Here is a 70,786-nt window from a genome sequence, read left to right as displayed (position 1 = left end):
AAGAGGCAGAAAGGAATCCCCTTTCTAGTTGCAGGCATGGGAATTCACCCTTATTCTGGTTTGGAGGAATGCTTGTGGGGTCATTCTAACTCTGTAAGTTACTATAATGACCAAAGCATTTTCCAAGCGGTGTCGCACATTTAAAACTTGAATCACTCAAACATCACGCATGTAGTGTTGCGTTTTAAAGAAAATAACCCACATGAAAGACAGAGGAGACAGTTTGAGCAGTCTGTTGTTCAGCCTCTGAAAAGCCAGTTTGTTTATGGCCTCTATAGCAAACTTCATATAAAAGCACGGGATATAAAAACCTTTAAACGGTCATGAAATCAAGCAAACAAGTCAACTTATACACACAATAATTCAAAAGTCAAATTCATTAAAGAAAACTATTTAAAAAATGATAATCAATTTTGTGACAGGGCTTCCATTGATTAGCCAATATAGTTGTAGAGGGTGACCACTGCAGTTAACAAGAGGTTGTGTGCACGTGCCTGTCTACATGTATGTGTGTGTGTGCAGAAGCCATGCGTTACAGACAGGCTCCTATAAAGCGCAGCCTTCGAGAAGAACCCCAAAGTGCCAAACAGCTCAAGAGGAGGAAAAAAAAGCAGCTTTCTCCCAGCAGTAACAGCACGTTAGTGGCGCTTGATTGGCTGGATTAGAGCTGCTGTTCACCGTGATTAGCTGATGAGGGGCCGGGTTAGAGCGCCAGCGAATCAAGCAGTGGGGAGGGGCAGGAAGGGGGAGCAGCCTGACTCACCTCTGCTTTAGCTCCTCCTCCACTGATTTGAGAAGACTCCTGACAGACGGGCGGAAGGGAGGGAGGGTGGGAAAGACAGGAGGATGAAGAAGGGAGAGAAAGACAGGAGGATAGAACAGGGACAGGAGGAAAAGGCAGAAAAAACATTGAGGAAGTTTTGTTTAAAGTTTCTTTGGAAATAACACACAGTGGCATTCCTCTACTGAACACTATAGAAAAGACAGATAAGTGCAAAGTCACGATCTTACAGAATTGGCACATCAGAATACCAAATACCAGCTCCTGGCTCTTCACATTTGAAGGCCATTGCAAAAAAACAAACCAAACATTGTTGGAGGAACCTGAAGTGCTTACCCAAACCATACCATATATTTATCATCAAACTTGAAGACTAGACCATGGAAGCTCCCTGTGTGTGCTGATGTGAATCTAGCATGAAGGCAAGGCGGAGAATTCCTATCCATCCATATTATCCATCAGAGAAGAGACACGACAACGAGGAAGAGCATCAAGTCAGAACACCACAGAGCAGTGGATGGAAGTGAGAGGTAGAGGCAGGAAGACAGGTAGAAAGGAAGGAGAGATTAGAACAGAGCGATGTAGGGAGGAGTTTGGAGATGAAGACTTACTTGTTCCCACCGAGCAGACTGGGAGAGTCATGGCCATACTCCAACTGCAGGTCCTGGTGAAGGACAAATACACAACGTCAGTTAGGTGTTGAACTTAATGAGAATAACTAATGAAAGTAACTTTATTGAACTTTATTGAGTATTGTTCATCGTCTTTCATTGGAATCATATTCTTATGAAATTTTTGTTTTAGGAATGAATAAGGATAAGAAATTAAATCTCACACAATATGAAGTCTGGGAGATATAGATATTTATTTTTCAAACTAGACTTTTGGTCTGATATCATCACTGTGGGGAATGTGATGGAGCCCAGTTGGATTATATAACATGGGAGGTTTCATTTAGAATATAATGACATATTGTTGCGTAAATCAATATGGTGTAAAGCTCCTCCGTGCCACGCAGGCCTGCTTTAAAACCAACATCGTCCTTTTAAATCCTCCAAAAGATTAGATACGGTGCGTACAGAGAGTTCAGCCATCCAACATAAAATGGTCACCTGAGACACAAAATGGAAAACACACAAACCCCAAGACAGGTAGGGGTGGCATGCAGTGAGACAGGTAGGGGTGGTTCAGTCAGCAGGTAGGATGTCATGCAGTGAGACAGGTAGAGGTGGTTCAATGAGCAGGTAGGATGTCATGCAGTGAGACAGGTAGAGGTGGTTCAGTCAGCAGTCAGGATGTCATGCAGTGAGACAGGTAGAGATGGTTCAGTCAGCAGGTAGGCGTATGGTGCAGTGAGACAGGTATGGTAGCATGCAGTGACATCGATAGAGGTGGTTCAGTTAGCAGGTAGGGTGTCATGCAATGAGACAGGTATGGATGTCATGCAGTGAAGACAGGTTGGAGTTGCATGGAGCGAGACAGGGAGGAGTTTCATGCAGTGAGACAGGTAGGAGTTTCATGCAGTGATACAGGTAGGTCCATGGTGTAATATTGTGTTGATCTAATGGGAACATTGTTCCTCAGTTCCATGGTCTTCACAGTGACCCGTTCTGATCTCTCTTCTTTGATGGAGTTTCAACACTTCCTGTCCAACTGTCATGGCCGACAGTGTGCCCTCCGACTGCTCTGATTTGGACTCAAGTGCTGCGTCCGGAATTGCATACTACACACTACATGTTTGTATGGTAGAGTGGAGTAAGACATCGATGGCTTCTCGGACTTTCATGCACAGAATCTTGGTACTTTTCGCATTCTTATTGAGCATACTCTGGTTTCACATACTAAATACTAGCATGACGTTCCGGAGGCAGCAAATGTCTTCCGGATCTACAGCAGAAATTTAAAGGAAAATTCCACTTACGTTACATGCATTTAATAGAAAAGTTTCTTACTGTATCTACTGAATAAAATTACCTTTCAGCAGCTCTCTACACGTAGTGAGTCCAGAGATACAGAATTAAACTACTGAGCACACTCCTGCTCTACCAGACTACATCATCAAGTACAGGGAAATTTACACTATATTGCTATATATCTTTGAATCACTTAAATCGTATAATAAAGGATCAGGTGAGGTTTATCACAGCAAGCTATACAGTTAGTATGAAATCAGACCAAAACGGTAGTTTTTACAAATAAAACTCCTAATATTTTAGACCTTACATTGTACAAAATTGAACCTCATATCTTGTCATCATCATTAACAAAGACAAAAAAAAAGTGTATCATCGTATGATGCGATGCCACTGAAAGATGACAAACAATATGAATTTATCACCAAATATGAAGAAACAGAACAAAGAAACAGTCTTCAGGCTCAGTGGAATGACACCGAAAAAAAGAATAAAGCAGAAAAACAGCTTCACACTGAACAGCCAGATAGAATCACCATGTGATGAAGAGAGAGAGAGACAGAGAGAGAGAGAGAGAGAGAGAGACAGAGAGAGAGAGACAGAGAGACAGAGAGAGAGAGAGAGAGACAGAGAGACAGAGAGAGAGAGAGAGAGAGAGAGACAGAGAGAGAGATAGAGAGACAGAGAGAGAGATAGAGAGAGAGAGAGAGAGAGAGAGACAGAGAGAGAGATAGAGAGAGAGAGAGAGAGAGAGAGACAGAGAGAGAGGTGTGCTAGCGATGAGACAAGACGGCACAGACAGAGACTGACAGAGATAGACAGACGGAGAGAAGGACAGACAGTGAGACGCACAGACAGAGATAGGGACAGACAGATGGACAGGCAGGCAGACGGACAGAAATAGGGACAGACAGAGATAGTGACAGACAGATAGACAGAAATAGGGACAGACATTACTACCAGGTTAGATCTTGCAGTATAGTAGAGCTCCTCAACACAGTCCAGATAGGGTTCTGAGTCACACTGTCAGACAGACAGAACCACCAGTTAATACAGGGACCTGGGGGGGGGGGGGGGGGGGGATGGGGGGATGGGGGGGGCGGGGAGAGGTGGAGAACTGGATGGAGGGACGGCGAGAACAGGGCTGGCTATATCAGAGATGGATTGATAGATACAATGGAACGCAAACGTTTGTCCATTTTAATGTCACAATGAATATGTAAGTGACTTATTTTTTATTTTTCTTTATGGTTTAAAAATAATGGAAAAGGAAAAAGGCCCCGTGCAAAAGTCTGGGAATCTCATCCTCCCTTGCAGAAGTCTTCGAGTTATTCTCCATCCTCCTTGCATGTACGGTATAGAGACTGTCAAGAATTCAAAGTAATCTTTCCTTAGGTTTTAAAGAAAGTTGTCGTTCTTAAACCTGATATGTGGTTTGTTCAACAGGGTTCAGCGGTCAGGTCAGCTTCCGTTCACATAGATATAAGAGACATAAACCTTTGCATTCCACAGGAGATATGGATTCTCCCTGTCAAGACGGAAATAAAGGAGAGTATGACAAGCTGATGACAGGAGTGAGAGGAGGGTGAAAACAAGCAGGAGGAAAGAGAGAGAGACAGATCAATAGAGACAGACAAAACGATAGAGACAAAGAAATGAGCGAGCGACACTAGCTGGTGACAGGAGTGAAGGGAGGATGAGAGGGGGAGAGGGGGAGAGGGGGAGAGAGAGAGAGAGAGAGAGAGAGAGAGCGAGAGAGACGGCCAGACAGACAGACATGCGGCTGTCATGCTTGAACCCTGCATCATATCCATCCCTGTACCCAGCTCTGCAGTGTTTACAACCGGAAACTCAAACATGTTTTAATGCTCATGGATCTGGTTTCAACTCCTACGTGTCAGACTCCTGTGAACATTGTTGGAACATCACCCTGCAGAATCCAGGACAGAAACACGGCAGATACACCAGGGACCTTCTTTTTGGGGTTCGGTGCTTAGCCCAGCAGGGCTCTGAAGTGTTTAGCTTCAGGGCACTTGAGCAGGGACGTGGAGCCCTGGACCTGCAGTCCCACTAGGGATGCAGTCCTAAAACCCTCCTCTACCAGTGCTGGCGGACATGCCTCTGCAGCAGCTGGTTTGATGTGATATTTCTAGTGTTTATCGTCCAGCGTACAATGTACAACATCCTCATGTAGCTGCGCCTACTTCCTGCGGCTCGATGGCGGCATCGTCCACACTTCAGACCTCCACCATGGTCAGTTGCGGTCGTAGCAAAGTACAGTTATCACAATGCATTGTGGGACACAGGGCACTACGCTCATGTCACCCTGGTGCTGTTCACATACTATTTGATGCGAACTACATGTACAGGCGTACCAAAACAGCTTGCCGTACTCAACACTATTCTGTTTCAGATGCAGCGCTCCTCCTTGACCGTATTTCCAGCATAACAACACGTTAGAGCCCCCCCCCCCGGCGACCCTATGAACAGAATAAACTGAGTTGGATGGACAGTGGGCGGTCGTATGAGTACAGCGAGGCCTTGAACTGCTGCAGGCGAGGCCAGCTCACATCTCACCCGTTGGGAAGTTAAATGGCAATTCCACTGCGAAGCTACTCAGTCAAATGTAAAAATGAACTGATGAAGCAATCTGTGCAAAGAAAAAGTGACAGGAAGCACTACAGCAGGCGGGTTAGCTCACATAGCGTACAGCGTATTTGATTTCCCTTGGTAGCATAGTTCTATAGTTCAGGACGAACTACGTGTAGAGAGCTGACAGAGTCTGTTTTAGAAACTTTTCAACAATGGCAGAGAGGCAGCGAGCAAGTTACATTTCTTCATATGCAAGAGTCAGAAGGTGGCGCCAGAACTTCTGTAGATCTAATCCTTCAGCTGTTCTAGTATCTGAGTGGTTGGTTCAACACGATGTACAGACAATGTGATGGAGTGTGTGTTTGTGCAACACACACACACACACACACACACACACACACACACACACACACACACACACACACACACACACACACACTACTCACAGGTTCATGATGGGGTTCAGTCTCCTTCCTCAGGGGGGGGTCAAACTTCACCTGACCAACTGCAAGAAGGGGTGGGCACATCTTCAATGTTAAGTTTTAATTGATTTACAAAACTTTAACCTTTATCATAAATACTCATCAAGCCTTCCACATATATCAGTTCATCCAAGAATTCACATTTTTTTGGTGGGATTATTAAAATCAACAGTACTTGGATTATTTGCAGCAGATTTTCTCAAAATCACCAATTTGCAACATTTTATGGTTTTTTTTTGTCTGTTTTTTTTTTTAAATCAGTAAGATTATGGTAATTGACAAACTCATAAAAGGGAAAAAATATATTTTCTTAAATTATTACAAATGAAGAGTCGTACGTCATCACTTCCTATGAACCATGCGCTCAAAGACACTCTTCTTTTGCTTGTGTTCCAGTAATAATTCCAGGAAATAAACGTCCGTAAACCAGAACTGTAGACAACTGGCTTCTCAGGGCAACACGTTAAAGGTGTGATGATTTGGACATGTAATGCAGAGGAGTTGTGGCAATTTTGCAAAATGGCCAGCTCTCAGAATTTAATTTTGCATCCATTAATAATATGAATCGTGATTTCCTGGAGGGACTGATGGAGATTAGAGTAAAATACAATACTGGAGCATTGTTGGGTTCAAGGTTTTACTTGGACAAAGGGTTTCATGACATGGTGATTTGGAATCAGTGTGATCTGAGATTCCACTCACAGTTGATCTCCGACAGCGTTCGCTCCTCCCTTGTGCTTCTGCTGGTGGAGCGAATACGATGAGGAACGGAGACTGGAGACTGTCACACACACACACAGACACACACACACACACACACACACACACACACACACACACACACACACACACACACACACACACACACACACACACACACACACACACACACACACACACACACACACACACACACACACAATTAATACACAAGTTCTGAGAGAATTGTGTGATTTCAGAAAACGGATTATTTTCCACGGCAAAACAAACAAGCCATCAAGGACTGAGTAAAACTGAAGACTGAAACTTTAAGCATTCTGATACCAAAAAATCTGACATCATGAAACATATGCAAGCACTAGGAGGGACAGACCTTTGGGTTGATATGCAGATGTACACGGAGGAAACACAAATAAAACACTTTCATGTTTGTAAAATAAATTCACTAAAATAATATAAGATTGTTCTAATTAAACCATCCCGATCGGAAGGCTCCTCTTCTCTCCGTGCTGAGAGGCACAGCAAAGGAAAAGCATGCGGGGACGCTCAGCCACCACCGGATTCACAGCTGCATGTGGTCACGTTTGGTTCAGAGATATCAACTTTTAATTCTAACTCGCACAAGTGACTGTGGAATTACTGATCCAGAGTGTCTATGTACTGGATAGTAACGGCAGGAAGTCATTCAGCACCTCAGGAAGATATTAAAATATTATAAATATCAGATAACTTAAGAAATGTTGGTCTCATTAATTATAACACATTAAATAAACAATTAGAATAAGTTGTCAATCTGTTTATTTGATATGTTACATTTTCAAATTCCCAACCCTGACCCCATTTCATAAATGAAGCTCATTTACTCCTCAAATCTCTGCATCTAATAAACAATAAGGAAGTCAAAACTTTTTTTTTTAATTTTCTTTAAAGATTAATGTCTCGCTTTTCCCTCCCTTATCCTTTTGCATTCATCTTATTTTTATTCATTTATTTGATCACTTAATTATTATTTTTACATGAACACAAATGCACGCTGACCATCTTTGAGTCATTTCTGTTGGAATTTGGGACCAAACATTTGTGTCCTGTGACCCGAGCGCTGGCCAACATGCAGTTAATCCCATTCACCTTGAACCGCAACACAACTCCCCTAGTGGTGGTGTAGTGTAACCACAGAGATGCTGGTTAGTGAAGGAGACACACAGCAGATACCTTACGGCGCGCCACAAAACGGGGCGCACGCCGAGCACCGGGGCTTATGGGTAAGAAGTGACCACGATACTTGAACTGAGGAGGGAGGGAGAGGTGGATGAAGCGGGAGACGGAAGATGGAGAACGGGGGGAAGTTGAGAAGTGTGGACGAAAAAAACAAGGAGAAAAGGACGGAAAACAGAAGGAATAAAGAAGTATAAGTTCAGGAAGAGAAGATGGAGGAAGGAGGAAAGCAGCATAAGAGCGCTGAGAGAAGGAGAGAAAGAGAGAAGGAGAGAAGGAAAGAAGGAGAGAAAGAGAAGGAGAGAAAGAGAGAGAGAAGGAGACTGGAGACAGAGGGAGAAAAAGAAATGATAACAGAAACTGGAAAAGGTTTTTCATGACAATATTTCCCAACGTGCCTTGTGGTTCCTTTAGGAGTGCTTACTGCAGTACCCACAGAGGGAAGGGGTGGAGAAGGAGGAAGACAAGGAAGATGGGTAAATTGGAGGAAGGGTAGATTATGGGATGGAAGGATCAATAGATGAAGAAATAAAGAGAGAGGGGGAAACAAAGAGTGAAACTGTCAAACTGGCATACTGCAGCAACGTCAGAGTGAATCTGTTCCGATGGCTGCCATAGTGACACTATCTGCTTGTTGCAGCATCCAGCCGCTGTTCGTCACAACAGTCTGTGAAGCCAGTACAACAGTAAACAGTCGGTAGAGAGTGAGCCTGTACCTCTGGTTCGGGCTCGTCGTCGTCCAGCTCGTGGTAGCTGCTGTGGTCAGGGTTACTCGCTCGGTCCAGAAGGTCGATGGCCAGAGTCCGACTAAGAGGCTGAGACACAAAGGGGTGCTGGGGGAGAGACAGACAGTAGGGCGAGATCAGAGGAGAGACAGACAGGAGGGGGAGAGATCAGAGGAGAGACGGACAGGAGGGGGAGATCAGAGGAGAGACAGACAGGAGGAGGGTGAATCAGAGGAGAGACAGACAGGAGACTTTAAATAACATGTCTGTCAGTTGAACATGAAAGCAGTAGCTGAGTTCTACTTCTTTGATATTAAGCAGCTTCTGTTCAATGACGTGCTGCCATCAGACCACCAATAAATAATCAATGAATCACAATAAACTGTTTTTTACACAAACCTGGAGGAGTTTCTCAGCAGTCGGACGCTTCTTTGGATTCTTGGTCAGAGAGAGTTTGACAAAATGGTGGAAATTATTAGTCCTGAGAGAGAGAGGGGGGGGGGGGGGGCAGAGACATGTTTAAGACACGTTTCATGACGTCAAAATCCTTCTTTTCTCATTTCTACATTTTCAAAATTAAAAAACAAAAAAACATTAATTTAAAAGGGAACCCTGAACATGAAGAAAACACTGAAACAGAGCATGGAGGTGGAAACACTCGTGAATACAACATGAAGTCCCCTTCCTGGTCAGATTGACATCCCGAGAGAGAGACAAGCAGGCAGACAGACAGCTTATGTGAACTCTTACCATTTGACCTTGTCTTTCAACTTGGGAGGCTGGAAGTTGCTCTTCGTCATGAGGAAGAGTGCCCTGTGCGACACCAGGAGGACACAGATCAATACAACTTGAAACACAAGATCACACAAAACGTGCCAGAACACACACACGTGCGCCCCCCCCCCCACCCACCCACACACACACACACACACACACACACACACACACACACACACACACACACACACACACACACACACACACACACACACACACACACACACACACACACACACACACACACACCTCATAGGGTGCAGGTCGAACATGGGTGGCTGCAGCTCTGCCAGCTCGATGGCGGTGATCCCCACGGCCCAGATGTCACACAGCTGGTTGTAGCCGCCCTTCCTCTCCACTGCCGCCACCTCGGGCGCCATCCTGCCACCAAAACACACCGCCGTTAGTGCCATGGAGTTCCAACAATTATAAAAACAAACCAGACAGACAGAGATAACCGGGATGTTGAGGCGATTGTGACGTTGATATTTTGCACCATATTTGATTAATTTCAAAGAAACCAGTGAAGCAAAGTGGAGCCGTATCTGCAGGCACAGTTCAACTTTGGGCTGAACTTCATGTGAGAAACTGTGGCATCCACCAATAGCAAAGCAGCGTCAGCGCTGTTGACCTTTGAACTGGTTTGAGCCTCTCACCAGTAAGGAGTTCCGATGAAGGACTTCCTCTTTGCAAGAGTCGCTGTGATCTGAGCCGACACCCCGAAATCAGCTGGAGAAAGAGAGAGGGGAGGGAGATATTAAAACGTGTTCTTCAATGTTATTAAATCCATAAAGATAGAAATGCCACAAGTACAGTCTCCCCTTCTATTCTATATATGTATGAATATAGGGTGAGCAGCTTCAGATATCTGGGAGTCCACATCACAGAGGACTTAACATGGACTGTTCACACAGACACTCTGGTGAGAAAGGCGAGGCAGCGTCTCTACCACCTCAGGCAGCTGAGGAAATTCCGGGTCTCGGTGAGGATCCTCAAGTCCTTCTACTCTGGAGCAGTGGAGAGCATCCTGACAGGCAACATCACTGCCTGGTTTGGGAACTGTACTGCCCAGGACAGGCGGGCCCTGCAGAGGGTGGTGCGTTCAGCTGAACGTACCACTGGAACTACCCTCCCCCCCTTGCAGGAGTTATACACCAGGAGGTGTAGTAGCAGAGCCCGTAGGATCATGAAGGATCCTCATCACCCCAACAACGGACTGTTTCAGCTGCTGCGGTCAGGCAAGCGCCTCCGCAGTCACGCAGCGAGAACAGAGAGACTGAGACGGAGTTTCTTCCCTCAAGCCATTAGAACTGTCAACGCTGACCTCACCAGGGGTCCTAACTGAGCCATGCACTAGGCTCCACTACCTACTGTACTGTATGTAGCATACTGTACCGCATACTGTATCACTGTTCAGGGTTGTTCGTGATGCCGTATTGCTGCGCCGTACTGTTGTATACTGTGCTGTATTTTCCCAAACACTACCTCACACTATTCACATTCACATGCCACTTTAATTCACATGCCACTTTAAATGCACATATCTGTATATACATAGCCATATTCCTTCTACCTATTCCATTTTATTTCAATTTATTTTTATTGTATTTTATTCTATATATTTTTTATCTTATTCTATAAGTATTCCACTTACTGTATTACGTTTTAGGAGTCAGTTAGTCGGTCTATTAGAAAGGAATTTTCTACTTTTTATTTTATTTTTGTACTTTTTCCTAGGACTTATTGTGTGCTATCACCGGGTGCGTTGCATTACATTTCACCATATATGTATGGAAGTATGTATATGTATGTGACAAATAAAAATCTTGAATCTTGAATCTTGAATATAATACAGACAGTATTATGAGGGCTCCATCCCTGGAGGGGATCCCCTAACGCAATGTTCGGATTTTTAATTTCGGGCTAAACGTGTAGAGAACAGGACGACTGTTAGAGCAACGGACACGGTTGACGTGTCGTTAGGACCGGGACGTCACAGACGTGTCGTGGTTCAAGTTTCATCCAAATCCATCCACACACGGGCCGCAAAATGGTGAAAAAAACGACTCAATTTGACCGAAAGTAGCCGAACGTTTGCGCTTCAATAGAACGAGACGAGTTTTAGAATAAGACCCTTTGTGACATCATCATCCAGTTTGCTATAAATGTGGAAGTTGTGGTTCTAATGTTCATTTGCGTGGTGTGTGCTGGTTGGTGTGGAGTCCATCGCTCTGTCGTGGTAAGAGATTACAAACTAGTCGTGTCTGTGTGTGTTTATGTACTGTCTCACCTGGTAGATGTCTACAGGGCTGTTTGACTCATATTTTATCTCTTTGTTTATCACTTTGCTGGATTTGAGGAAGTGATAAGATACAAAATCGGCGCGCGCGCGCGATGAGTTTCATATTGTTGGAACGATTCGGAAAAGTAGTATCCTGAAAATTGTAAATAATCATGTAAAAACATCAAACGTTTTCTGGTTGTACGGAATAGTAACCCATTCAAAAACTTGGGACACAAAAACATGAATCAACAGAAAGTCGTGACCACGTCTGTGGCTGGTGAAATGGATTCTCTGCTTTTGACCCATCCTGGCCTCCGGGGGCACAGCCAGGAGCAGTGGGCAGCGTACGTAGACGCGCCCGGGGACCAGGTGATAAGTGTCCCTGGTGCATCCCTGGTCAGACAATGATGGGTGCATGTTTTTGAGGGGGGTCCTTACTGATGTGAGGTGGAGGAAACCCCATGTGAGCACGGGGAGAACATGCAAACCACACAGAAAGGCTCCTATTTGGGAGATAACCCACCGGAGCACGGTGCCAACAGCGCCCCAGGTGGGAATCGAACCCAGGACCTTCTTGCTGTGGGGCAGCAGTGCAATGCACTGCGCCACCGTGCCACGCACGGTGAGAGAGAAAGAGAGAGCAGGATAGAGACAGACAGAGCGACAGACAGACAGACAGACAGACAGACAGACAGACAGACAGACAGACAGACAGACAGACAGACAGACAGACAGACAGACAGACAGACAGACAGACAGACAGACTCACCTAGTTTCACGTAGCCGTTGTCTGTCAGCAGAATGTTTGCTCCCTGTTGAGCAATTTCATAAAAATCATTATTAGTATTAATTAGGGTTCAGATATTTTATCCCCGTGACCTGAAGACTCAAAAATGAACAACTTTGTTTTTTTAGATTAATCATCATCAGCAGATTTGGTGTAAAATGTCTCAAAGTGAGGTTGAAATACTAGAGTTTCATAAAAAGTCTGACATACATTACATTTCCATCCAATGATACCCTTTTCCCACAGCACCAAAAATCTGGTAACACCCACAAACATCTGGCATTTGTCATTCGTGGGAAAGGTAACACCCGGGTTTCATACCCGGGACTGACTCTGCAGTAGGTATTTGTAAAGGTATTTATTGGCTCAAATGGGCTGTGATGGAAACATGACACCCGGGTTGACATTTAATTTAATTTTCACCCCTCTACCTGCATATATATACATATATATATACATATATATATATATATATATATATATATATATATATATATATATATATATATATACATATACATATATATATATATATATATATATATATATATATATATGTATATATATGTATGTATATATATGTATGTATATATATATATATATATATATATATATGTATATATATATGTATGTATATATATGTATATATATATGTATATATATATATATATATATATATATGGCCCCCCGACTCGACCCATCGGCCTGAGTCACCGGGAGATGTTTCTCATGTGTTGTTTGTCTTACAGTGAGGGGGGGAGTGGTGCAGGATCCCAGAGCCTGCCGACCGGGTCGCAGAACGGACACTGCGAATTGTAATTTATGTTCACGTTTGGCCAGCGAGCCTTTTTGTTCTTTCGTTTCTAATAAAAACTCGGCCGTGTCGGCACCTCACTGCCAGGAAGTCTCCGTCTCCCTCCCTGAGGGTGTGTGGGCGGAGGGCGGAGCAGTCCACTTACCTTGATGTCTCTGTGCATCTTTCCCTTGTTGTGCAGATAGTAGAGACCCTGTCATGAGAAGCACCGAGAGAGAGATGAATAAACAGTAAAGTGAGAACGTCACACACAGCGTCTACATGAATGAACAACAATTCAAAGAGCAAGAGCTTGTGAAATATTTATATAATGAATGTTAAAGTTTGCACGTTAACGCATGTGGTTAATTACCTGAAGCGTCTCCCGTGACATGTAGGCGATCTGGGATTCTGAGAGAGGACCAGTTACTGGAGGGAGGGAGGGAGGGAGAGGGAGAGGGAGAGGGAGAGAGAGAGAGAGAGAGAGATTACTTACACACAATACAATGTTAAATACAAATATTTAATTTGTCAATAATGGATTTAGAAACTGTAAGTGAAAAATGAGAGACGGAGAGAATGACGTCAAATAATCGGACATGTTCCACTGTGTCCATCAGACTGAAACGAAAAATCAATACAGAATGAGAGGAAGACAAAAAGAAAAGAGGAGCAGAAGGAGAGGACTGGAATGTGAGACAGGAATTTTCAACAGTGAGAGAGAGACTTACTGTGATAAATGTCCTGCAGAGATCCTCCTCCACAGTACTCCATACTGATCCACAGCTTATCTCTCCTGCACACGCACACACACACAAACCTCTTTGTTAGAGCTGATAGATAATCTAATATCATGCTGTATAACCATGAAATTCAGATGATTTCATGGTATTCAGTCCAGTCATTATTATATCTGAAATATCACATAATAATTAAAAAAACTAGAGTTGATCCACCACACTCCATCTGATGAGGCTCAGGCGGTAGAGATGTAAAAAAGTTGTAGAACCGAACCTCAGATAGCTGCCGAAGTACGCTACGATGTTGGAGTGTTTACAGTCTTTCATCATGATGATCTCCTGCTGGACCACGGCAAAGTCCTCACCTGCACGCGCGCACACACACACACACACACACACACACACACACACACACACACACACACACACACACACACACACACACACACACACACACACACACACACACACACACACACACACACACACACACACACACACACACATTAACTTGTGTTCTGTTGTGAGTTAAAATAACTGTAGTTAACAATTACATTTTTATCAATGTTCATTTTAGGGAAAAACACAAAAAGACGCATGAATATTGGAACGTAAACATTTGGGGATACATTAAATATTCTTGCAAAATGTGGGTGATCTAACCTCACGATTTAACAAAATGATCTGCTCAAATAAATGCGACCAGACAATTAGGTAATGATTGTGACGCCTTGTGTGTGGGTGTGTCCCTCAAGCAGGGGATGCAGATTATATGGAAGACAGAGTGTGTCTGTGCACCCGCTGCAGGGAACAGTTGGATGGAAAGAACAAACACAAGAAATGGAGGGAAGAGAAGGGATGCGGGGGGGGGTGCTAGAGATGAGAGACAAGACTGCACAGACAGAATGAAAGAGGAATGGATGAAAAGCAAGAAAGAAGAACAGATTCTGACCGGGTTCCAGTTTGATGACTTTGATAGCAGCCAGTTCTCCTGTGGTGACATTACGAGCCTGGAGGGGGGGGGGGGGAGAGAGAGAGAGAGAGAGAGAGAGAGAGTTATTAAATGACCAATTTCATCTTCTCATTTACTGTTCCTTCTCAGATTCAGATTAGCTCTCATCAGATTTAAATGACCGATCAGGTTGCTCTACGACAGTTCCTCATCCCACCTTCAGCTTTATCCAAATATGTTTCACGGTCATTTTGGTAACTTCTCATCCCCTCCATGAGCTGTGAAAGACAAGCGGCTTCATAACATTTCCACGAACGCATACCACCTGAAATGCTTCCGTTTGGAGGCATCTTCTAAATGATGCAGCTACTACACACAATTACTCAACGGTAATAGCACAGAACTCCCAGAAACTGCCTTTTAAGAAAAAACATGTATTACTAGTTTTCGGTCTGTCACTTTATTTAACTTAGAAGGTGAAGTTGGTGTAATCAATGAAGAACCTCTCCAGGTGTATTTTATGTACTCTGTCTTGGCAGTAAACACAATTTCAGGCCGTGTTCACAAAACACTTCAAAGAACCACGAGGGACTGGCACTGGAACAGAAGAGAACTTTAAATAAATGAGAAAAACAGCCACAAAACAAATGTAAAATGGAATAAGAAGTCACCAATAACAGTAAAAGACATCAGCCTGAAACCAGGATGAAATATCAGAGAATATCTTACACTGAAATATAATAAAACAGGGCAATATGAAAGAAGAGCAACTTGACTTTCTGCTGTTTTCACACTTTGCAGCAGCTTGTTTGGAATCTGGAAGTTGACTGGATAACTCAACTCCTGCTGGCAAAATGTGCCAGGGTGCCCCTGAGCAACTCACTATACTCCTTATGAGCTAATGGCTTTATACAGCGGACTGTGTGTGAGTGGGTGAATGAAAGATTAACTTTCCAGAGTGTCCATAGCAGTTAGAGAATAACCGATAAACATTAACACAATTATCATTACAACATAATCACTTATAAATCATTTATGTTCTATAAATGACATCAATTCTGTGATAAAATGATTAATTATATGTGAATTATGTTGTAATGAGGACGTATGGCAGTGATCAGTGTATCGCAACAGAAAGTAATAATTCTACTTCCTGTTTCCCTGGAGAGCTGCAGCGTGCAGTGGAGGTGGCAGCAGTACCAAAGCTGCTGCCACTGCAGAGAAATAATACATGAAAGGAACATGAATTAAAGATTCCCTTCACAAGGCAAGAGTGAGGGATGAGAGATCTGAGGATGGTTAGATTTGATCCCTGTGATGATTGATTGATTTTGTTTCCTTATGAATTCATGCATCAGGCCAAATCCCTAAAGTTTACACTCCTCTGGCTGACTGGTTCCCAGGATGCTCACCGGACCGGAAGCAACCATTTATTGATTGACCGGGCAGCAGCTTCCAGCTCTGACTGGTTCTTCCAAGCAGATGTTTAACAGTTTGCGATTGACTCCGATTTAGGAGGGTGAATGTGATTAAAAAAATAAAACTTTTTTTTCCAAATTGTTTTACAGATGTGGAATTTTGACAGAGTGATAAGAACATTCGGTCGTGCGGAAAACATGCAACAGACAATCTAATTGAATTGGCCAGTAAACAAGACTTCCCCTTCACCTGGCCTCAACAGATGAGCCGATAAGTCAGCCCACTGAGCAAGGCACTTGACCCTCTGCCGCCCCTGAAGAGCTGCTTAGTGTTGTAGGACTAATGACTGGTAGTAGCATGATGACAACCCTCTCGTTTTCCTTTCTGCTAATTTATCCAAGTGATTTGATCGCTTTGCTCGGTTGGTTCTGGTCATTTAGCGACGTTTGGTCTTAAACTAATAGACACCGCAGCCACATTTTCCTCTTTTCCAGAACGTGGAGCAGCCAGCATGTGCACTGGAGCATTAGCAACACCACGGTACGATACTCAGCCTGGAGGCCTGTTCCATGGGTGACGGCTTGGCAGTACAACCACAGTCCCACAATGGAACCAGTGGAAAGGTTTTACCAGTCTGTGCTCAGTAAGAACCTTCTTTCAACCAACCATTCTGACATAAGGAATACACATTTTAATGTCAAAGAAATAATCCCTCTGCTGTAGAGCTAAGGGACTGTTTTTGCTGCTTCACTGTTCTTGTCTTTCTTACCCAAGTCCTCTTCTATCCAGAAAAAAACAGTTCAGTGTCACCTTGCATGTTTCATCAAGGTGCAGGGCCGGTCAAACGTGCTTTGGTTTCAATTTCAGCTGGAAGAGTGTCAACACCAAATCGACCCAAGTGCTCTGTTTTGTCCCAAATATGGGCGAGTTGATAGGGGAGAGTTGGTCCATCAACACAGAACAAGCAGGTCATGGAACTAAAGCTGTCAATTTCACCAGGAAACAAAAACAGAACCGTTCAAGCAAAAAGATCAGGTGGGAACAAGAAGAAAACAAATAAAAAGTGTTTTTAGTTGTTGTTATGCAGCGGTGCATGCAAACCCCGGAACAAACTGCTCACCTCAACGGCCAGATTGTTCCAAATATCATATTGTTTGTTGCTTTGCAGTTTAGGAAATTCTGATTCATTGGCCTCTACAAATTAGTCAAATAAAATCTTAGTGCTTAAACAATAGAATTAGTGGTGTTAGGGATGAAAAATATTTAATATATGCCTTTTACAATTTCACCAAAATGCATACATCTGTCTTTGTTCTATCATTTTGTCCTTTATTATGTTATATAAAGGACAACTGAAGGTAATCGTCACTTTCAATGTAAATATTAATCAAAGTGATATTTTAGTTAAGTTGACTACTATTCTTATTTCATAAGGCTTACAAATTTGATGGAGAAGTATGTGCAAATGGTATGGAAAACCCAGTATACTAGCACACCCAGAACAATGAGAATTTAAATTTCATTTTGACTTTGGCTGTAGACGTATGATTAAAATTAATTGGATAGGTTAATTAACTAATGGACAGATTGATCGATAATACATGTTATAGTTTTAGACATAACAATGTATTACATATTGAAACCCTTCAGCTAGTTATTCAGTCCACTCAAAAATAAAACAATATGATGTGATGAGAAATATTTTCATAAATCCTGCATATTCCTGTATCTCTACTTTAGTGTATGTTCACTTTATTGGAATGACAGATGCCTGTGCAGACTCTGGTCGTGTGTATTGTTATGTTAAACTATGCACTGAAAGAGGCTCATTCCTTGTACGTGCAAATGCACTTGGTAAACAAATTACATTTTGATATAAATACATACATCATTATAGTCTATAATTTCATCATTATTTTATACATTAATACATTGTTATTATCTCAGTCATCTCCATGTGTCGTGCTGGAAGTCTATTACTGTGATGTGTCTCCCTTCTGCCTTCCAGTTATCACAGAAGGTTGAAACTTCACAGCTTCATTTTGACTTTTAGAAACACAATTAAAGTCACATGGAGCGAATACGGTCGGTGCGATGAGACAGGAATGTTTTTATTCTGCCATAAATTCTTCACTACGGACAGCAGAAAAGCAGAGTTACGATGCACATTGACCACAGCTCGGAGCGGTTTCCACTAAATAACTTCACTTAATATGCAGAAACACAATTGAAATCTCTTCAGAAACGGGGCTGATTGACTGTTTCGTCACTGGGATCAAATTCCTAATGAACAATTCCTCAAACACCAAGTCAGAACTTTTTGAGCAGAACAAAAGTCTCATTCACCAGCTGGAAACGGAAACCTCAATCTGAGAAACATAATTCATATGAAACAACCCGTGTTCGCTTTCTTTAGGTCTACTCCAAACGAATTACAGCTTTCATTTGCACAAGTCTGATTCACACCAATAATCACGTCACATGAACACATTAAATCTCCAAATCCGCTTGGACACTTTGGCTCCAAGGTTCCCTGCCGAAAGCTCAGAATGACCTCTCCTGTCCAGGTTCACAAAACTCAATGTTGACATATTTTGGAGTTTTTCCTTGTCTCAGTGTTCGGGGCTGGAGGTGTCACCACATTATACTGTAACTATGAACCTTAAAACCATCACTGTGTACTTTATCAGCTGCGGCTGTAGGTGATCGGTGACTCATTTTTATTTTTCTGAAATGGCAGGAGAACATCCTAAAACATGAAAACAAAGAACTAGCATGGAGGGAAAGATACAGTTCCCACTCTGAACCCGCAGCGAAACTCCCTGACTTTTCCATTAACAGAATACAAAGTTCCGTGTCCACTGTATAACATTCACAGTTGGTATACAAGCAATAACATGGCTCTTTTGTGTCTTTTGAGTGTGATGTAGACAATATTTCCAAACACTGCACGCTGGTCAACAAACACAAAAATCAATGCAGCAGTATACTATTCTGTTATTGAGCGATATTTGGTAAATATTTGGTTGCCCCCCTTAGTTTACTGTCCAGGAATACTGTCCTGAATGAGCTGCCGGACGCAACTGTCCTAGCACCTAAAGTTAGACCGGTCCGTAATCGGGTAGACGGGTCTATAACTGGCTGGACCGGTCTATAGCCTGTTGGACGGGTCTATAACTTTTTTTTTTTTTTATAAATATTCTTATTTACATTTAACAGTCAACCAGTGATCTTCTGATCAACTGCCTGTTTTTCACCAGTTTCAGATTCACACATTCACTGCTGGGAAACAAACACAGCAGAGCAGGTTGACGGTGTGTGCTAATCATTAACTAATCGAATTCACCTGGTTAGTAATTTGTCGGAATGAAAACGGGTGCACACACACACACACACACCAAGTCAAAGCTGGGCGAAGAGGCCTTTACACAAACACACACACCCAACTGAGTATTTAAACCTATGCTGGATATTAAAGAAGATTCACGAGAATCATCGGAAATGTTATGATACGTAAACAACTTGGTTCCCCAGGAAATGTTCTAGTCATCTTCAATGAAATTAAGAAACAATTGCCATGACATTTTCCACAGCAGGCAAGTCATCAGGTTCACTGTGACAATTACGCTCTGTAAAAGAGAGAGGTATTCCACTGATGTAAATACCAGTAGTGTGGTTGTGGAACTTTTTAAACTGTGTGGAAAGTAAAACGAATACTGAATTAGAAACACGACATGTTGGGAAGAAGAATCGTTTAATTTGTCTCACAGGTGCGAATGCACTAAACAAACACACACACACACACACACACACACACACACACACACACACACACACACACACACACACACACACACACACACACACACACACACACACACACACACACACACACACACACACAGTCCCTCCTCCAGGGGGCAGCAGGAGCAGTGGGCAGCCCTCACTTTGATGCCGCCCGGGGATGTTGTAGTCAGTGTTATAAGCGGAAACATTACTAAGGACCGTGAGACACCGGAAAACACTGGATAAACAACACAAAACCTGCTTATAAATTCTAAAACTAGTGTTAAGGAATGTAGCTGAGGTTCATCGTGGTAATGCAGAGCAGTGACTCTCACATTTTCCACATCAAGGAACCTCAGTTTGATCCTTGTCAGTCCACGGCAGGTTTTTATCGTTAGATCCGATTTAGTGTCGCTAAATCTGTAGTAAGGGCGATAACAGTGAAAATCGGATCAAAACAGTCATTATTGGACATTCTCTGGATGCCCGAGAGTCCCCGGACCCCATGTTGAGAACCACTGATGTAAAACATGATATAAGCGCAAAACTCTCCTTCCTGAAGCCTAACCCTGTGTTGTAATACCACCTTTCACTGCTCTCAGAGATGAGCTGCTGTAGGTTGGTGGCGCTGTGCTGAACGTGAAAGAAGGATGAATGGAGAGGTGGACGCAGGCAGAGGTCTGTACTTCCAAACAACTAACGGAGGAATGACGAAAACAGGATGGTCCAACCGCTAGAACGCAACAGTGTGTGTGTGTTCCGAGGGTCTATGTTGTCTTCAGGGTTTATCCATCTGCGTTCTGTGTGTGTAGCTATTCTACTGTGTGTGTGTGTGTGTGTGTGTGTGTGTGTGTCCTCAGGCCTTGTGCTCAACCTTTTCCTCTGTTGCAGTCTGAAACAATAGGACACACACACACACACACACACACACACACACAGACACACACAGGAAGTGAGGACCACTGCATGGCCAGCTGTGCCCCCCCCGCCACACACAAATGAGGCCTAGCAGGAGGAAATCGTTAAAACCAATGCATTTATCAGACTTTTAGGTCGACATACACACTTGCATAAATGCACACACACAGAAGAGTATGTGGTTGTGGAAAACCCACAACAGACAACACGACCTGCCAAAGTTTCCTTGAGCCTCTCATGTATAAGATGAAACAGGTACATTTGTTATTCGTCAAAAGGCTCTTTAGTACTTCTCTGGGAAGAGCACGGCTGGTCATGTTCTAGTACGGATTTAAACGCTTGAAAATGTTGAAGCTTGGGAATGTTTTTATTTCTTATGAAGGAGATTAAAGTTTATTAGCAGTTAACAATTTGGATTGTGAGTTGAACACTGCATTGATTCATTCATATTGATGCTTTTTGAATCAATGCATCCATTGATCGATCCACGTCAACATACGACTAGGTGAGCTAGGTTTAGGTTTTAGGTTTTGAACTTAGCGATGAGCTGTCACTCACAGATGCCTTGTTTGGTTGAACGTGTTCACTTGAAGCCTTGTAGCAGCTAAAATAACAGGGAAGAATCCCTTCAACTGGTTTCATCTTTACTTTGATTTGAACCAACTGACAGTCCGTCATTCAGATGGACCGACATTAACTCCAGGAGAGATTTGGGGATTCCTCAAAAGAAGATGGCATGCTACATATAATCTGAAAATACTTTCGATTGGCTACACTGTGTTTGAAAATCAGTTGTCATGGCAACTCCCCAGCAGTGAGAATAAACAAGGTGAAGACAACATCAGTGTAACATACAGAACTGCAGCAGGTATTCAGCAATCAATACGAGAGGCCTGGGAAGGCAGGGACGTGGCAATCTGAAAGAACTCTCTGGAACTACTGTCCATCAAGACGACACTGAACATCACATCCCATGATGGGTGTCCCCTGATCTGAGGACAGGAATGGGGCCAGGGGTTACACAAACGCCATCACACCCTCTGGCATCATTTAATGAATCCCCAGTGTGGCAAAGCTCTCTATCCCCGCACATAGCTGAGAAATTAAATTTCTGGACACAAACACACTCTGCTCTCTGCAAAACACACACACACACACACACACACACACACACACACACACACACACACACACACACACACACACACACCTAATTAGAAGATCTGGCATTATAAACACATTCAACACATTAAAGGAAACCCACTGACAGAGGATTAGACCGAGATGGTAGTTAAACCAAATGACTAATGACAGTTTAACTAATGACAGTTTAACTAATGACTAATGACAGTTTAACTAGTTATTTTCAGGTTAACAGAGGATGTTTCCAGCAGTGCAGGGCCTCAGATTCCACTGTGTTGGCCTGATCTTACCTCACATAAAGGACTCTTACTGGGGAGAAACCTTCTGCACACACGATAAGATATATTTAAATAAGTATTTAAAAGTATAATACCAACAGAACCGAGCTGTCATTATTCCATGCAGCCTTCCGGGGGTTGAGTGAGATTAATTAGAAAAGACAGACAGACAGATAGACAAGAAAGACAGACAGACAGCCAGACAGATAGATAATAGACAGATAGATAGATAGATAATAGATAGATGGACAGATGGATAGACTGACAGACAGACAGATAGATATAGATAGATAGATAGATACATAGACAGATACATAGACAGAAAGATATAGACAGATATATAATAGATTGATAATATATAGATAGATAGACAGATAGAAAGACAGATAGATAGACAGATTGACAGATAGACAGATAAAATAGATATTTATTAATCCCCGGAAGGGGATTGCGGTGTAACAACAGCACAGAGTATAACTAATTGGCAATAATGATTAATGACATTGCAACAGGAATGCTAATAGAATAGAAATTTGCAATATACAACAAACCTCTGTATCATGAATTCACACTGTTAACTGTGCATTCATATACTGTATACACCAAATACAATCCGACACACCAGGGTGGATATAAGATGGTTATGCCGATATAATACATTTACAGTATCATAAATATCTCGAGTTGAGATGGAACTAAATGTGTTGTTGTTGTTTTAACTGCTTCAGTTTGTGTCGCTGCTCCCCTGCAGAATGTTGTCATGAAGCAGCTAAGTTGGCAGCTCGCTAGCCTCTGTGCTACACGCTACATGCTACATGCTACATGCTAAGCGGCTGGCCGCGGTGCACTTTACCTTGTACACATCTCCGTACGTCCCGCTTCCTATTCTCTGGATTAACTCGAAGTCCTCCTGCGGGTTCCGCCGGGACAGGTCGACGCTGGAGTTCATCGTGTGGACGGCGCCGATCGGGCTCCCGGTCGCGCACGACAAACGGACGAAAGTGCGTGAAAAGGGCCGTTTGCAAACATACGGCGTCAGAGCCCGCAGCCCCAAGCCTCTACACATCCAACATGGCGGCGGCGGCTGCCCACTGCGCGTGCGCACGAATGCTCGCTGGCGCAAGAGAAATAACAACAAATAGAAACAATATAAAAACGACATTTTATATATTATATTTATATATTAGATTAGATATTATATATTATAATTTTATATTATTATTATATATATAATATAAGCTAAATATATATTCCCTTTTAATTTGGCCTTGTTGTCTGAGTATATATTTTCATGGGACATACACACACACACACACACACACACAGTGTATTTTTATTATAATTACGATTTTGTTTTGCAGTCTTTGAATTTTGCTGACTGTACTGTATGTATGACGGGTATATGACAAACGAAGAATCTTGAATAAAATACAGTGGAGGCCAGAGTAAGAAGAGCAGGTGAATCTACATGAAACATTACCAGTCGACACTGATCATCCACAACATTAAACCAGTGACAGGTGAAGTGAATAACATCATCTGGTTCCAATGGCACCTGTCAAGGGGTGGGATATATATATATATATATATATATATATATATATACACACTGTTATATGTTATTATGATATATAAACTGTAATATATTACTATTATATACTGCAGCAGGGGAACAGTCAGTTGTTGAAGTTGATGTGTTGAAGCAGCGTAAGGATTTGAGCCACTTTGACAAGGAGCACATTGTGATGCTGGACGACTGGGTCAGAGCATCTCCACAAGCACAGGTCTTGTGGGCTGTTCCCACTGTGCAGTGGTTACTACCAAAAGTGTCCAAGGAAGGACGACCAGTGAACCGGCGACAGGGTCATGGGGCCCAAGGCTCATTGATGCACGTGGGGAGTGAAGTCTAGTCCGTCTGGTTGGATCCCACAGAAGAACTACTGCACCACAAAGTGTTGAAACAGTGAATGTTGCTGTGATAGAAAGGTGTAGAACACACAGGGCATCGGAGCGCTCAGAGCTTCCATGCTGACCCCTGTCCACCCCTGAAAGCACCTACAATGGACACGTGAACGTCACAACTGGACCATGGACCATGGAAGAAGGTGGAGGTCTGATGAATCACCTTTTCTTCGACATCATGTGGCTGGGCGGGGTCAGGGTTTGATCTGATGGAGCATCTGTGGGATGTGCTGGAACAACAAGCCTGATCCATGGGGGCCCCACCTCCAACTTGCAGGACTTAAAGGATCTGATGCAACGTCTTGGTGCCAGATACCACAGGACACCTTCAGAGTCTGGTGGAGTCCATGCCTCCACCTCACAGCTATTTTGGCGTCACAAGAGGGAGTTTTACAGTGTTTAGGTTATTAGAGGGGGTTTTAATGTTGTGGCTGATCGGGGTAAATCCATCACATGCACACACACTAAACCCGCTTTTCCATGTCAGGGCCGAACCAGGCACCATCTTCAAATATTCATAACGAGATAGAAAGCGCTGTTGATCAAATCTGCAGCGGTCCAGAGCAGCGTGGAAGTCTCCGCTCAGCTTCCAAATCACTGAACAATGGCAATGTTGTTTGGGGGGAATCTGAGAGTCGTTTGTAACACTTCAGCCCCGGCCTGCCCCGCCTGGCCTCGCTGTGAAAACAGCGCCGACCCACAGTCCCACCAGCGGAGCAGGAGATACAACTGCAGGCTCTGATGTCACTTCGGAAGACATTTTACGATTCTGGCATTCATTTCTATTGTATCTCTAAGTTGTTGAAACTACCAAATGTCCCCCAAAAGGATCAATAACACACCATATCTTATCTTATATTGTTTAGAATTCATGGTCAAAATAGAGAGCAAACAGCACATAGAATTTAATGGTAAAAATGTATTTTGCCATAAAATTTTCCAAAATAAGAACTTAATTTTCAAAACATACCATTTAAAAAAAAGTGTTTATTTGGCAGTCGTAAAAGAGATGTGGATTTTTTTGTGCATCAAGTCTGTATCTTTACATATGAATGGATGAGTCCATCTATGGCCCCGAGGCTGACTCTGTGAGTGTCCCGGAGTTTCAGGGTGGAGAGGGGGGGAGGCGGCCCGGGCTGAGGCTCTGTGTCCTGGGTGCGGGTCGCTCCGCCACCCTGGTCTGCCGCCTGGAGCTTCTTCAGTCGACAGGATAACTGGGGGCTGAGGAGGAGAAGCAGGCTGCCGCCCACACGTAGGACTCTGTACGCGCACGCAAGCACCCACGCACGCACACACACACACACATACACATTAAGTACCTCGCCATCCAATTTCAAAATAAATTATTTATTAAATAAAATAAATTATTCATAAAATAAATATTAAATAAAAAAATCTGATGTGTTAAGGTTTACAGCATCCTTTATCTGGCTGTGCACCAACATAAATGTAGAGCAATGGTGCATAACAATTGGATATTATTAGTACTTTATTTATTTTGTGTTATTTGAATGTTTTAATCTATAAAAACATTTAATCATTCTATTTATTTTAAAATTTGTTATAAACAATTCATTAATTTTGTAATTTATTATTTACATTATTACTTTTTTATTACTTCATTATTGTGGAGCTCTTCAGGCATTCCTTTGTGCCTACAGTTATTAGACTCCAGCTAACACACACACACACACACACACACACACACACACACACACACACACACACACACACACACACACACACACACACACACACACACACACACACACCGCTCCATCTCTGTAATGATGATCGGCAGGTTGTCAGCCATGTACGTCTTTGTGTTGAACTTCCTGCCAAAAGGCACGTCGCAGATCACAGCATCCACACTGGCACTGGCAAGAGGGAGCTCTGAAAACACACAGACACACACTAAAGTGAAGCCAGAAAACACCCGGACGATGCAGGTCCGTCCCTCACTTTGTGGTTTCCTACCCGTGCACGATGCCTTCAGCAGCTGGATCCTCTCTTTCAGATCAGCAAACGTAATGTTCTCATTGGCTCTCTGCAACTGTCCGTCATCAAGGTCCACGCCCAGGAAATGGGTGTCCTGGCATGGAGAAGACCAGGGCTCAAATTACATTACATTACATTTAGTCATTTATCAGACGCTTTTATCCAAAGCGACTTACAATTATTCAAACACCGACGGACGCAGCCATCAGGAGCAATTAGGGGTTAAGTGTCTTGCTCAAGGACACTACAGCGTGCTAGCAGGAGGAGCCTGGGATCGAACCAGCAACCTTTAGATCACTAGACCACCAGCTCTACCGCCTGAGCTACCATCCCCTTATGAATCCCCAAATGAATTAAAACAGACCTTTTTCCAGATTAAACTTTATCCATCTCTATTCCCCCAGGCCATAAGGACAGTAAACTCTATCACAACATTGAACTCAACTCTATATATATATATATATATATAAAGAGAGAGGTTTTTTTTTTACTATTATTCTTATTTTATATATATTTTCTATTCGTACTATGTCCAGCACAGTCTATGGAGGTTGCCAAAAAAAAGAAAAGTTTCATCACATGCCGTACAGTGCATTACGTATGTGACAAATCTTTTGAATCTTTGAATCTACATGGGAAACTTGGTTTCTGTAGCACTGGAAAACACAAGGCTAAACGGCTAAGGAATATTAAAAGTAATTAAACAGAGTAAAATATGATATTTGAATGGATAAAGTAAAATAATATTCTACTAGGACGAAGCACTGGCACTGCAGAGGGGACAGCGCACAGTTGTGATTCTAGCACTTTGGCATCGAGCAACATCATTTTTGGAGATTGAGGAATAAAGAATCCAAACTCATTGCATTAAAGAATACCAGACAAAGAAAGGGCTGAAATTAGAATCAATAACTGACTCGTTTTTTTACAAGATGGAGAACCCTCAGAGGAGTTGGAGCCTGACTGGGTATCCTCAGTTTGTTTGGATCATGTCATGGTAGATGAGCAGTTCCACCCGTGGTAAATAATTACACTTTGTAAATTGAACACAGGAATTCAAATTCAGGCAGACGATGTGATATACAGCATATTACCATCGACATGGGGCCCTGCGAGGCGGCGTGGGAAACAGACCTTGTGCTCCTGTGCAGCCTCCAGTAAGATGGTAGCCGCTCCACACATGGGGTCCAACACACGGCTGCCGGGCTGCAACACACAACACGGCACTCAGGACAACTCTGACCCCTCAGCTCTGATGGGCTGAAACTCAATTAGTTTCCGCCACGAAAAACTTGAACCTTCAAATGATGTCTGTGCAGCTATGGGTTTTCGAAGGAAGTTAAAATTCAAAGATCCTGCTCAATACAAAAAAATACTGAAAAGGCAAAAAAAAAAAAAGAATACATGTATAATAAATAAATATATAATAAATATATAATAAATGAATAATTTGTAAAATTACCTTTTGTAAATAAGGCTTTTTTTTGTCAAAAATGGTGTCCCATTATTTACACGGCATTGTCCCCGACTGTAACTCAGACTCATTCGGTGGTGAATCACCGGAAAGCTCTGTGTCCGCATGGCAGGGTGAGCGTAAGCTACCTGTATCCCGGCCAGGAAGCCCAGCGCCCAGGCCACCGTCGACCTCAGTCCAGGGCTTTTAATGTAGCTGCGCTTGGCCAGAGGGAACCTGGAAGCCAAGGCACCACAACCAGGATTTACACAATCAGACACAAACTCTTATGGTTATAAAACATAATTAAAAAGGCAATTCCCACGTCACATGAGCGGTCCACCAGCCGGCCACATTTCAAAGAGGACCTCAAGGAAATCAGCCGTCTGGCCGCGGGGAGGGCATTAAGTTTTGTGAAACTGAAACTGAACGTTATCATCATTTTGATGATTTGTCTTGTACAACAACGTACTTCAAGTGATTTTACACATTTATATCCTTGTAATTAAATAATGATACGGCTTTAAATGTGAAATTATCTGACACTAGATTTGTCTAAAACACGTCTGTTTTCATTTTGTCCAAATAAACCAATAAAATAAGATGACGCATGAAACACGCCTCCAAAAAGCTAACTTTCAAAAGGGTCATGGAATTGTGAAGATTTAAGAATGTGATTTCACCAAGCTGCTTCTCTGATTTGAAAACAGAGAATTTTCCCAACGGACATGAAACGTGGAAGTAAAACGGTTTAAAATAGAAAATATAAATAATCCCATTTTACAATTCCAAAAAACAGCAAAAAAAAAAAAAAAACCCTCAATCATTTTTGTCATTTTCAGCAGAAAAAAAATTAAATTAAACTTAATTATTGAAAACTTTCTCGAGGCTCCAAGGCAGGCTTTCTTTTTCATTCCTGACCTGGTCACAGGAATCCCAACGATGCTGTGATCCGAGCTCAGATAGACGCTCACCTGCCGAGCGGCCGAGACAGAACAAGGAAGATGAGGAGTGAGCATCACACTGACCCATATCAACACCAGCTCAACGTGGGAGGATAGAATAATGTCAAAACAAAACTCACTCACGATGTTGTGAGAGATTCAAGGTTGTATCTGCTTGTCGTCGTTCATTTGGAACAGTAACTTACGTGTGGTGTGATGATGTCAGAGTTACACCGCACGTCCACAATCAATCAACAGATATAGACATCAGACGTGTGTAATAACTCGTAGGGAGTAAGACGTGCGGTTTCAAAATGTGTTCAACATATTCCAAAGATGACATTATGCAAAACAAGTCATTAAATAGTACTTGAAAAAACGAATTCCGTTACACAATACTGAAAAGTTTGAATAGCTGAATTGAAAAGTTCAACGTGCTGAGAAAACGTTCAGGACCTGGATTCAACCTCGAATGTGGAATTATTCATTTATTTCATGTTGAGGACATTTTCCAGAAAATGACCGGCTTGTCTGAACGCATCCTTCCGGTTTGTTGTTTTTCTGCATGTGTGTTGTCACCTCCAGCTGTGGATTCTTCAGGTCGGACTTCCAGCCCAGCAGCCTGCTCAGACCAGATCCCACCACTCGGCCCAGCTCCTGTGTTTCCCAGAATGCACCACAGTTACAACAAGGAACCAACAATGTATTCCAGCTGTTTCAGCACAGAGGAGCAGTGTGAGGAACCAGCTCCACCCCTGTCTCCAGCTGCATCTATACCCTTTCGAATGGTATTCATAAATACGGCAAAATAATAGTAACTCATGGGAAAATTGTGACTTTGATAGATATGTGTGACTATTGTTGCAGGACCAGGAGATCATTTTAAGGATTTTATGGCTCCTCAGCATATTGTTTGGATTTTCCAAAACACAAAAACAGAGACGATATTGAAAATCGTAAAAAATGTGGGCCATCGCGAGGGCAACAGTGAGTCATGTAAAACCTCTGTGCTTCATGTTTTTCCTGTGTACCTGTGTGCTAAAGTGTCTAGCCAGTACACCAGAGCATCGACAGCTGATCCTGAAGGTAGGAGCAGGCGGGGCAGCTGAAGGCGCAGGGTTCAAAGGTTAAAGAGACAGAAAATCACACATCAACTCAACTGCTGCCGCAGAAAGAATTATATATAAAAAAAAAAAAAAAAGATATAGAATATGATTAAAAGCAATATGGGATTTTCATTTTGAAATTCAAAGTTTAAAAAAATAGTTTAACATTTGTGGAAGTATGAGCAATATTAATGTATTAGTAAAAATGTATTATGTGGCAAAACAGATGCACATGATGTTGCAGTAAAGTGTTTAGGAAAAAAGCAGCAAACTCAATTGATAAATTAAACTAAAATAATGACATTTTAACCAGAATATTTGGGCTTCTTAAATATCACCAGGCTCCATGCTGCGCTCTATGGCCGCCATCTTGGTTCTGCTGTGGATGAGTTCTCTGCTGCACATGTCTGCTGCTGCTTCTGTCGTTTCTCTTCCCACTGGGCCGACATCCTCGTCCTCCTCCACGACTCCAACCCATTCTGTCGCTCTCAAACCGTGGGCTCTGCCCCGGGTCAGGCTCTTCCTCTCCTCCTCTTCCCCCTCACCTCTCTTTCTCTCAGATGAGCTCTCTTCGTTCATCTCTTCCTCCACACATCTCTCCAGCTTCCCTCGCTCCTCTTGTCTCTCTCCTTCAACACTCTCCTCCTCATCCACAACTCTCCTCCTCTTCTTTCCAGGTGTCTGTTTTTCACTCGTTCCCCTGCTGCTCCCACCCTCTGCCTCTGCTCCCTCCACAATCTCTTCCTCCCTCAGTTCCTTGCTTCTCTTTCTCCTCCCTCTATCCCCGCTCTCCTCCTTCACTTCTCTCCCTCCATCATTCCTGTCCATCCTCATCTGTGGTCTCTCGGCAGTGGATGCTGTGTTGAACTCAGTGCCTCTGCTCTCCATCTCCCTCTGGAGGCGGCTCCAGGTCATTACAGCATCCGTCCACTGCCTGCTGTCAGTGAGCAGTCTGTGCTGCAGGACGGAAGCTGCCTGAGCTGAAAACACACAACACAATGTAAAGCAACACAAACCAATAAAAATGGACAGTTAACTACCCCATGGATATACACCGATCAGCCACAACATTAAAACCACCTGCCTAATGTTGTGTAGGTCTCCCTCGTGCTGCCAAAACAGCTCTGACCAGCCTAACAGTATTTAGGTAGGTGGTACATGCCAAAGTAACATCCACATGTATGCCAGGACCCAAGGTTTCCCAGCAGAACATCGTCTTCTTCCCATAATGCATTCTGGTGCCATCTCTTCCCCAGGTAAACCATGCACATGAACCTGGCTATCCACATGATGTAAAAGAAAATGTGATTCATTAGACCGGGCCACATTCTTACATTGCTCCATGGTCCAGTCCATACGCAGCAAGCTGCCTTGCACTGTGTGTTCTACACCTTTCTATCATAGCAACATTCACTGTTTCAACACTTTGTGCTACAGTAGTTCTTCCGTGGGATCCAACCAGACATGCTACACTTGACTCCCCACGTGCATCAATGAGCCTTGGGCCCCATGACCCTGTCGCCGGTTCACTGGTCGTCCTTACTTGGAGCACGTTTGGTAGGTAGTAACCACTGCACAGCGGGAACAGCCCACAAGACCCGTGGTTTTGGAGATGCTCTGACCCAGTCGTCCAGCATCACAATGCAACACTGCTTCAACACATCAACTTCAACAACTGACTGTTCACTTGCTGCCTAATATAATAATAATATATAACAGAATACAAAAGTAATATATTACAGTTTATATATCATAATAACATATAACAGTATATATATATATCCCAGCCCTTGACAGGTGCCATTGGAACCAGATGATCAATGCTATTCACTTCACCTGTCACTGGTTTAATGTTGTGGCTGATCAGTGTATAAGGTTAAGCCTGTGTGTATTTCGGTCACCTGGCCTGGTGTGGGCAGGTAATGTGACAGGTGAGTCTTGTTTCAACAGGAGGAAGAGTCTCTCTGCGGACTTGAGCCCTCGGATTGTATTGATTCCCGCTGAGGAGCTGAACAGCACCTTCCCTGGGATCTGACACACCTGGACGGAGAGAGATGTGCTGACTTGAGCCTGTTTAACTATAATACCAAACATGTTCTTGAGTCTTAATCGTTTGTCTCATTTGGCGACGAGGATGAGCTACAAACAGTTATAAATAATGGAAACCAACATTCCAATAAGGAAAACCGATCAGTTCAAGGATAGGCTCGTTTGTCTGTCCATTGGATAGTATCCAGTATCAGTCCGATGTCTCTTACCTCTTCCGCGGCCACTTTCTCCTGCAGCTCCCGCACTAGGAGCGGCTCCATGCCGCTCCCAGCGGTGCAGTAGTACCGGGTTAAAACAGCGGATTCATTCATCTTGTTTGATTTAAAAAGCTGTCGATTAACGATTCGACTTCACCACGGCGCACCGCACACATGAGAAAGCCGCCATATTGGCTGGTTGTTTACACCGGAAACGGAAATACGTGTACGGTTGTAGCGAAGCCAACGAAAAACGGAGTTAGAGCGTCACCGTGTGTCAGGAAGGTAATATATCATCACACGGTATATCATCACACAGTATATAATCAACTGTATATAATCACACAGTATATAATCACACAGTATATAAACACACAGTATATAATCAAACAGTATATGGCACATGTACATGGTATATAGTACATGGCTCGTCGGGACCTTTTCTCGTCGGGACTGAGGATGTTCAACAACTGCCCGGAGGATTATCTATCATGGAAGGGGAACTTCTGAAACGTGACGGAGTGGTTGAAACTCAAACCCAGCAAGGAGTTAAACCTGCTTACCAGGTGGCTCTCTGGGCACGAGAGTATGTCGAGGGTCAGAGCGGCCCATGTCAACGATCCAGCCGCCGGACGGTACAGAGCATGGCGATGGCTGAATGAGGTTTGTGACTCGCCAGAGGCCATAGAGCAGTCGCTGTTTGCAGGGCTACACAACTTCCATGTGATCCATGATAGGAACCTCGAACAGCTGAGGTCCCTTGTGGACCTGCTCCATGAAGTGGATTCAGTTAAGCACGAGGGGTATTTGGCCGGCCTCAGCTATATCAGTTTTGGCCAAAGGGGCCGTGTCTGCCCAACAATCGAGTCCAGTCCCTCAACCGCCTTATGGCGCTTCGTTGCACTCTAATGAGGAGGCTGGAGATGAATGACCACTACGTGGAGTTTGTGAAGATGATCTTCAGCAGTGGACACGCCAAACCAGTGCCCATGCAGGAAGGTGGTGGCGAGCACTGGTATCTACCAAGTTTTGGGGTCTACCATCTGCAGAAACCAGGACGATCACGGTTGACTCGAGTGCTCAGTACAACGGCGTATTGTTAGACAACGTGCTTCTTCAAGGCCCAGATTTAAATAACAGTCTGCTCGGGGGCCTAGTTCATTTCAGGACCAAGCCAGTTGTGGTCATGGCTGACATCCAGTGGATGTTTCATAGCTTCCTGGTCAGGCAGGATCACCGTGACTATCTTGGTTTCTCTAGACATCTAGACAATGAAGTGACTTGCATTAAGGTCCACGTGTTCGGCAATCGCCCGTCCCCAGGAATGGGTGCCGAAGCACACCAGTGCATGTGTTGAAGTCTTTCACCAGCGCAACCACGGCCGTCGCCGTGCTAAAAAGCACTCAGGACATGCTAGCCCGGTCCAACCTCAGGCTCCACAAGATTGTGTCCAATAGCCCAGACGTCATGAGAGCTCTCCCAGGGGAGGACCTCGCCAAGGGAAGGGGACGTTGTCCTGCTCTGAGACAACAAAGTCAAGAGGAACAACCAGCCCCTCAGGCTCGTCACATGGGTTTTTCCCAGCGACGATGGGAAGGTGAGGAAGATCAAGGTAAAGATAAGCAAGGACGGTGCAACGAAGTTGTTCCTTAGGCCCGTCTCGGAGGTTGTCCTTCTTCTGCCCAACGACTCCAAGGCAGAGGATGGTGAAGCACGACTCCCCAAGGTCAACGATCCTGGTGGTTTGACATCTTACAGATGCCAGGTGTGGAGTGTTCCACTCCCAGGGGGGGAGTGTCCCGCCCCCCCAGTTTGTGCTGTGACATCATAGCAATGTGATGGTATTGGGAACAAAAGCATATAAGACAGCCAGACAGAAACACACGCAGTCAAACTGATCACGTCTCAGACTCGGACTAACATCTCTTCCATCTACCTTGTCATTGCCCTTGAGAAAGCACAATCTGTGAGTTTGTTCATGTTATTTGTATATGTATACAGTGTAGGAGCTATGACAACGTATTATCAGGTTGTTTACATCTGCATTAAAACTGATCTTTCATCTGCATAGTTCTGTACCGTTCCACAGTTTTACACCGCTTCCATTAAAGATACCTAAAGTCAGCTCCTGTCTCCGAGTACCTTTTGGAGGAGTGTTTAGCTCGCTGCATATCCACGTACGTCTGCACATGGTGAGGGCAGAAGACAAGTTATTCCATGATGATTCCAATGACAAATGAGTGTTAAAGTTCCATAAATGTTGTCTGTGTTCAATACAGACAAGTCCTCTATTAAGTGGAATTTTCCAATTGTTAATTAACAGAAGAAAATGAATAAAGTACTAATCAAAACTAACATGTATTATGTTTATAAAATAACATGTATTTATTATTATTGTTTTTATTATTATTATTATTAGTAGTAGTAGTAGTAGTAGTAGTAGTATATTAAAGAACATACAAATAATAAAGGACTTGTTTAAAACGGATATAAATGAGTTACCTGCTCCTAACACACGGGGCGCTGTGGTGTGTGCTGAACGCTTGGCCTCGACGAGCAGAAGAAGAAGGCGGCGTCGCAGCTGCGTTGAGCTGTGTGACGTCAAGCTTCGGTTCCTCTTGTCGTCGTGACTGGTGACGTCTCCAAACCTTCAATCCTCCTCTAATTAGGTTCATTTCCTCTCAGATGAAGGAGTTATATCTCCAGACAGACTCCGGTGTGACTAAGGTGTGTTTCTAATAGTAAGTAAGTAAGTAAGTAAACATTTATTTATACAGCACCTTTCCAACAATAAATGCAACTCAAAGTGTAATATACAATAATATACAAGTGTAATATACAATTCATTTAACACGGGGTTAGTGATGAATGTCTGTATAATGTTATATTCATATTTAAAATAAACCACTGACATTTAAGACTTATGATGGGGGGTTAGGGTTAGATATCTGAATATACCATATTCAGGGGACAGCGGCTGATCGCGTCCCCGGGATGAGGTGCAGCTCGGCGGGCAGCGGCAGCGCTGGGAGTCGGTGGCTGTTGGGATGACGCGTTAGGGACCGTGTACAAATGACGAGACTCAATTTAAAATGCCAACGAGCCAGGACACCCTGCCTGCGTCCTGATGGCGCCAGGACCCGGACTACGTGTTGCACCGCCCTCTTTAAAATGAAGTTCCTGTTTTTACATGTACTATTATTATTATAGATATGATTTGTACATTATTTGCTGCCCTTTTTAAAAGTTTTCAAAAACGTGTCCAACTCTTGAGCTGAGATCTCTTCATGGAATACGGGTAAATGTGATTTATTATTTGCGAATGGTGTGTGTGTGTGTGTGTGTGTGTGTGTGTGTGCCATAATGTGAACTTACTATTTGTATATTCTAAAATATAATAATAATAATAATAATACATAGAGCTGCAGGCAGCAATGGACGATGTCCAGTTTAGTCGCAGTAAATGGTTCTTCTGATACAGGTTTACGGTAAAACCAAATGATATCGCCCTGTGACCACAGTTTTCCGAGTTCTGTGAAACGCAGCATTTCTACTAACAAGGGGCGTCACGATTCTCCAAGTCACGACTTGATTTGGCTTTCGATTCAAAGGTCACCATCAATTATCCATTTAAACACTTATTTTTCCAGCGCTGACGGCTATGTTATACCGTTCTTACACCAAAATTAGTTTTTTTGCGGGTTTTTTAAACCCGCTTAAAATAGGCGATTGACACCTTTCCCACCGCCAGGAGAAATGTCCTTTTTTTTCTGGTGCATCACGAACACATCGGGAAAAGGGCGTGTCATGGTGCCGGTGTGATTGGGAACAAAACAGTCGAGGAGACGGCAACTTCAACAAACGACGACGTAAAACTCTGAGGGGAAAAAACAGCCGTTCTGAGCCGTTGAAAAGAAGCGGATCGTCGGTGAACGACCCGACGCTGCAGCGGAAGCAGCGTGGAGCGTCCATGCTGCCGGTGCGCACACCGGTCCATCGGCGGGGAGACCGGCTCGGCGGTGGTGCTGGGGCGGCTCGGGGCCCGGCGGGGAGCTTCGGCTGCACCGCTGGGGCCCTACGGAGCGATCCCCACAAACATTTCACGGTCCCGCATGCAGAAAAAAAAAAAGTAACATCTGATTTTGGTTTTGGCTTTGGATTCTAAATGGGACATGAAATGTTGGAATGATACACAGATGTTCCTGTATGTTTATGCGCTCACATCCGGAACTTCAACGTGAGGCGCCTTGCACGGGTTAAGGGGCCAAAATGAGCTTGATACAGAATGCGGCGGCGCGACTGGTGTTCAACCAGCCAAAGAGGGCACATGTCACTCCGCTGCTCATCGAGCTCCACTGGTTACCTGTAGCCGCCCGCATCAAGTTCAAGTCTCTGATGCTGGCCTACAGAGTGATTGCTGGGAACGCTCCCGCCTACTTAAATGCTCTTGTAAGAGCACATGTTGCCCCCCGGATGCTGCGCTGTTAAATGAGCGTGGCCTGGCTCTGCCGGCCATACAGCCACCGCAATCCAGGCTATTCTCATTTGTAGTTCCACGTTGGTGGAACGAACTGCCAAAAATGACCAGAGCGGGGAGCTCCCTCTCTGTCTTTAAGAAGCACCTGAAGACCCAGCTCTTCAGTGAGTACCTCCTGTCCTAACCTACAATTACTTAGCACCACCTTGCAGTATTTATTGTTACACTAATGTTGTTGTTACACTAACCTCTGTCGCAATGTAGCTTGAATGTTATTCTCCCTTGTAAGTCGCTTTGGATAAAAGCGTCTGCTAAATGACTAAATGTAAATGTAGCATGTTGACCCTCGTGTCATGTTTCCATCACAGCCCATCGGAGCACATAAATACCTTTACAAATACTGCAGAATCAGCCCCGGGTATGAAACCCGGGTGTTACCTTTCCCAAAAATGACAGATGTTAGCGGGTGTTACCAGATTTTTGGCGCCGTGGGAAAAGGACTACCAGACTTTTAGGTCTTGATTTGATAAAGACACTTGTTTCTCTAAGTAACATAATGAAAATAATAATCATAAATAATAACAGAAATATGAGAATATTGAAGTGACACCTAAACATTGAAGAGCTTTATCAAAACTAGACTCTAGAATAATAAACAGTTGAACATTTACCGCGCTATTAACAATTTACACATTGGTTTTACGGTCATTTACATTTCAAACCCTCCTTGAAGAAGAAGAGTGTGTTGACGTCCTCGGCGAGGGGGCTGCCCTTCGACCTGCCACGTTGCCCCCTGCTGTTCAGAACTGGGGATGACACGGTGAGGAGTCCTCCCCACCGGTTAATGAACTCATCACAACACCGGACGTTTTACACTTTTGCCTTTTGACGCCAAATCCTCTGCCGTGGCCTCGTGTACCCCGCGGGTGTAGAGCCTTCTCTCTCCTGACTCCCATCCCATGATGAATGAGAGCTGACCCCACGGGACCGTCCTACGGCTCTGCTGCGGTACGAGTAGAATTAAATGCGGCTGCACTTCGGGGGGAACAAACAATGGGCAGCGTGAGGCAGCGTGACGCCGCCAACCACGGCGCCCGCTGCCCGTCCGACCCCGAGCCGGCCTGCGGTGATGTCGGCCAATCAGAGGGCCGACAAGCTAGCGTTAGCTTTGGCATGGGTTTCCTATTGTTCCCTATGGGCTGGACGATGAGAACAGCTAACAGAGCTAGCGATGGAGCCGGAGAACAAGTTACGGAGCAGGAAAACAACTTTGCTGCGCCGGAACGCTTTGTGATAGAAGCCCCGCCCACAGCCCTGCACTGTGAGAGAGAGGAGGCGGGGCTATGTTGGCTCTGCAGCGGTGTGTGTGTGTGTGTGTGTGTGTGTCCTCCTTCGTGGAGGAGAGTTGCTAATTCTCTTGAATCTTTCCTGGGTTCAGATGTGATGAATCTTTCTTGCGTTCCTCATGTTGTTTACAGGTTTAAAATACTCAACACATAATAAACATAACGAAACAGAAAAGGTCAATTCCTCACACACACCATGGGTCAGCTGCTGTCGTCGTCAGAGCAGCGTTCTGAAGCCGAGGAAGTCGTCGGTCGTCTCCTGTTCGATGCCATGGCGGCAGGCCACGCCCTCCCTGAACTGGCCATCACCCACCCTCTGCTCCTGACCAATCAGGACGAGGCGTTGGACACCAGAGCCCGCCTCCAAGAGCAGCTGCGGCAGGTAAACAGCACAAGGTGAATGAATGTGAAATATACGCCTGTTATAACTAGTATAACTAAAGCATAACTATAACTAGCATGTGTATAACTAATTATAACTATAACCAGTATATGTATAACTAGTACAAGTGTAACTCGTAACTATAACGCATATTGCCAACTGCTTACTATAACTAGCATAACTATAACTAGTAACTATAACGAGTATAGCTACTAACTATACCGAGTATAACTACAACTGTAACTTGCTAGTATAGCTGTAACTACTAACTATGACTAGTAACTATAACTGGTATAGCCATAACTACTAACTTACTACTAATTATAAGTAGTAACTAAGGAGTATAGCTACTAAGTATAATTAGTACACTTACAACTAACTATAACTAGTATAGCCGTAACTACTAACTATGTCTAGTATAACTATAACCGGTAACTATAGCGAGAATAGCTACTTACTATAGTATAACTACAACTGTAACTATAGTGTAGCTACAAACTATAACTAGTATAACTATTACTAGTTACTATAACAAGTATAGCTACTAGCTATAGTATAACTAAAACTATAAATGTAGTGTAGCTACTAACTATAACTAGTATAACTATAACTAGTAACTATAACGAGTATATCTATGCAGAGAAATGCATTTAGTTGCCTCAGTGTGTGTACTCTGTTCACTGACAACTCGTTTAATCTATAACTAGTATAGCTACCAACTATAACTAGTATATCTATAATTAGTAACTATATATAGAATAACTAACTCTAACTAGTAACTAACTAGTATAACTAACTAGTAACTATGAGTATAGCTACTAACTAGTATAACTATACATAGTATATACGTTACTACTAACTAGTATAACCATAACTAGTATGACTTTGACTATAACTACTAAAACTATCACTAGTATAACTATAACTATTACTATAACCAGTATATGTATAACTACTTAATGTAACTAGTATAACCATAACTAGTATGACTATACTATAGCTATCACTAGTATAACTATAGCTAATATTACTATAACCAGTATATGTGTAACTAGTAAATATAGCTAGCTAGCTACTATAACTAGTATGACTATAACTATCACTATGATCTATAACTAGTATAAGTATAACTAGTTACTATAACCAGTGATGACCCCGTCCAGCTGCAGGCGGACCTGGGGCTCCGGGCCCCGTCCATCCTCAGGGACCTGGTCGGACGCTGCTCAGCGTTCTGTGACGAGCCACGCCTCGCCGGCTTGCTGGCCCTGCTGGTTACCATGGTGATAGACATGACCTACACATCAACAGGGCTGTCGTCGGGGGCAACAGGAAGGGCGGGGTCGTTGCCAACCGAGGTAAAGATCTACACACAATGGATCCTCTACTTCTACTGTCTACTCTACCTCTACTTCTACTTCACCTCCACTTCCCTCTACTCTACCTACCTCTACTTCTACCTCCACTCTAATGCTACCTCCCTACCTCCCTCTACTCTACTTCTACTCTACCTCCACTCTAATGCTACCTCCCTACCTCCCTCTACTCTACTTCTACTCTACCTCCACTCTAATGCTACCTCCCTACCTCCCTCTACTCTACTTCTACTCTACCTCCACTCTAATGCTACCTCCCTACCTCCCTCTACTCTACTTCTACTCTACCTCCACTCTAATGCTACCTCCCTACCTCCCTCTACTCTACTTCTACTCTACCTCCACTCTAATGCTACCTCCCTACCTCCCTCTACTCTACTTCTACTCTACCTCCACTCTAATGCTACCTCCCTACCTCCCTCTACTCTACTTCTACTCTACCTCCACTCTAATGCTACCTCCCTACCTCCCTCTACTCTACTTCTACTCTACCTCCACTCTAATGCTACCTCCCTACCTCCCTCTACTCTACTTCTACTCTACCTCCACTCTAATGCTACCTCCCTACCTCCCTCTACTCTACTTCTACTCTACCTCCACTCTAATGCTACCTCCCTACCTCCCTCTACTCTACTTCTACTCTACCTCCACTCTAATGCTACCTCCCTACCTCCCTCTACTCTACTTCTACTCTACCTCCACTCTAATGCTACCTCCCTACCTCCCTCTACTCTACTTCTACTCTACCTCCACTCTAATGCTACCTCCCTCTACTCTACTTCTACTCTACATCCACTCTAATGCTACCTCCCTACCTCCCTCTACTCTACTGTACTTCTACTCTACCTCCACTCTAATGCTACCTCCCTCTACTCCACCTCTATTCTACCTCTCCTCTACTCCAATGTCTTAATGTAATTAAGTGAAACTTAATGAAACTTCATTATGTGACGTTTATCTATTTATTTTTGTAGTTGAATTAACTGTGTAGGAGTTCTTTAAAAGATGCACACGGCTACGGGGCCGCACACGGCTACGGGGCGGCCCCTGGCGGCCACGGGGCCACGGGGCCGCGGGGCCGCCCCCGGGTTCATCTGAGATGGTGTTTAGAAAGCGACTTCCGCAGGCGGCGTCTGAAGGTGTTCTCTGTCCGAGCAGCAGAGGGCGCTGGAGCTGCAGGAGCTGATGGAGGAGTACCTGAAGCGCTGCCAGCTGTGCCTGGGCCAGCGCAGCAGGATGCTGCAGGACACCGTGCGGCTGGAGGCGCAGCTCAGCTTCAAGCTTACCCAGCTGAGGGGCTGCCTGCTGGGCGGGGGCTGCAGCTCCAGGTACTACAACACCTACCGCAGTACAGTGGAGTGGTTCTCAACGTGGGTCCGGGGGCCCCCCAAGGGCCCTTCCAGTGGTTCCGAGGGGGGGTCCCAGCAGAATGAGCACTAGTTAAACCAACGCTATTATTTAATTTCCGAGACCTTAGCACCGTTAGAGAAGGTCTGGTAACGACTGTTTGGATCCTATTTTCACTGTTATCTCCCAACCTCGAGCAAAGACACTGAATCGGATCTAATCAATAAAAATATTATTCTCAGATCGGATACAGAAACTAAATCTGATACCATGGATCAAACGGAGGGTCTTGGATGTGAAAAAGGTGGAGTCACTGAACTAGAATACAGTTCAGCAGAGCGCATGGTGGATGGGTTAGAATGAGAACAGAACAATGTAGAACAGAGCAGGAAGCCGTTCAACGGAGAAGAATGAAGAACGCTGATGAGCACAAACAAGTGTGATTGTAAAGTGATGGACCAGGACGCCGGCAGGGAGGCCAAACACATTGTACAACTCAACACAAATGAACAGTCTTTTCAGGCTGTTCTATTGGTTTCGGTTCGCTACCACCCAGGTCTGGTGTTGGGGGGAGAGAGAGAGACTAGTCACCTCAATCTCAGACAGCTGCGTCCCCTGCCAGCGCTGGCTCCCTCCCCCCTGCAGGGGACGCCCATGCCGCTCTCCACGACCACAGCAAGAAATAAGTGAAAGATGGTGGTGCCTCTACCACGTCTGGTCATTGAATGGAACATTGTTTGTTATATATTGGGTGTTTTAACGTTTACATGGGTTGTCTCTGCTCCAGGGCACTGAGGCAGTGGGCCAGCGGGGCAGCGTTTCACGCCCAGATGTTGGTGCACCTCGCCGGGCTGCAGGGTCAAACCGAGCCCCAGGCTGCACGGGCCGCACTTGAGCAGTACCGAGAAGACCTGAGGCTGATCATACCGGCGTACAGGCAAGACAGAGCTGGAGGCAATAGAAGAGAGAGGAAAAAAATAAGAGGATTTTCTTTAATGGTGACAAGACCCTAACCCTCCATCCAAGAAGAACCAAAACAAAAGAGAAGCTCCACCCAGTGGACGTGAGCTCATTTGATTGGTTGCGCTTTTCTTCCCATCGCCCCCCTCTCCCCCGCAGGCGTTACAAGGAGGGCACGGTGCGCGTGGTGAAGTGCCGGGGGGGTCTGCTGGGGTCACATGACCCGGCGGTGGAGCAGGAGGGGTGCGGAGCCATGACGGGGCTGACGGTGACGGACGCAGAGACGGGACACAGCGCCAGCGTCTCCCTGAACGACGTGCACCGAGAGATTGGTGCGTTTCCCCGAAAACATATCTGTACTGTCCGCTACAATGCCGTTACTACGGCAACCAAAGTCTAAGGTGAATCTAAGCAGCTTCCATTACATTGATCAGACGCTTTTATCCAAAGCCACTTACAATTATTCAAACACCGACGGACGCAGCCATCAGGAGCAATTAGGGGTTAAGTGTCTTGCTCAAGGACACTACAGCATGCTAGCAGGAGGAGCCTGGGATCCAACCAGCAGCCTTTAGATGACTAGACCACCAGCTCTACCCCCTGAGCTGCCATCCCCATCCCCCAGCTTCCAAACGAATAGTCAACGCTGTGTTTGACTGAAGGATCGAGCAGAATTCTTTATTTGGTCATCTATTAGTTTTCAATCTGATTTTGAGACCAAGGCTCAACATGTGATACTATATCGAAATGTTGGCGTTTCACACCCAGTGAGAGAATTGTTTACATTTCAGATTACCACCCGACGTGCTTTACAAACGCTGACTTCACTCTAAATTAAATACAACTTAACTTTCAGAGAAAAGCAGGAGAGCTTCCGACCCGGGGGACACCTCCTCCTACCTGGACCTCATCCCCTCGGACCGCTACGCCCGGTCCTACCTGGACCGCCTCTTCTCCGAGCAGGGACCTGCAGCGCAGCTGGAGAAATACTTTGCGATGGCCAGAGACAATCTGAGCGCGTTGAGAACAGAACCAGGAGAACCGGGACGGAGGGGCGACGGAGGGAGAGAGGAGGGCTGAAGGTTTGAAGATGTCACCGTGGGAGCGGCAGCCAAACCACAGCACTCCAGTCCAGCGATCCGGTTTAATGTGGTTCATCCTCCTTTGACTCATCCTCCATCCTGGTTCCCGACCTTTGACCCCCAGCTGCTCAAAGGGTTGTTTCAAACATTACAACACAAAACGCTTTCATTACGGCTGTTTATTGCGTTCGGGCGTATAAAAAGCAGCATAATCCAAAATATTATTTATCTCAAAAAAAAAATGTTAACAAAAACATGTTACACACACCTTTTTTTTGGGGGGGGGGACCGGGACCTTATGGTTATTGTAATGCCATGACTTGGGGGTTTCTACAGGGTCGTCTGGGTTGTAGGTGTGATATTCATGTCTTATAGCTCTGCCCTTTCACTGGGATCCAGAATGTGGAGGTGACGTGGTTCAGGTCCTGCCATCACAGACTTAACTCACTGTCAAACTCTGCTCTTGCCCGACGGTGCACACATCATCTTTACACAACGCCGATTTGTCTTAGATCTGGTTATGCCATCTGTGAGGAAAAACAGAAACGTTGGCCTTAGGAGACCATCAAATACTAAACAGACGTGATAACATGGAAGCTGCACTGCTTCTTGCATCTCTACTTTAGTTTGGTTTGTTTGGATGGTGTTTTAACACCAGCGTTCCTGTTTCTCTGCTGGGGGTTGCATACGTATGATTGTGTCATGATGAAAAAATTGCAAAACCTAATAAAACAGATTTAAAAACACAAAAAAAAAAAGTAACTTGTAGAAAATAAGATGCTAACTGCCTTCATCATGACAATTTAATTACAAACCCTCTCCAATGTTTACTTCTGAATCAGCAACAAACAAAATAAATCTACTTTTCACAGTGCTGAGGACCTGCATTTTAAGGTCTGTAAACGTGTTGGTTTCAGCTGCGTGTCACCAGCGTGCTTTAAAAAAAAAAAAAAAAAAAAAAGAAGTTGAACGTCCAAACAAACACCCCGGCTTGTGGAACTCTAATTTTGTTTTCTCTTAAATGTAAAAAACTATAAAAATGCAGAATTCTATTTCAAGGCAAGTTGCAAAGTACAAACAACTGATTTGATCCCATTTAATGTGGTGTCGACGCTGAACTACTTCAGATAATTTGGGCCGTGGCCTCGCGTTTCGAGTCTGAAGCGTACGAAGAAAAGCGGCATCGAGCGTTGAAGGGTACTTGAAGTGCAGCCTCTCAAGGTTGGTTCCGGTCCGGACCTGGACTGGAGCACCAGGCAATTCCGGCCCAGGATTTTGAATCTACCGTGTGGGTTTGCCGAGGTCCAGATGTTTAAACAGTTCTGGACCCTGGAGTTCCCACCTCCACCTAAACTGAACAGAGCGGAGCGTTCCAGTGATCTGCACCTCCAGGTGGAAAGGTCAAACTTCTGCCATGTTGACGCTGCAGCCGTGCACAGGTGAGTGGAAGCGGCGGGAAGTGGAAATCTTCTGAACCCCAGGGTGGAGTTTTACTTTATGAACCCGGGTGGAGAAGGAGGAGTCTGTGCTGCTCTGATTCGTCACCTCCGCCTTTCCTCCTCTAACAGAGGGTTTCCTCCAGTTTGGTCATTTTTTGAAATGTTTTCCGTCTGGAGGGAAACAAAGGTTTTAAACTCCACTGGTTTATCAAGAGCTTGGTTCATGGTAAGACGTCGACTCCGTAACACAAAGCACTTCCTCTTCCTGCTCGTTTATGGTCAATATAGAAATATATTCTCTTTTTGGTTCAGTTTTATTTGGGTGAAAAGTTCTTTCCTGCCGCAGACCTTGTTCCCATACGGAGAAACAAAGACAAGTTATAAAAGTAAAGAAAAATATAGTGGAAATGGCAGCGAGAGGATTCCAGCTTCTCAGGCTCATTCAGCTGAAGGCAACTTCCTGTCTGAGTCCAAAACAGGAAGTGGGTTCAGGTCCCGTCAGCGGTAGTTCAACTTGACATTCTCAATTTCCACAACAAGCGTCTTGGCAAGATAGATCAGCCCCATCTGGACAGAGAATTATTATTATTATTATTATATATAATATCATTAGTCACAACAGAACCAACTCTAGTCACAACAGTAATAACTCATAACAGTAATAACTCATTATAACAGTAATAACACACAACAATAATAACTAGTTATAACAGTAATAACTCGTTAAAATAGCAATAACTCTAGTCACAACAGTAATAACTAGTCACAACAGTAATAACTCTCGTCATAACAGTAATAACTCTAGTCACAACAATAATAACTAGTCACAACAGTAATAACTAGTCACAACAGTGATAACTCTCGTCATAACAGTAATAACTCTAGTTATAACAATAATAACTAGTTATAACAGTAATAACTCTAGTCACAACAATAATAACTAGTTATAACAGTAATAACTCGTTAAAATAGTAATAACTCTAGTCACAACAGTAATAACTAGTCACAACAGTAATAACTCGTCATAACAGTAATAACTCTTGTCATAACAGTAATAACTAGTCACAACAGTAATAACTCACGTTATAACAGTAATATCTATAGTCACAACAACAACTAGTCACAACAATAATAACTAGTCATGACAGTAATAACTCTAGTTATAATAACAATAACTAGTTATAATAGCAATAACTCTAGTCATAACAGTAATAACTCTAGTCACAACAACAACAACTAGTTTTAACAGTAATAACTAGTTATAACAGTAATAACTCTAGTTAAAGTAGTAATAACTCCAGTTATAACTAACAACTAGTTATAATAGTAATAATTCCAGTTATAACAGTAATAACTAGTAATAATAGTAATATTTCAATTTATAACAGTAACTCTAGTTATAACAGTAATAACTCTAGTTACAATAGAAATAACTGTAGTTATAATAGTACTAATTCTATCATGTACCTGCAGCATGGAGATCACTGTGAAGACGGTTGCCACGGTGACAAGGTTGCCAAGGAACCAATTCTCCAGCGCAGGGATGCAGCCGCGTTCGTAAATGTGATCCTTCCAGTCAGTCTGCACAAGCACACACACGCACGCACGCACACACACACGCACATATATCTATCTATCTCTTGTATTATATGATATATACAGTCTATCATATGGTATCACATTATAATATCTTGCATTATATCAAATATATACAGTCTATCATATGGTATCACATTATAATATTTTGCATTATATCATATATACAGTATATCATATGGTATCACATTGTAAAATCTTGTATTGTATCATATATACAGTATATTACATGGTTCCACATTGTAATATCTTGTATTGTATCATATATACAGTATATAATATGGTATCACATTATAATATCTTGTATTATATAATATATACAGAATATTATATAGTATCACATTATAATATCTTGTATTATATTATATCTGAAAGAGTCCAGACCTGCTTTCTGACGTCGTAGCCACACTGAGTGTTCACCACTGCTTCCTGTGGGGGGAGGAACAACCTTCGTTTCAGAGGAAATGACTAAACCTTTTGTTGTGAAATCTCTCGTGTTTCTTTACAATTTATTTTTCTATTTCAAATTCTCATTTATTTTTTTTACTCATAATTCCCTTTCTCTGTACTGTTGTCCTGTCTTTGTCTTTTGTGTCTCCAGCTAAGTGTACTTATCCAACCTGAAAACCACAACCTGTCCTTGTGTGTACTGTACCTGAACGATCAACCACAAACCAGGCCCACGTCGGCCTGTTGTTGTTTTTATGCTTTCCAGTGAATGGGTGGAGTGTGCACGTGGTGCATGTGGGGTCGAGACACGGGAATGCTTTCTATTCTTTTTCACATTATTTTTTATGTAACTTTTCTTAAGGCATGGAGAACAGGTGCATACGTGATAACATACGGTTTCATTCTGTTAATATGCCATTCATTGTAAAAACGTGTCATATTTTTATGATTGTCCATTCAAAAAAAAAAAACCACAACCTCCAATGTGATCAAACCAAACCCGACGAGAGTTTGATGCAAAATTGATTTGTGTGATTTTTCCATTTTATCAGTACTTTAAAAAGCCACACTATACTTCCCATTTAAATTGCAATAAACAACAAAAGAGAGAGAGAGACAGGTGCTCACAGCAGGGTCGATGAGGCAGCAGGAGAAGGGGACTCCACACTTCTCTCTCCTAAGCTGCGTTCCGCTGCAGCTGAAATAGGCGTTGAGGTCCCAGTCGCTGGGCTCCTGGGCGCCGCAGCAGTGGTTCTGCAGGGACATCGGTTACTTCACTTACTTTACTGCTGCGTTCACACAAAGCTGAGCTCAACCTTGGAGAACCGTGTTGGCGGGAAGCTTTAAACCAAACACAAAACTAACAAAACAAACGGGTGGGTTAGCGCGCTAAGAGGCTACGGGATTAAGGTGGAGGCATACTTAAAAACAAGTACAACTTGTTGACCAAAGAGACACGTTAAGGACAAAATGATGGTGATTTGGTGTTCTGTGTTCTGGGGTGCCAGCCCCCGAGGAGAACTTGTGTCTTTTTCTTACTTCCGTAAGAAAAATCAACCAATCAGCTCCCGTTTCGGGGCTGATTGGTTGAAACGCCCTCGTGTCACGGCAGGGGACAGACTTCCAGCGCCTTTTTCTTTTTGCCATCTTTAAGTCCAACAGAGCCACACAGTCAATTCCCTCGCTGCCGCATTCGTGCTTCGTTCAACGCCACCATTGTTGGTTCGCTCATTTTTTTCTGTTCCCAGCAGCACCCTGCACCCTCTGCACCCCTTCTTGGTCGTGGAATGGAATGATATATAAAGTAAACACAGTTTTTATTGAGTATTCTGACAACGGTGTTCTGGGACCTGTTCTCCACTGGTTCTTCTGTCTTTAAAAGGATGCCTCCACCTTCACACAAACGAACTGAACGCAGCCAGAGCATCAACCCTATTGGGCAGTTTGGAGGAAGCTGCTTCCAGAAAACCACATTGACACTGTTGTACTTTTTTGTTTGTTTCTGAGCACAAATCCTCTTGTGGGCGGGTTTGGAAAGGCACACCAAGACATTTCTGTATTTCTTCTACAACTTGTCAAGTCACAAGTGTTCATGATTACAGTTATGCTACATAAACACGATTATCATTGTAGTGTTTGGATTTGCGGTTGGTGTCCAACGTGTAGGAAGTGTCACGGCTACTGATGGACGGGTTGTCAAAACGCACCAGAATCTGCAGGGAATCGATGAGGTTCTGCAGGTCGATGTCATCTCTGTAGGCCTTGATGTTCGCCAGGAAGAAGTTGTTGATCCAATCTCTGAAGTGGCTCTCAAACACCACGGCCAAGATGGCCACCGTCAGCTCCAGGAACAAGATGGTGCCGATGGCTGCTGAAAACTAAGGCGGAGCAACACGTAAAACTTTGACTCATTAGGTTTTCAAGGCAGAGTTGTTCATTCCTATTAAGTGTCATTATAATAATCCCAGATCATTGCCATATTATCCATTTAGTCAATGCTGCCTGGCTCTACATGTGGAGTATTCTCATTAACCGGTGTTGGATTTCGCGGCTACGTACAAAGTTGAGCAGGAAGGTGTTTTCCCGCAGCGCTCCGACGCAGCCGGCGAAGCTCACAACGAAGGTGACGGCTCCCACCACCAGGACCAGCCAGACCGGGTCGAAGCCGTGCAGCCGGGTCACCTGGGACAGGTCCTGCAGCACCCCCTAGGGGAGCCACAGGGAAACGGTTTCTGTGCTGTGTCGCCATGACAACGTGCTGAAAGGAAGCGGAGCGGTGACAAGACGATGTGGCATCTCCCAGGAGACGCGGCTCATTCCCGCGCTGGAGGGAACTGGACGACAGTACGAGCATGTAGTACGCAGCGCGCCATCTCAGACTCATCTTAATGTAGTAACTCATTGTTGATGCTTTTCATCCAAATGGAAAAATGTAAGGCATGATTTTAAAATGAAAGTCATCTTTGTGAGCCGTATTAAAAGGCCCTAAAACCCAAATCCCAATTGGGGATTTGAATTGGGTCATGAATTGGCAATGAATTGAAATGTGTGCGTGTGTGTGTGTGTGTGTTTTACCTTTTCACTCCATGCCCAGAAGCCTGCTGATATGAGCGCTACCCCAGCCAGCTGAGAGGGAATACCAGACAGTTTGCTGTTATTGACATTTTTGTTTTCTATTATTCTTTTCTAAGGCTCAAGCATTTCAGGGCATTTATTCAAATTCAAAAACACATTTGTATCTTTAAAATGCAAATGGAGACTTTCATCTTCAACTCAAACGACCAGCTGCAGGAAGGCTCCGTTCCCCCCAAAACAAACTGAAAGACGAGGATTTACATCTTAACTGCTGGACGGTCCTGCAGCACTGGTTGCTAAAGAGAAGATTTACCACCACTTCCTGGTTTTGTACGCCCTGTAACCATAGCTACAGAGGAAGCAAGTGATAGTCTGTGTCATCACTTCCTGTTGTTCGACCTCAAGAGGAAGAGGCCATCTTTAACTCTTAACCCCTGAGGTGTGAGTTTGCGATGAACCTCAGTTGGTACCGAAATATTAGACATTTATAAGAGTATAATACTTTTTTTTTTTTGTGTTAAGTGAGTTTAATCCACTTTTCACTTCCGCTTTGTGGGAATATTTACAAAAGGATCGATAGCGTGCTGTAAACAAAATAAGAAAAAAAGGTTTTAAAACATCAACAGGGCAAAACCCTTCTGCGGTTTTGGGGTTTTCCCTCAATGAATAATTCATCAAATCATTTTCTCCAAAGTTTAACAATGACAACAAAGAAACGGTTCCGATTGGAACTGTTAACTTTTGGCAGGAAAACCAATGCATTTCACATTTGAAAAGGACAGCAGGGATGGTCTCGAACCGGCTGCTGCAGCCGCTCACCCAGAAGACGATGTTGTAGCTGAACAGCAGGTACTTGTAGCAGCAGTTAACCTCGAGACTCCGTAGACGCCTGCCGTAGCGCATCTTCCACCTGCGGAGCCAAGGGACGGAGTCAGGCTTCCTTTTATTTACACCGCTTAGGCTGCTGTTCTCAAACTGGAGCAGCAGCACAGCCCGAAAAGAAAGTGTCACAAACTCAATACGTCTTTGTAATATACAGTTAAAAGCGATATTTCTACACTGAAATTTTCAAACAATCTTTTACACGTGTTTTGTGAACCTTCTTAAAAAGTCTTCATAACATTGGCATCATACAACGAGCAGTTACGTCTGAATAAATTTCAGACGGACTGATTCGGGAGAACAACAGGGCTGGAACACATAACACTCAGTCGTAAAATTCGACACTAAATAGAAATGGGGCTTAAAAGTGAGGTTTTGATGGACTCAAATCATCAAGTACGATGGAAAACTTGTTCAACACAGTGTTCCCTTCTGACGGAACAAGAGCCTGAGGACCTGCTCCAAAGAAACACGACAACTAGTCACACTCACCGATGAAAGATGAAGCAGATATCACTTAAAGATGTGTGGTAACAGCACCAGTACATACCCTGTACTGGTAGTAACACAGCACCAGTACATGCCCCGTACTGGTAGTAACACAGCACCAGTACATGTCCCGTACTGGTAGTAACACAGCACCAGTAAATATCCTGTACTGGTAGTAACACAGCACCAGTACATGTCCCGTACTGGTAGTAATACAGCTCCAGTACATGTCCCGTACTGGTGGTAACACAGTTCCAGTACATGCCCTCTACTGGTAGTAACACAGCACCAGTACATGCCCCGTACTGGTAGTAACACAGCATCAGTACATGTCCTGTACTAGTAGTAACACAGCACCAGTATATGCCCTCTACTGGAAGTGAAACAGCACCAGTACATGTCCCGTACTTGTAGTAACACAGCATCAGTACATGCCCTCTACTGGTAGTGAAACAGCACCAGTACATGTCCCGTACTGGTAGTAACACAGCACCAGTACATGTCATGTACTGGTAGTAACACAGCACCAGTACAGGCCCTCTACTGGTAGTGAAACAGCACCAGTACATGTCCCGTACTTGTAGTAACACAGCATCAGTACATGTCATGTACTGGTAGTAACACAGCACCAGTACATGCACTCTACTGGTAGTGAAACAGCACCAGTACTGGTAGCTTCCCAGAAAGAGGAAGGGCGAAGCCTCCTTCCACAAACTAGTCACAAATTATAATAATTTAACTGATTAAACCACTGTCTTAATAAAAAATACATTTATACCTTTAACAGTATGAGTCATGTACTATTATTATTAATAATAATGATAATAACGATAATATAACAAATGAATGTGCAGTGTTGACATCGAGATAAGCTTTAGTTCATTTTAGTTGTACGCATGTTTGTATGTATTACTTATTCAACAATGCATGTATTACTTATTCTCCCGATTTAAATATTAAAAACCATCGCATTAATAGCGACGCGATAAAGTTTCGTTCAATCCCAAGTAGTGAATTAGTTTAAACTTTGAAACATTTCGTCTCCCGGAGCGGGCGGCTCCGGCTAACCGTTAGCCACCTAGCATCTGCATCTGTTTACCTTAGCAAAGGCTAACGCGCTGGAGTCCACGGGGTCAGCGGCGAACAGTCTCCGGGTCGAAGAGGTTCCGTGGAGGGGGCGGTTGAGGGGACGCACCGCCGCGTGGTGCCTCCGTCTCTCGGCGTATTTTAAACGGCTCCCTCGGAATGAGACGCATCGGTGCCGCTTCCTCTTGGAGCGGGTCCGCCACACAGTGACCCGGTGGGCGGCGCTCGCGTCCAATAACGCGCTCCGTTTCGTTGTGACGTCACTGCACCACCGGAAATGGTTTGATAGGTTTGTATGTTTATAAAACACGATAAAGATTATATTTTTGTGTTTGATTATGTATTTTTCTGTTTTCTGCTTTTTTGTTTGCACTGTCCCGTGAAAGCAGCAGTTACTGGTGGAAGAATGTCGATAAAAGCAGAAAACTAGAGATGTGCTGGCCCAGAGTGTGGGCCCAGCTTAAGGGGCGTTGTGACGTCACAAAGACATCATAACCAACGCCACCCAATGCTGCAGCTGTCAGGGGGCGGGGCTAAGTGGGGATTCCCCTCATATATTTGTGTGGGTTTCCATGATAACTGGATTCTTTCCATTCTTTCCTTTGACACAAAAAGTGAGATATTTCGTCAGTTGTTGGCGGAACCGTCTGAACTCCAAATACACACACGTGTGCAGCCCCCTCTGGCCTGTTTCACAAGCACACTGCCCCAAAACCCCCTAATGATTGGGGGGGGCACAGTACTGCAGCATCAGGGTCTTGGACTTCACTCTGTGCTTTAATGAATTCATAGATGTCTTTTTTTATTTGCATATCCTGGAATTTTGTCTATTTTTGTTTTTATTAGATTAAACTAATTGCCAGTGCACAGAGTACACGTACTGAGCCAACGAAATGCATTTCTCTGTATTTTATCCATCTTAGTAACTGACGTATCTGGGAGCAGTGGGCTGCCATAAAGCGGCGCCCGGGGAGCACTTAGGGGGCTAAGTGTCTTGCTCAAGGACACATAACACCCGCATCAGCATATATAAACCACATGGAAGTGAAACATCTCGTATCTTGTAGTTTGGCTCAGTTGATCGGTGCAACACAAATTGGACTAATCTAAAGTAAAATAAACATAACTGTATGTGTTATGGTCCAAATGGACCGCAACTGAACTGCAGGTGCACAATTATTGTGTTCAGAAAAAGCCAAACGACACATTTAAACCCACAACATCTGTTTGTAGTTGTCAAACAATGAAGGGATCCATCATGGGCAGCCATGTCATTGGGTCAAATGGTCCTGTGACGGTCAAGGACACTCAACATGGTCATATTCCAGGATAATGAACAAGTGGTCTCATCTGGACACCACTGAGCCTTTATGGGAAGCTCTTATGTCCTTGATATGGATGTACTGCAAAGAGTAATACCCAGAATACATACGACGCTAAACGGACGTACAGGGACAGAGTGGAGCGACAGATGGAGCAACGGGACACCAGACGCTTGTGGCAGGGGCTGCGGACTATGACGAACTACAACAGCAGCTCCTCCCCAGCCACGACTGTGGAAGCCTTCCTAGCGAACGAACTGATCTCCTTTTTTGCACAGTCTGGCAACAGCACTAATAGTTTGCCAGCAAACTGGAGTTACACCGCTGGGGATGAGCGGGCACTCTCAGTGTCTGAGCATAACGTCAGGAAGGCTCTGATGGGGGTGAAGACCAGGAAAGCTGCGGGCCCAGAATGGCATATCTAGGCGAGTACTGAAGACCTGTGCTAACCAGCTAGCTCCGGTATTCACTATGATATTCAACGCCTCCCTGGCCGGGTCGGTGGTCCCGTCCTGCTTCAAGAGGTCCACCGTCACCTCTTCCTGAAGATTGCCTCTTCAGCCTGCCTGAATGACCGTCCAGTGGCCCTCACCTCCGTGGTCTTGAAGTGCTTCAAGAGGCTGATTAAGGATTACATCTGCGCCTCTCTACCCCGCACCTTGAACCCGTGCAGCTCGCGTTCAGATCCACGGATGACGTGGTCTCTCAGGTACTGCACACCACACTCATGCACCTTGATGGCTGGAAGGGGGCCTATGTGTTCATCGATTATAGTTCAGCTTTCAATACCATAGTCCCCACCAGACTGGCTGTCAAGCTACTGGAGCTAGGACTAAGCACTCTGCTGTGTGCCTGGATCCTGGACTTCCTCTCAGCCCGGCTCCAGGTGGTTAGGGTGGGGAGGTACATGTCCAGCTCCCTCACCCTGAACACAGGATCCCCCCCAGAGCTGCGTCCTCAGCCCCCTACTGTACTCCCTGCACGCACATGACTGTGTGGCCAGGCCCAGCTCCAACACCATCATCAAGTTTGCTGACAACACCGTCGTGGTGAGCCTGGTCACCGACGACGATGAGAAGGCCTACGGCGAGGAGGTGGCTGACCTGTCACTCTGGTGCCAGGACAACAGCCTCTTCCTGAAGGTCAGCAAAACTAAAAAGCTGATTGTGGACTTTAGGAGGGAATTACAACCAAGGACACGCGTGCCGTTCGTGATTAATGGGACTTCTGTCGGAAGGGTGAGCAGCTTCAAGTACCTGAGAGTCCACATCACAGAGGATTTAACATGGACTTTACATCCAGACACTCTGGTGAGAAAGGCATGTATATGTATGTGACGAATAAACCTCTTGAAACCTGAATAAGGCAGAACACGCTTTTAATCTCACGCTTTCAGTCCATATCCACATTTTCTTTATGGTGCTTGTGGTTCAAGGTTGCAGTCAAAGCCACACAGCCTTGATCCAGAAGTGTTGAAAAGCTCATCACAGTGTGTGTGTGTGTGTGTGTGTGTGTGTGTGTGTGTGTGTGTGTGTGTGTGTGTGTGTGTGTGTGTGTGTGTGTGTGTGTGTGTGTGTGTGTGTGTGTGTGTGTGTGTGTGTGTGCATGCCCTTGCCCCCTCGGGACCTTGACAGCCCAGGCACATGCTCCTTTATACCTCAAATCCAGATCAAATAAAGTTTCAATCTTCCGTGTGATTTGTCTGTTCCAGTCTTATTATCAGTATTATATATTCTGTTTTGCGCTTTTAGGGCAAAACCTGTTATCTCTCATCCATCTCTGGCTCTTTTTTTACATGTTTTTAGATTTTTATATCTGCGTTTTTGTTTGTATTTTACTGTGTATTTGTGTCTTATTGGAGTATTGCATAACTTGTTGTGTTATGGTGATAATTGTTCCTTCGTCTTCCTCCTGCAGGTCTAGTAGATGTGGGTGATGTGCTCCATCCCGTCCAGCAGAGGGAGGGACGAGCCGCTCGGTATATATTGGGAAGAGGCTCCTTCACATCACATTTCATCCTCTGGTGACGGATGAGACGCACTGAGGAGCGTTTCACACAAAGTGTCTGCTCTGACTCTGGATCGTAGTCTCATCTTCACGGGGTTTGGACTCAGAGGAAACATCTTCAATCCATCTGTGGACGCTGCTGCTGGAGACACTTTGAGCATCTGGGGGACACAGTGGTGGAGCAGGTGGACGATAGAGTGGTGGAGTAAATGGAGGACAGAGTGGTGGAGCAGGTGGACGACAGAGTGGTGGAGCAGGTGGAGGACACAGTGGTGGAGCAGGTGGAAGACAACGTGGTGGAGCATCTGGAGGACTGAGTGGTGGAGCAGGTGGAGGACACAGTGGTGGAGCAGGTGGAAGACAACGTGGTGGAGCATCCTGAGGACTGAGTGTTGGAGCAGGTGGAGGACAGAGTGGTGGAGTACGTGAAGGACAAAGTGGTGGAGCATCTGGAGGAACGAGTGCTGGAGCAGGTGGAGGACAAAGTGGTGGAGCAAGTGGATGACAAAGGGGTGGAGCACAAACAGGTAGAGGACAAAGTGGTGGAGCAAGCGGAGGAAAGAGGGGTGGAGCAGGTGGAGGACAGGGTTCCATCCCTCCAGCAGTGTCCACCTTCCAACATGCTCTGTGCAGGGACTTAGATCGTCAGGATGAAGTTTGGGAAGAAGCAGGTGTGCATTCTGAATGTGGGCGGCACCCGCTACGCCTTCTCCTGGGAGGTGATCCGGGACTTCCCGCTGCGCCGCGTGAGCCGCCTGCTCCGGTGCGTCACGGAGCGCGAGCTGCTACAGGTGTGCGACGACTACGACCGCGAGCGCAACGAGTTCTTCTTCGACCGCCACGCGGAGGCCTTCCGCTTCATGCTGCTGCACGCGCGACGCGGCAAACTGCGCCTGGTGCCGCACATGTGCGAGCTGTCCTTCTACGGAGAGATGCGCTACTGGGGAGTGCACGCCTCGGACCTGCAGCCCTGCTGCCAGAGGAGGCTGGACCGCAGGATGAGCGACTCCTGCGCCCCCTGGGGCTCGGAGGAGGACGAGGACGAGGACGAGGACGAGGGGAAGGAGGGGGAGAAGAAGGAAGAGGAGGAGGAGGACTCCGGGGGCTCCGGCTGGCTGGACAGAGCCAGGAGGACCTTCGAGGAGCCCACCTCCTCGGTGGCGGCGCAGATCCTGGCCTCGGTGTCCGTGGTGTTCGTCATCGTGTCCATGGTGATGCTGTGCGCCAGCACGCTCCCGGACTGGAGGGGGGAGGAGAGCCGAGGCCCCGACCCCCTGGGGCAGCCCTCTGGGTACCCTGACCCACTTTTATCTCCTGTCACCCAAAAAGATTTTATCCTATTCAGTGTATTGAGGCTTGAATCATTTGTTATATACTGTGATGCAGAGACTGTCAGGCTGATTGGAAAATGGGAACGGGATGAGTTCACTTGATTCTAAAGGAAAAACACAGAAGTCTAACTGAAACCTCAGAATTCTGAATGAGGAATATCACAATATCAAAGCAGTGCGTCATACTGTACATTGGTGTGACTGGGACATTCTCCGAATTCTGAGAATACAGTCTCTGGTTAATCTCAGAATCCTCAGAATCCCGACATGAGAACTCTTAACTTCGACTTTAATCTTTGAATGCTCATTCAGAATGCTGAGAATAAAGATAGAAATCTGTACGGATCTATCATAAATTTGTGTGATTTCACATTGTTCTCAGAATAAAGATCGATTACGGACACTTTAGTATTTTTAGTATTTTTACAGCTTATAGAGCTTATTGTGCGTAATCACCGGGTGTCAAGACATTTCACTGCATATATGTATGACCGTATGTTTATGTATGTGACAAATAACCTCTTGAATCTTGAATCTCATGGATCTTGAAGAAAACAAATCAGAGTTTAACTTTAAAGTTCAAGACCCAAAACTCTTATGAAGACAACAAAACTGTAACAGGAGCTGAGAAAATAACTTAAAAAAGTAGAATTCATTGATACTCTTGCACATGAGGACAAAGTGTAGTTTATTATACAGATCTTATAGGTTAGTATCAGTAACTGTGTTGCCAGGTTTCAGCTCTACATTTCACCTAGAAATCAACAGCATCCACCCTTCTTAACCTCCACCCAAGCATGGACAAGCCCGGAAAAAATCCACTTGGAGGCAAAAAAGGAAGAAACCTCAAAGGCATTCCAGAGTCCCCCTTCCAGCACGACCAGGCTTCAGTGGATGAATATTAGCATCACTATATGACAAGTATTTGGTTGTATACTATACTTTACTACGACATGATTGAAATTATCCAATATCAGCTAAACATCAACAGATTATTACCAACAGATTTGTGACATGAGACAGTTCTGTTCAGTGGAGCTGAAATCCACCAGCAGATAAAAAGTCACCAAGACTAAAATGCAATGGAACTAATCAGCCGTTAGTAGAATTTATCACCATAATTGTCCAATACATTAATTTCATATTGTTTAAAATAAATGTCCTAGTTTCCTGATATGTAGAACTAGCTTTCATCCGTAATCAGGTAAAACGACTCCAGCGTAGTATAATCTGCTCGTAGGTCAGTCGATAATGCTCAGAGGGCACGGCCATCGGGGTCAAACATTGACAAGCCTCCAATTCCACAGCCCCAAGACGGAGCAGCTTGTGAAGGCGTGGCCTCGTTCGGCCGTGGCTGTGCGTCGTCTTCTGTTTACACTGTCTCTCTGTTTCTCAGGGTCATCGAAGCTGTTTGCATCGGCTGGTTCACCGCCGAGTGCATCGTGCGTTTCCTGGTGTCGCGGGACAAATGCAAGTTCGTCCGTCGTCCACTCAACATCATTGACCTTCTCGCGATCACGCCCTACTATATCTCCATCGCCATGACGATCCTAACGGGCGAGAACTCCCAGCTGCAGCGCGTGGGCGTCGCGCTCCGCGTCCTGCGCATGATGCGGATCTTCTGGGTGATCAAACTGGCGCGGCACTTCCTGGGCCTGCAGACACTGGGCCTGACGCTCAGACGCTGCTACCGGGAGATGGTGATGCTGCTGGTGTTCATCTGCGTGGCCATGGCCATCTTCAGCGCCTTGGCCCAACTCCTGGAGCACGGGCTGGACATAGAGAAGGGCAACCAGGACTACGCCAGCATCCCTGCCGCCTGCTGGTGGGTGGTCATCTCCATGACGACGGTGGGTTACGGGGACATGTATCCCATCACGGTGGCGGGGCGCATGCTGGGGGGGGTTTGCGTGGTCAGCGGCATTGTCCTGCTGGCGCTGCCCATCACCTTCATCTACCACAGCTTTGTGCAGTGCTACCACAAACTCAAGTTCCGCTCAGCTCGCTGCGGCAGGAGTCTGTCGGCCGAATTCATCAACTAGCGGCACTGAGGGCGAGCTGGGCGCCAGCGTTAGGACGCTCTGGCAGTTTGTTTTTAGTTTAACATCTCAGCCTTCGCAAAACTGTGTGAGAACTACCAGGTCCCAAATCTTCACAGAAACCAACTGGGACTGGACAGTTTCCATCGGTTGTCATGGTGACAGTGGTATAGTGGGGCCCGGTTCCCCTCCCGGCTGTGACTCTGCGGGGAGATGAAGCCCATCCGAGCCAGGTCACTGTGTGGTATTTACATCCCATTATGTGAGGAAACGGCAGAATGCGTTCATATTTGAACGCCAGCCTCGCACAGGCTCTCGTATCCGACGCCGCTCGGATGAACCGCTCTGTGTCCACGTTTTCAAGGCAAGGCACAGATCTTCAAAGTGTGCTGCCTGAGCAGGATCCCTTTAATCTCTTTGCATTTTAAAAACACATCAGCCCGGGAGTCGGGTCGGTCTCTTTGTTCTGTATAACCTGAGCCGTCTGTGACTCATCCCAGCCAAAACTAATCCAGCACGGAGCGAGCGGCTGGGAGAGAGCAGTGTGTGGGTCTGCGGGCTACGTAGGCTGAACCGAGCAACACACTTCCCTGTCTTCTCATCAGACGCCAAGCCGAGAGCATCCCATGTACCCGGATCCCAGAACCCTTCCTCTCGCTCGCTCTCTGCTGCCTGGAGCACTCCCTCCACCTCTGGGTGGTGTGACACACTTACATCTTCTTCACTGGGGGATTTGGGGATGAATATATCTAAATATAAAGTATTTCAAGGCCCACACACACTGGTCCCTTCCATAGACTGTATCAAAAAATGGACGTCACGACGTTGGTTTCTGAAAAGACAAATTGAAGCCTGGGATTTGGGTTCACGCTCTTCGCCATCTTGGCAGGATGGAGCCAGAGCTTTGTAGATTTAGGCGGCGGTGCAAGTAAAACCACCAGATAGTCGGAGGAGGGAAGAGACACGCCCACTGTGCTCGGACGTCAGTCAAGGCAACCACACCCCCGGATATTCACGTCTTTAAGCTTGAATATCTTTTAACCTTGAGTTCACTTTACTATTATGGAACAATCATTTTAAATTACAACCAAGACACAGACAGAAGAAGATCCTAAAATCTTGTAGAAAACAAGTGATTGTATATCTGTGAATATATTCAGTCCTAGGTTTTCTGAAACAGCCTCTAGTGGCCATGAGCTGAAATGCAGTTTAAAGCTCTTCCACATTCGCTTAGCAACAGCATCACTGAAATACGGGGAATTTTCTCAAACGCCAGCAGCTGTGCTTCAGTGGGAACAGTATCAGTGATAGTTATCATTTCTGCTCCGGAAAGTTCTACATTACATTACAACATTATCATGTCATTTAGTAGACACTCATGTCATCATGAGGCGTAAAACTAACTGAGCATCACATGACGCACGCACCACGGCTGACACTGCTTCTCATAAACTAATTCTCATAAACTACTTCTCATAAGCTACTTCTCATAAACTACTTATTATAAGCTACTTATCATACACTACTTCTCATAAACTACTTCTCATAAACTACTTCTCATACACGGCTTCTCATAAACTACTTCTCATAAACCACTTCTCATAAACTACTTCTCTTGAACTACTTCTCATACACGGCTTCTCATAAACTACTTCTCATAAACAACTTCTCATAAACTACTTCTCATAAACGACTTCTCATAAACAACTTCTCATAAACTACTTCTCATACACTACTTCTCATAAACTACTTATCATAAACGACTTCTCATAAACGACTTCTCTTACACTACTTCTCTTACACTACTTATCATAAACTACTTCTCATAAACTACTTCTCATATGCTACTTCTTATAAGATACTTCTCATACGCTACTTCTCATAAGCTACTTCTCATAAACTGCTTCTCATAAACTACTTCTCATACACTACTTCTCATAAACTACTTATAAACTACTTTTCATAAACTACTTTCTATACATTACTTCCCATAAACTACTTCTCATAAACGACTTTCAAAAACTACTTCTCATGCACTACTTATCTTACACTACTTCTCATACATTACTTCTCATAAACTACTTCCTATAAACCACTTCTCATAAACTACTTCTCATAAACTACCTTCCATAAACTACTTCCCATAAACTACTTCTCATAAACTTCTTCTCATAAACTACTTCTCATAAACTACTTCTCATACACTGTCATTAAACTGCTGTTTCGCGCAATTTAAATAATTTTGCTATTGTGTGTATGGTGTAAATGTCAGAAACAACAGAAACACCTACATAACTGTGGTTGTTAACTTTAATACTTAGATTTTGGTTTCTTTTAAGTGATATTTTATTAAATAGTGTAATACTAGTGTATTTAATTAAAGAGTATAACGTCAATATTTTGGGAGCTGTGGTATCTGGCACCAAAAGAAAGTGATAAATGTGATAAAGCAGTAAAAGAGCGTAAAAGGCATTCAAAACATTTAAAATGTCATATAATTTCAATAATCTTAAAATGTGTAAAAGAAAGCAAGCGATGGTATTGGGGGAGGAGGGCTGTAAGAAATATTAATTTGCTTATTCACATGTTGGGGAGGGGGGCGTTGTTTCATTCAATTAGGAAACTAAGAAAAATAAGTATATCTACAATAAAAACACTGTTTTTATTTGTTTTGAGAAACTATATATATGAACACACACACACACACACACACGCACACACACACACACAGGTTACTGAGGGACCCTTTCTCCATGACCAGGGAGACCTGACCTTGAAGTGCAGAGGTCATGAAGGGAGGACAGGTCAGATGATCCTGTCTGCTCTGATCACCTGTTGAGTCTCATCCTGGACGTTGGCCGAAGCCAGACACACACTTTTTTTGATCTTGTATTGGTGTTTTTCCATGATTGACTAACTGCTTTGTGTTCCTTGCTGATGTTCTGAACTGTAAACTTGGGTAACACTTTACAATTACATTTCATTTTCTGTATGTTAACATTTCTGGGATCAATTTGAGCCCAAACATAAAGATGTTTGTTTATTTTTTCATCATAACAGGTTCCTTTCGATTTTGACCACAGACGATGCAGTACACAGTTCCACAGAGGGTCACTGTGGGATGGTATCTCAGGAGGTAGAGCTGGTGGTCTAGTCATCTAAAGGTTGCTGGTTGGATCCCAGGCTCCTCCTGCTAGCATGCTGTAGTGTCCTTGAGCAAGACACTTAACCCCTCATTGCTCCTGATGGCTGCGTCCGTCGGTGTTTGAATAATTGTAAGTTGCTTTGGATAAAAGTGTCTGCTAAATGAAATGCAATGTAATGTAACATTACACAATGGCACTGTGTTGCACAGGGTCTTCCAGTGCCTGTTCTCAATGTTTGTAAGAAATTGTTTAATACATTTTAATGACAATTGTGAGTCAATTGACTTTTACAATTTATTTCTCATGATTATAACTGTGTATAATATTTTAAATCTGTGCTTCAAGATAAACATGTTTAATTAGGAGAATCAGGTGTCATGGTTCCAACAGTGAGAATGAAACACAGCGGATGTACAGGTCAGACTCAATAATAATAAATAAGATAAAACAATGTTAGCCCAGAGCAATAAAAAAATCACTCAACTAAATTCACTAAATAATAGGATGTTTTAGTGATTTTTTTTAAAACTGATTTTAATCCTGAGTCCCTGCAGGATTCAGTAGTTCACTTTTTTTTTTTTTAATGAACACGAAGAGGACAAACTTCCGGTGCTGACGTGACGTATATCCTGTCGACCGTGGACATCTATGGGGGACGTCCGCCATGTTTGGTCTGCGTCTAGGTTTTGTTTTATTTTATTTTATTTTATTTTATTTTATTTTATTTTATTTTATTTTATTTTATTTTATTTTATTTTATTTTATTTTATTTTATTTTGTATAACTGTCTAGAAAACAGTATTTCGGATGTGATCTGCATCGCCTTACCCCTTCGGAGCCAATGACGTCACGGCTCGCTCGACGCAAAGCCTTCTGGGAGCAGCGGAGCGGGGCGGAGCACACGCGTTCGGTCACGTCTCCCGTTCGGTGCTTCTGACGCCATATAAACATGTATTACAAATTAAACGGAATAACGCAGAGGCTGACCGGGGCCGCGCCCTCCGTCTACACCCCGCAGGTAAAAGGAGCAGCGGAGCGGTGAGCTGCCGGTGACCTTCGCAGGCAGGCTAAGCTAATGCTGCGTTCAGGTCCCACACGAGAGGTCAGAACTGTCAGACCTTTTGAGTTTCCACCCCGGAAACACCACTCACGTCAGGTTCCAGACCGTAACTGCTGATGGGAACTTGGTGTTTTGATCTGTACCCAGTTGAAGGTCACAGCAGAGTATGTGTATGACCGAAAGTAGTCTATTGGCCTAGATGGAAAGAAGTATAACCAGTTGCCCATAGGGCGTGAATGCATTACGGCACTGGTCTAGCTAGTAGAACGTGATCTGGTAGGTTGTCGTGTTTATGCATTCGTTCTGGTTTCTAATCTAGAAGGAGAAAGATAGGAAACAACTTGAACAAGGTCCTTGTTTCCATGATCAAACGGGGAGGGAGCTGACAACCTAGTTTGACCCTGTTCGACAACCTGACGCTGTAGTGGCTTTCAGAGACCAACTGAATTGTACATTTTTGCGGTAATGAATGGTATAATGGCCCCTTCGTTTGTCTGGGTTCACTCCAGACAACCCTGGCAACACCCCCGTGTGACAGGAAACCCAAATATACTTAAACTAGTTCTGGTGAATCAAGAAAGTCTGGGACTTTGGTTGAGAGTATCTCATGCCACATCTGTAGAGAACACCACTAAATCACATTAATTTCGCCCACTTTAGAAAAGTTGATTTAAGTTACTCGAAGCTACGATATACAATATCCTTGATTTATAATATTTTCTGTTTTGGTTAGGGCTTAAAGCCCGGCGTGCCTGCTAATGCCCCACCAATGGTCTTCGCCTCACCTACCAAGATCGCCTCAGAGACTGCAAGCCGAGTGGAGTACATGGGCGTGAACAAAGTCGCTGACCTGCAGAGACTCTTCCAGGTATCGCAGAACTGATAGACTGTGCTAGAAACAGACTGCCAGGTCACATTGAGTCTATTAACAAGCCCGCCACTATTCTGATGTGATCAAGATCAAGACAATTGTGATTATACAAAGAGTAAAATTAGTTCGATTTCCGTAATCGGGGAAGGCTGTTATCGCATGAAGGGGAACAAGATTAACACAGCTAGGTTCCTGCCTGATATTATATTTCATTATATTTGGCCTTGGATTTCCTTTGGCTTTCTATACATCTACAGCCTAAAATGGATAATTGTCAGTTGTAAGGTTTGAGGGATGCAATGCACCTTCGCTTTACAGAGCACACTGGTGGCTGCTGCTTTCTGACCTCACAAGTCAAAGGACGGCGCTTAATGTGCATTAAAGCTAGAATCGTAAAGAGGGTTCTTTCAATCAACATTTTCTCCACAACTGAGAGAGCCTCCAGGGACGTTTGAGTTGTTTGTAGCTCAGAAACCAGACTACTGGGGCTGTTGCTGGAGTCCCATGTAATCCTATGCAATATAGTCAATTGAATTATCGCCATAACCTGATTATTGGCCCTTGTTTTTATTGTTGTGCTTGCAAATGCACCCGGTGCATCAGGACTGTCACAGACACTTTGGTTTCTTCTCAGTCAGATTGTACCATGCAACAGTGTGTTAGTTACAGAGAAGGGTGCTTTGTCTTTTGGGTTGAGCCCGGTGACTACAAAGAGAAGATAAGACTTAATTAATCCCTAAGGGGTGTTATAGAAGTAGAAGTTGACACAACAGTGCAACATGTCAAAAGGAAATGCTGTACAAATAAAATTAAATATGAGGTTACCAGGGGGTAGCACTATGTAAAAGGATGGGTTTGCTATTTTCCAACTGTGTCGTTATTCAAATGTTACTTCCGGTCGTTATATATAATTTGGCCTGGGCTGAGAAATTGCGAACATATCACAAGGTGGTGGGTGGTAGGTACAGCGTAGGAAATAGTGCATGGTAGTAATATATATATGGTGCTAGTGGCAAGTGGTGTTTTATGTAATGTGATATATATATAACATATTTTATGATTTATATGTATGCATATGCATTTTTTTTAGATACTTTTTTTTTTTTTACAATGTTTTACCTTTGTTTTTTAATTCCCACTCTTATTTGTTTAAACTAGTGCTGTGAACATTTAAAACATGCCTGTTTCCTCATCCAAACAACCTCACACTGTGACTTGAACTTCTGCACGTACAGGTTGCACTCGTGAAAGTCGAGGCGACTCCGGGCAAATACACTGCTTCTCACAGGACTAGATATTACGTGTATTACCTGATTCACTCACCCCCCAAGTGTGAAATAGATCGGATGAACACTTGTCCAGATAATCAAAGGCCAGACAGTATGGTAGAATAGTGGTATAATATAGGGAGTGGTATAATAATGTCAATATTCTACTACTACTAGTACCAGAGTTTCCGTTATCCGGTAATTACCGTTTTTTCACAGGGAAATCTGTTGAAGTCCGACATATTTAAATCTCTCTGTTCATAATGTCCGGTGAACATAATTCCCCCTAAGCACAATTTGAATTAGCGCTGGGCGATAAAAGAATAATAACAACGATCGCCATATTTTTTCTTTTCCTGTGTCAAAATAAAATACTTGATCATTTCGACAAAAAATTCTTCAGATCTGTTCATTTCCACATTCGGCAAGATGCAACAGAAAGCCAATCAATTTGGAGGATCTAAAAGCTGACCTTTCACCTCTAACCAATCATGTTGTCGATATAGAACTAAGCCCCGCTCCTGGACAGGTTGCACTTGGAAAGACAGAGCAGCGTCCAGAACTCTGAGGAGAAGCAGAAAGATGATGTCGTTGACAACAGGGACACACACATCCATAGTTTGGTGTTTTTTGGATATTTAAGTTCCGACCCAAAGCAGAAGTTAAATAGTTAGTTAAATATCCATTATGTCAAATATATCGATGAGACACCACAAACTTTATTTATTTAGACCTTTTATTTCAGGGAAATGTTAATTAAAGCAGCTGTACTTGTTACTTATTGTTTGCGAACGGAAATGATATGATATAGTAGTAAGTAGTAAAATGGGTAATATTTATTTATTTATTGTAAAAAATAGCATTAACTGACGGGACTTGAATATTCTCTCTAGGTCGTCCTCAGACGAGCCTTCCATCGTTGTTTCCAGTCATCCTGGTTCTCCATACATCTGGCCAGCTCGTTGGTGCTTTGTGCTCCCGCATCATTCTTGAGTACATCCACATCTGTTAAAGTGGGACGTCCTCGTGACCGGTGCCCATGTGTTGGCTCCCACAGTACCAGTTTGCTGGCTGGCAGCTCCTGGTGTCTTTGGCAGTGTCCTGCTAGTCTCATTCTCCTTGCAGCAATCTTCTCGCTCACCCTTGGTATTCCCTCGTACAGAATTCTGTTGGTTACATGTGTACTCTTGCTGATGTTAAGCACTACACGCAACATCCTGGTGTAGCACCCGTCCAGGGACTTCTCTAGGGTTGGCTTCAGGGACCAGCATTCACTGCCATGGAGGAGAACGGACTCTACTGTCGCATAGAAGAAGCTGAGTTTGATTTGGCGGGGGAGGTTGGAGTTCCATACACTGGACATGCCGTTGAGGGCCCTCCATGCAGGTGCCTTCCTCACTTTCAGATCTTGCTCAGTTGAGTTGACCCATGAACCCAGGTACTTGAAGTCATCAACTTCTTTCAGCACAGTTCCTCCTGCTGTAGTCAGAGGTTGATGTTCTGGTGGAACGTTATAGGTGATGACCTCAGTTTTCTTGGCGTTTAGCCTCAGGCCTACTTTGGGGCACCCCAGCTCTGCCCTTTTCAGTAGTTCTTGTGCTTGTTCCACATTATTGGAGAGCAGACTGATGTCATCCGCATAATTAAGGTCTGTGAGGACCACTGCAGGATGTCGTCTTGACCTCCTTGGTGTTTGCGCGAAGCCAAGTTCCCGCTCTCGCCCACTGATTGCCTTCCTGAGTGCGTAATCGAGGACTATGATGAAGAGGAAGGGGGCTAGTGTGTCCCCTTGCATAACGCCAGCCAGGATGTCAAACTCCTCGCTGTTGCCATCTGGGGTCATCACCTTGGCCCTTGTTCCTGCGTACATGGTCTCTATTGCTTGGAGTAGGTTGGGAGGAATTCCATACGCCTTAAGGATTTTCACCATCATGCCTCTGTGGATCGAGTCAAAAGCCTTTTTGAAATCAATAAAGCACAGAACTGCAGTCAGGTTGTCCTTCCTCACCTCCTCAATTATTCTCCTGAGTACCAAGATCTGGGCTGTTGTTGTTCTCCCCTCTCGAAAGCCGTTCTGGTTCTCCCTCAAATGAGGGTCGATGGCAGGTCCTTTCCTGTTCAGTGTCATGCGATTGTAGATCTTTGCATGGATTCATGTCAGGCTAATGCCTCGGTAGTTGTCTGGTTTCGAGAGATCTCCAGCTTTGGGCACTGGGATGATGTTCGATAGAGACCAAGTATCAGGCTGCCGATTGTGCATCAGAGCAAGGTTGCAGAAATCTAGAAAGATGTCGTCGAGATCACATTTCTTCAGGACCTCTGGGGGTAGACCATCTGGACCGGCACTTTTCCCCACTTTCACGGTGGTTTTTGCCCTGTGGACCTCCCCAGCCGTGAAGGGACCATCATCAATTCCCAGGTCTTGGAGGACTGTTGGCACATCTTCCTCCACTGCTTTCGCTGTCTCTCCCAGCAGCCTCTGGAAGTGCCTGGCCCAGGCTGTCACCCTCTACTCAGGGCTGTGTCCGTCGACCTGTCCCTCCTTGGTCCTCTTCCTCCTGGTCATTTCATTGATTACCCTCCAGGCCTCCCCATATCTCTGTCCACCTTGCGCTGCCTTCACTCTCTGCACTTTCTCCATCAGCTCCTCCCCTTTGATGGTGTCGTAGGTGTTGAAGAGAAGCTGTTTGGCTTCGTTCAGCTCCCTACGTCTCTCCACTGTTGGTACCCGCTCATAGTTGAGGCGGGCTTCCTCCTCATACCCTCGTGCCGCTACTACCTCAGGGTGTTTCGATCGCCGGGAGGATCCGACTCTCTCCATCATGGGCACACATAGTTTGGTCGCCTCCTCGTTCGCAGCAATGAAATGCATGAATTCGTTGCTGGACTCCGCTCCTTTGTCCAGCTGCTGGAAACGCTTCCTCACCTCCTCCGTGTACCTGGTTTGAAGGCCAGGGTCGTTTGAGAACGCTTTCCAGTCCCCCCAGATCTTAGGACTTGGTTTAGGGACCCTGGGGCTCAGTCTCACCCGCATGGAGACCACGCGGTGGTCTGAGCCCACAGAACTGAATGTGGAGTATGGTTCTGCAATCATGATGGAGTTCCTCCGCCTCTTTCTCACTAGGATGTAATCTAACTGTCGAAGCGTACCCGTGGCTCGATCTCGGAAGGTCCATCTCTTGCCTGTTCTCTTCTGGAAGATCGTGTATCCCGCCAGCAGCTCGTGTTCCATGCGGAAGGCAGTGAGGTAGGCGCCGTTGCGGTTGGTAGAGTCGTGGTAAGGGAAGGGTGCGTCCTCTGTTCCAAGCCTTGTGTTGAAGTCCCCAAGGATTGCCAGGAAGTTGTGTGCTGGGACGTCTCGGACCGCTGTTACTAGTTCCTCAAAGAACTCCACTACCACGTCAGATGGTGCCACGTTGGTGGGTGAGTACACGACTATGACTGTTGTTACTGGGTTGCCCGAAAACTCTGCGATCAGGATCCTGTCTGTGTGGTGGTAAACACGACGAAGAGCCTTTCGCGCTCGAGAACTCAGCATTAACCCGACGCCGCCTGTTGCGGCCTGGGCCTCGTTTTGCCACGCTGATGCAGAGATGAACGTGCATCTCTCCACTCTGCGGTACACGATCGGGTCATCAGTGTGCACTCTTCTGTGTTCTTGGATCCCCAGGATCTCCACTCCCCATTCCTCAGCACAGTGTGCTAGCTCAATCAACCTTGCTTCTTCTCTCGCTGTGCATGCGTTGAACGTTCCCATAACGAATGGTCTCCGACAGCGCATGAGTGCATTGGACGGGGTGCTGTGATCGGACAGGACCCTCCCTGGGACACTCCCAGGGTTTGAGTTCCTGTCGTCATGGTGCCCTCCAGAAGGAGGACCAGCACCACCGTCCGCCGCGATGTTCCTGTGGACTCCCGCCGCTGGAAGTGTAGGATTTGGGATGACTTTGTACTCCATGGTTGGCTTTACTATGCTGATAGCGGACTGTGGGGCGCAACTCCTCGCAGTCCCGGTTTTAGTTCAGAGTGTCCTTCTCCTAGACGGGTTGCCGTCCAAGGCTATGAGCCCCATCTGCCCATGCTATTTAACCCATAGCTGGGACAGTGGTTGGCAGACGCCAGGGCTTGTCCACACACCGGGCCTGCGCGCCTTGCCTCTGGGGCCCACTGCTGCTCCAAGATCTCCTACAGTTTGGCCTGGGACCTCGCGATACCCAGTTACTGTGTGTGGCCACGCGGAGGCACTGCAGAAGTCTTGGCGATGGAGAGGCTATGTACTGACCTCGGAAAACTAACGCACTCGGCTTCCTTTACCCAAGACTGGGTTGGTCAGTGGCAGGAACTAAGGGAGGGGAGTCACATGCATCTCTACAAGCAACATCTCTCTAGTATGCTGCACTAGACGCATCAATACACCCTACGAGCTCTCGCCCGCTCACACGCTCACCACATATTCAATAAAAATAAATACTATAAATCTACATGCCTTGATGATGTCATTCTTTATATAACCTGCTTATCAATTGTTTTTAAGCTCAATAAACACAGGTAATATTTGACGGGAATTTCTCCCGTTTGTCCGGGACATTGGAATCTCCCAGGACACGTTGACTGTCACCAATTTGTTGTAACGGAAACTCTGACTAGTACTGATACTACTAATAATATGAAAAATTATCATAATAACAGTAATAATATAGTCATAAGGAGTGGAGGGATGGCACAGTTATTAGATGGAAAATTAACTGGTAAGGTTTGTGTTAATTTTTATATTATTTTATTTAATTTTAATTTAATTATTATTTTATTTAATTTTATCAAATTTTTATTTTTTTGTAATTTATTTATTTTTATTAAATTTTTATTTTATTTCTATTATTCTATTCATTAACTGCATTACGTTTTAGGAATCAGTTAGTTTCAGTTAGTTAGCTAGGTAGGAATTAGGTTAGCTATTATGTTCAGTTTAGTAACTATTGTGCATAATCTCCGGGTGCGTTGCAAAAACATTTCACTGCTTATATGTATGAACGTATGTGTATGTACGTGACGAATAAACCTCTTGAATCTTGTTTGTTGTGCAGAAGTCGGACGGCGTCCCCGTGCACCTGAAGAAGGGCGTGATGGACAAGATGCTCTACAGGACCACCATGGGCCTGACCATCGGAGGCACGCTCTACTGCCTGATGGCCCTCTACATCGCAGCCCAGCCCCGCAAGTGATGCTGCCGCCGCTGAGTGGAGGAGACCCAACTAGGAACTACCATGACCTCCAACCCGCTCCTCAAACCCTCCGGCCATCTGCGGAACATGTAACACTCCAGCGGCAACCTGACCAGGGTTTGCTGCTGAAGTTAAAGAGTTTGTGTCGTCTGCTTTTTGGAGAGCGCTTCCACTTGATGTAGTTTGTCATATGAAATGATGTAAAATTACTGTCAGATATTTGGAGGGATCTATTCTGTACAGACCTTGCTGTCAGGAACCAATGTAATTATACCAGGAGAATAAAGTCTATTTTTTTGTAAAAGAGATGCGTATCTTGATGTTTTTGTTTATTCCTGTTTTAAAATGGAACTAACATCAACTTAACTGGGGCTTCAGAGTTTAATTCCTCATATTATCATGATGAAACTGCTTTTCCTAAAATGGCGGCAGGAAGGGCCTTTTCAAGTCACTTATATACTGTAGGTATTTGACAAAAATACAGCGTTGTAATTTTGCTGGAGCCGATTTGGTATTTTCTTTAACTTCTCCGTTATTTCATGTCTCACAGTTAAACCACAGAATCAATTGTGTATTTTCCGCTGCCCTGGTTCACTTCCGCCACAAACAATATCTGTCCCTTGTGTGGCGAGGACGGATGAACAGGAAAATCATATTAAATTATCCGCAACCATCACGGTGCTTACCAGGGTGGAGTGGGTGGAGAAGAGTGTCCGGAGTGATCTGTTACAGAAGGGTTCCAGCAAGAGTGAAGGAGAAGATGTACAGGACGGTAGTGAGAGCAGCCATGTTGTACGGCTTAGAGGCGGTGGCTCTGACTAAAAGGCAGGTGGATGAAGTGGAGGTGGCAGAGTTGAGGATGTGGAGGTTTTCATTGGGAGTGACAAGGATGAACAGGATTAAGAATGAGGACATTAGAGGGACAGCTCAGGTTGGACAGTTTGGTGGAAAAGTGAAATTACATTACATTTCACTGCATATATGTATGAAAGTATGTATATGTATGTGACCTATAAAAAATCT

The 70,786-nt window shown here is 44.5% G+C and overlaps 6 protein-coding genes across 13 annotated transcripts in view; 3 read left to right on the top strand and 3 right to left on the bottom strand.

The window, feature by feature from the left end:
* Window positions 1-23,254, bottom strand: part of LOC307242427 (mitogen-activated protein kinase kinase kinase kinase 3-like) — a gene marked incomplete at both ends in the record, with an annotated part of 40,520 nt that extends 17,266 nt beyond the window's left edge. For 3 of the 5 annotated variants that reach the window (XM_080016908.1, XM_080016909.1, XM_080016910.1), the window contains 17 exons: window positions 764-802; window positions 1,393-1,445; window positions 3,655-3,717; window positions 5,733-5,791; window positions 6,471-6,549; window positions 8,420-8,536; window positions 8,828-8,909; window positions 9,179-9,241; window positions 9,455-9,586; window positions 9,862-9,934; window positions 12,259-12,301; window positions 13,236-13,283; window positions 13,443-13,498; window positions 13,801-13,865; window positions 14,084-14,174; window positions 14,762-14,819; window positions 23,159-23,254. In XM_080016908.1, the coding sequence (XP_079873034.1) occupies window positions 764-802; window positions 1,393-1,445; window positions 3,655-3,717; window positions 5,733-5,791; window positions 6,471-6,549; window positions 8,420-8,536; window positions 8,828-8,909; window positions 9,179-9,241; window positions 9,455-9,586; window positions 9,862-9,934; window positions 12,259-12,301; window positions 13,236-13,283; window positions 13,443-13,498; window positions 13,801-13,865; window positions 14,084-14,174; window positions 14,762-14,819; window positions 23,159-23,254 (1,217 nt within the window). Of the gene's footprint in view, window positions 1-763; window positions 803-1,392; window positions 1,446-3,654; window positions 3,718-5,732; window positions 5,792-6,470; window positions 6,550-7,700; window positions 7,776-8,419; window positions 8,537-8,827; window positions 8,910-9,178; window positions 9,242-9,454; window positions 9,587-9,861; window positions 9,935-12,258; window positions 12,302-13,235; window positions 13,284-13,442; window positions 13,499-13,800; window positions 13,866-14,083; window positions 14,175-14,761; window positions 14,820-23,158 lie in introns of all 5 variants that reach the window. The other 2 variants (XM_080016911.1, XM_080016912.1) reach the window with 2 other exon arrangements.
* Window positions 23,255-25,234: 1,980 nt separating this feature from the next.
* Window positions 25,235-32,157, bottom strand: thumpd2 (THUMP domain containing 2). The gene is made up of 11 exons (XM_080016214.1): window positions 32,027-32,157; window positions 31,670-31,808; window positions 30,107-30,748; window positions 29,694-29,767; window positions 29,242-29,319; window positions 28,640-28,692; window positions 27,868-27,955; window positions 27,400-27,471; window positions 26,245-26,359; window positions 26,040-26,160; window positions 25,235-25,527 (listed from the first exon to the last, which is right to left on the bottom strand). Exons 1-11 carry the CDS (start codon window positions 32,126-32,128, stop codon window positions 25,296-25,298), a joined length of 1,716 nt encoding a protein of 571 aa, XP_079872340.1. The 5' UTR covers window positions 32,129-32,157; the 3' UTR covers window positions 25,235-25,295.
* A 2,459-nt stretch (window positions 32,158-34,616) lies between these two features.
* LOC307242317 (uncharacterized protein) lies at window positions 34,617-42,992 on the top strand. Of its 4 annotated transcripts, none has more exons than XM_080016732.1 (7): window positions 34,617-34,755; window positions 37,970-38,219; window positions 39,383-39,574; window positions 40,751-40,920; window positions 41,727-41,937; window positions 42,059-42,231; window positions 42,756-42,992. In XM_080016732.1, exons 2-6 carry the CDS (start codon window positions 38,034-38,036, stop codon window positions 42,119-42,121), a joined length of 822 nt encoding a protein of 273 aa, XP_079872858.1. In that variant the 5' UTR covers window positions 34,617-34,755; window positions 37,970-38,033; the 3' UTR covers window positions 42,122-42,231; window positions 42,756-42,992. The 4 variants fall into 4 exon arrangements, with proteins under 4 accessions (XP_079872858.1, XP_079872859.1, XP_079872856.1 ...); XM_080016733.1 differs by having other exon boundaries at window positions 34,642-34,759; window positions 39,389-39,574; XM_080016730.1 differs by having other exon boundaries at window positions 34,642-34,759.
* Window positions 42,993-43,145: 153 nt separating this feature from the next.
* On the bottom strand, window positions 43,146-51,707 carry tspan14 (tetraspanin 14). The gene is made up of 9 exons (XM_080016735.1): window positions 51,511-51,707; window positions 49,860-49,950; window positions 49,041-49,091; window positions 48,525-48,671; window positions 48,173-48,343; window positions 47,094-47,219; window positions 46,401-46,445; window positions 45,888-46,001; window positions 43,146-44,987 (listed from the first exon to the last, which is right to left on the bottom strand). Exons 2-9 carry the CDS (start codon window positions 49,941-49,943, stop codon window positions 44,919-44,921), a joined length of 807 nt encoding a protein of 268 aa, XP_079872861.1. The 5' UTR covers window positions 49,944-49,950; window positions 51,511-51,707; the 3' UTR covers window positions 43,146-44,918.
* Window positions 51,708-55,476: 3,769 nt separating this feature from the next.
* Window positions 55,477-58,199, top strand: LOC307242297 (voltage-gated potassium channel regulatory subunit KCNG3-like; the record flags this gene model as incomplete). The annotated part of the gene is made up of 2 exons (XM_080016707.1): window positions 55,477-56,117; window positions 57,554-58,199. 2 exons carry the CDS (start codon window positions 55,477-55,479, stop codon window positions 58,197-58,199), a joined length of 1,287 nt encoding a protein of 428 aa, XP_079872833.1.
* A 4,014-nt stretch (window positions 58,200-62,213) lies between these two features.
* LOC307242442 (cytochrome c oxidase subunit 7A2-like, mitochondrial) lies at window positions 62,214-70,069 on the top strand. The gene is made up of 3 exons (XM_080016939.1): window positions 62,214-62,360; window positions 63,136-63,270; window positions 69,626-70,069. The coding sequence occupies exons 1-3, from the start codon at window positions 62,292-62,294 to the stop codon at window positions 69,761-69,763; spliced, it is 342 nt and encodes a 113-aa protein (XP_079873065.1). The 5' UTR covers window positions 62,214-62,291; the 3' UTR covers window positions 69,764-70,069.
* Window positions 70,070-70,786: the final 717 nt, after the last annotated feature.

This window comes from Zeus faber, assembly GCF_960531495.2.
Source record: "Zeus faber genome assembly, chromosome: 16".
Classification (NCBI taxonomy): Eukaryota; Metazoa; Chordata; class Actinopteri; order Zeiformes; family Zeidae; genus Zeus; species Zeus faber.
The sequence above is the reverse complement of the archived record's forward strand: the minus strand, read 5'-3'. Positions and strand labels throughout refer to the sequence as shown.

Bases quoted from the DNA above. Each gene is read 5' to 3' on its own strand.
- thumpd2 (XM_080016214.1), bottom strand. From the start codon at position 32,128: ATGAATGAATCCGCTGTTTTAACCCGGTACTACTGCACCGCTGGGAGC. The intron at 27,956-28,639 runs GTCAGGAATGAA...CTTGGCTTCCAG, and splicing joins GTTGGGATTCCTGTGACCAG to GTTCCCTCTGGCCAAGCGCA. The intron at 26,360-27,399 runs GTCTGTTTCCCA...TCTCCATGCCAG, and splicing joins AGGCTGCACAGGAGCACAAG to GACACCCATTTCCTGGGCGT.
- LOC307242317 (XM_080016732.1), top strand. From the start codon at position 38,034: ATGGGTCAGCTGCTGTCGTCGTCAGAGCAGCGTTCTGAAGCCGAGGAA. The intron at 38,220-39,382 runs GTAAACAGCACA...GACCCCGTCCAG, and splicing joins TCCAAGAGCAGCTGCGGCAG to CTGCAGGCGGACCTGGGGCT. The intron at 41,938-42,058 runs GTGACAAGACCC...TCTCCCCCGCAG, and splicing joins TAAGAGGATTTTCTTTAATG to GCGTTACAAGGAGGGCACGG.
- tspan14 (XM_080016735.1), bottom strand. From the start codon at position 49,943: ATGCGCTACGGCAGGCGTCTACGGAGTCTCGAGGTTAACTGCTGCTAC. The intron at 48,672-49,040 runs GTAAAACACACA...TGGCTCCCCTAG, and splicing joins TCTGGGCATGGAGTGAAAAG to GGGGTGCTGCAGGACCTGTC. The intron at 46,446-47,093 runs GTGAGCACCTGT...CTCCCCCCACAG, and splicing joins GCTGCCTCATCGACCCTGCT to GAAGCAGTGGTGAACACTCA.
- LOC307242442 (XM_080016939.1), top strand. From the start codon at position 62,292: ATGTATTACAAATTAAACGGAATAACGCAGAGGCTGACCGGGGCCGCG. The intron at 62,361-63,135 runs GTAAAAGGAGCA...TGTTTTGGTTAG, and splicing joins CCTCCGTCTACACCCCGCAG to GGCTTAAAGCCCGGCGTGCC. The intron at 63,271-69,625 runs GTATCGCAGAAC...TTTGTTGTGCAG, and splicing joins ACCTGCAGAGACTCTTCCAG to AAGTCGGACGGCGTCCCCGT.